A 72,089-nucleotide genomic window follows, 5' to 3' on the forward strand; every position below is an offset into this window, starting at 1 on the left:
AACCATGCGCAGGATTTCCATTCAAAAATCTTCACAAACCTGGAATTTCAGATGGAAAATTGAACGCCTCTTTATACGAATCCAATTTCACGCATTCCTACACCTCAGTGGCAGCCATAGCTGGGTATATCCCACCAGAAATGTGAAATGATGCGTCCTTGGCGGGAATTTTAAACTGCATTCCATCACCTGTGTTACACGTAGACACGTAGATTTTGGCCTTAAATACAATTTCCATAGTAATGCCCACAGTAATCTAGGGTTTGAAAGAAAAAACCAGTTCAATTGTTACTGGGAGACTGTGACGCTAAAATATGCCGATTTTTGCCGGGTGGGGGGGGGGGGGGTGGGATGAACTGAAATGGGTGTTTATTGGTTGCGAGACAATGCCATGTTAAAGACAGTGCAGATTGAACTGTGATATATTAATTTCGCAAACGTTGTATCCTGTTTCCTATAGTTCAGTATTTTGCCAATTTTAAATGTATATTATGTTGGTTTTAATCGAAGCGAACTATAATAGTAGCCTAATATTGCCTAGAAGGGTGTTTTATGAAAAAAAAACCAGCATTTGATATAACGGGTTGCTTCATTCTCTCAAATATGCTTTTTAGAATTGAATAATTGCTGGGTTTTTATATCAAATAAAAAGACGCGTAAAACAACAAGAGAGCACAACGAAAAGAAAGAAAGAAAGGGAAGAAAGAAAGGGGAGAAAGAGAAGAAAGGAAAGAAAAAAGAACGAAGAAAGAGAAGAAAGAAAGAAAGAAAGAGAAATAAATAAAAGAAAGAAAGAAAGAAAGAAAGAAAGAAAGAAAGAAAGAGAAATAAATAAAAGAAAGAAAGAAAGAAAGAAAGAAAGAAAGAAAGAAAGAAAGAAAGAAAGAAAGAAAGAAAGAAAGAAAGAAAGAAAGAAAGAAAGAAAGAAAGAAAGAAAGAAAGAAAGAAAGAAAGAAAAAGAAAGAAAGAAAGAAAGAAAGAAAGAAAGAAAGAAAGAAGAGAGAAATAAAGAAACTAAATGAAAAGGAAGAAAGCTATGTGACGTAAAAAGCCCCGGGAAAAAGCCTTAGAAATAAAACGAAGAAAGTGAAATTTAAAAAGCAAATAAATAGAACAGATTGAATGAATGAGAAAGGGAAGAAAAGAAAGAAGATCACTCTTAGTAGTAATGCATCCTGAAGTTAAAAAAAGGTTGTCGCCCTGGCAATCTGGCGACCTTTGCGCTTTCGAACCTTTGTACTTAATTTTTCTCGTCCTGTGTTCTGTAAACACTGAAAACGCTGAACGTGAGGTACCAACGTGAACATGCGTGTGCGAATACTGCTCCAATTGTGAAGTTCTGAGAATTCTCAAATATATGCATCATTATTTTATGTTTAGTTGAAATATTTTCTGGTCTTTTTGCGATTCTGGTATCTCAGGAATAATGGGATTCAAGTACTTTTTGTGTGCAACTGTGTTTGCGCTATCGATACATATCACGCATAACGCCAACGTTGTTATTGTACCACTAGACGGTGAAGGTAGCCACTATCGTTCCGTGAAAAGCATAGCAGAAGAACTGCTAAATCGTGGACACAACGTCACTTTCTTGATTGACGACAGATTTGAAGAAATTATAAAATCCAGTAAAGACTACCAACTGTTTAAATACGAAATCTTCCCATCTAATTTCACACTGAATGAATGGCGTGACTTATTGGTAAGTCTTACTGAAGCTGGTTTGAAGGGCGAATACTTGCAATGGATAATGGATATTTTAAGCACCAATTACACGGACAGACAAGTGATAGATTGTGATAATTTACTAGGAAATGTTGAATTAATAAAACGACTGAAAACTTACGATTTAGCAGTGGTTGATATGACATTAAACTGTCCAATAATGCAATATGTTGGTATACCATTCGTCGTTTTTCAACCTGGTGCTATAATTGCTTTCGGAATATCCTTAACAAACCGGTTCCCTTTTAATTTGGCATACATGCCTGAATTTGCTACAGCGCTAGATGAAGTCATGACTTTACCAGAGAAACTGAAAAATACAGTTATTGCATCATTTTTTAGCTTTGTTCTGGCGGCATTCGCTAATCCGTATGATGGATTGAAAGCCAAATATGGGTTAGCAGATATATCTTTGTATTATACGGATGCTGAAATGTGGTTTTTGGCCACGGATTTTGCGTTGGATTTTCCAAGACCTTTTCTGCCGAACACGGTACCCGTTGGAGGGCTAACGACAAAACCTGCGAGGACACTTGATCGTGTGAGTATTTAACTTGAAAAATATAATAGTTAAGTGAAAAAACTCAATTTGGTGACCAATCTCTGGCTAGTAAGGTTTGACGATTGATTCGACTTCTATGGACCATTTAGAAACAAAATAGCATCCATGTCCCTCGCGAAAATCCCGGCATTTTTCGCTAGAGGCCAAAATCCAAAATGGCCGCCGCCACCATTTTGAAAATGTAAGTTTTGAACCAGAGAACCTATAATCATGCACAAAAACACTTTTTCGGATATGTCGAGTACAAGGATTCCGATTCTGACATTAGTTTGACATTACGGCATCATTTTCACCCAGAAATCCAAGATGGTGGCCGGCACCATCTTGAAAAATTTAGTTTTGAACCAGCGGACCTAACATATCAAATCCTTTGTCAACCTTTAGACAAGAACTGTCCAGCACGAAATGTCCCATTGCAATTCATCCACAAAAGTTGCCAAAATGGGGTCATTTTTTGTTTAATTCAACACAGCATGAACATTTTGGAATGTATAGGCCTCACCTGGTACCAAAATGGAGCTAAGAATATTCTCCATGCTGCTAGACTATTTATAAGTCCACAGGTTATTTTGTTAAGTCGCGTGAAATTTTTAAGTGCCAAGTTTTTACTTCTTTTCTGTGAGTTTACTGTGTCAGTGCACTGTTTTGACCAAAAGTTAACTCTTTCTTCTATCCGTACGTGGACTAGCGCCATCCATTTTAACTCACCAGTCCCAGGAGTATTCTTGTACTATTTCTGGAACTAACAATGTCAAATACATCATGATAGGTCAAATATCAGGGTCGCGAATCTAAATTATAGTAAAAGTTTTGGTGGAACTACTAGCTACTCGCTGAATTCTCAGTGACTAGCAGCTACTAGCCTCCAACACATGCATTCGCAACGCGCATGCGTTGTATGCAGAAACAGATGACTGCAGCCATAGGTTAGTAGCAGTTAGTGGATTGGTGTAATATGAGCTTGCATGTAAGCTGCACTGGACTCTCGTTCATTCAAGGTTATGAGCTTCACTATACATTGTACATGCATTTTGCTAAATAACTTAAGTTGACATTTTCAATAAAAGGATTTGATATGAATCGTGTACAAAGATATCCTTTTTTGCATTAGTCGACCACAAGGATTTTGAATCTGACATTACTTTGACATTACGACCTCATTTTTACCCAGAAATCCAAGATGGTGGCCGCGGACGCCATCTTGAAAAAAATTAGTTTTGAACCACAGTACCAAAAATCGTGTATAAAGGCACTTTTTCGGGTAAGTCGACCCAAAGAAATCCGAATCTGACATTAATTTGACGTTATAACATAATTTTTGCCCAGAAATCCAAGATGGCCCCCATTTGGTAGAGCGTAAATGTGATTTTTGAATGAGAGCAGAAGCATAAGTGTGTCATTTCCGCCTTATCTTGGGTTCATGTCCCTTATATGGGGTTTAAACTGCCTTAACTTGGGTTTACATCCCTTATTTAAGGATAAGGCACCTTATCTAGGGTTTAGATGCCTTATCTGGGGTTTAGACTGCCAGGTCTGGGGTTTACTTCTCTTATTTTAGGCTTATGTCCCTTATTTAAGGATAAGGCACCTTATCTAGGGTTTAGATGCCTTATCTGGGGTTTACGCTCCTTATCTGATGGAAGGCGCCTTATCTTGGGGTTAGACTGCCTTATCTGGGCTTACGTCCCTTAGTTGGGGTTAAGGCGCCTTATATGGGGTTTAGATGCCTTATCTAGGGTTTAGACTGTCTTATCCTAGGTTTACGTCCCTCATCTGAAGTTAAGGCGCCTTATCTGGGGTTAAGATGCCTTATTTGGGTTTTACATTCCTTATCTGGGGTTAAGGCTCCTTATCTGGGGTTTAGACTGCCAGGTCTGGGGTTTAATTCTCTTATCTTAGGTTTATGTTCCTTATTTAGGGTTAAGGCGCCTTATTTGGGGTTGGGACTGCTTTATCTGAGGTGTACGTCCCTTATCTGGGGTTACTGCGCCTTATCCGGGGTTTAGACTGCCATATTTGAGTTTACGTCTCTTATCTGGGGTTAAGGCGCCTTATCTTGGGTTCAGATGCCTTATCTCAGGTTTACGACCCTTATCTGGGGTTAACGACCCTTATCTTGAGTTAAGGCACTTTATGTGGGGTTTAGATGCCTTATCTGGGGTTTATGTCCCTATTTAGGGTTAAGGCGCCTTATTTGGTATTTGGACTGCTTTATCGGGGGTCTACGTCCCTTATCTGGGGGTACGACGCACTATCTGGGGTTTAGATGCTTTATCTCGGTTTAGACTTCAATATGCTAAGGTTAAGGGATCTACGCCACAGGTAAGGAACGTAAACCCAGGATAAGGCCGTCTAAACCACAGACAAGGCGCCTTATCCTTAAATAAGGGATGTAAACCCAAGTCATGGCAGTTTAAACCCCATATAAGGGACATGAACCCCCAGATAAGGCGGAAATGACACACTTATGCTTCTGTTCTCATTCAAAAATCACATTTGGCCCATTCCATGTCAACTCAGGGATGTTCAAAAGTAAAAATAATTTTTTGTCTTTTTGCAACACCTCTTCAATTTTTTTTTTTCCATGAGTTGTACATTAAATCATTATACATGCAAAATCAAAATGTGTACAACTCTTGGAGTAGGCAAACTAGCTGATGTGTTGAAGCCATCAAGACCCTTGAAATATCTCTCAGAAATGTTGTCCAAGAACATATCTTCAACATACCTGAAGTTGATGGTGGGGCAAATTGTCTGACATTGGTTTTCAGGGGGTCAAAATGTAAAAAAGTGGTTTTCCATGGGTAATATCTCAGCTAAATGTATTCTAATATGCTCAATATTGATAAGAGTAATGTCCTACCAAAGGGCTCTGACTGGCAAAAAAAACCAGGACCAACTTGACGCTAAAATTATTTTTACTTTTGGAGTTCTGACCCCCCCCCCCCAAAGTTGGTCCTGGTTGGACGAAGTTGCATTTTGAGGGCCCTATATCCTTTAAAGTAAAGGAGTTACAAGTTTTCTGATAGCAGATTTGAATTCTACACCAAAAAGTACCCCAGGATACATACTTTTCAAGTTTTAAAGGGTCCCTTTATAAATTTACGGACGTCCCAGCATCGTCGTTCGCGTTGCGACACATTTTTTACGCTGACCCCCTAAATTTCAAATTGATGCCACGGGAAAACGAAATGGAGTATGAAGCTCAAATTTTCAGGATTTTACTTTCTCATCAATATCTACCACCACACAGAAAAAAACAAAATTGAAGAGGTGCTGCGGTGCACATCCCTGAGTTGATATGGAATGGGCCATTTACGCTCTACCAAATGGGGGCCATCTTGGATTTCTGGGCAGAAATTATGTTATAACGCCAAATTAATGTCAGATTCGGATTTCTTGGGGTCGACTTACCCGAAAAAGTGTCTTTGTACACGATTTTTGGTACTGTGGTTCAAAACTTATTTTTTCAAGATGGCGTCGGCGGCCGCCATCTTGGATTTCTGGGTAAAAATGAGGTCGTAATGTCAAAGTAATGTCAGATTCAAAATCCTTGTGGTCGACTAATGCCAAAAAGTCTCTTTGTACACGCTTTTAGGTCCTCTGGTTCAAAACTAAATTTTTCAAGATGGTGCCGGCCACCATCTTGGATTTCTGGGTGAAAATGATGCCGTAATGTCAAACTAATGTCAGAATCGGAATCCTTGTACTCGACATATCCGAAAAAGGGTCTTTGCGCATGATTATAGGTTCTCTGGTTCAAAACTTACATTTTCAAAATGGTGGCGGCGGCCATTTTGGATTTTGGCCTCTAGGGGGCGCAGCACTAATTCAGCGTCCCATAGGATAACGTGTGAATTCGGCCTACTTCAAGCGCCATTTCTGGCGTCCCTGCAATACTTAGCAAAATAAATTTGGTATCAAATTAAAGCTCTGTTTCTCTAGATTCCAAAACTTTTGTCGGCATATCGTCGGCCGCATCACATACTGACGTATTTGCAAAATACGCATTTCGAGAAAATCGAACTTGAAAATTTAGAGATTTTCATTTGCTTCATAATCTTGATTAAAATATTATTGTCGATTAAAACCAGGTTAGCAGTAACGCGAATATACTATATTTTCAATATAACTCACTTATTACTATCAGAGCATAACTTATTCTGCAAAAAAACAATATTAAATAAAATACGTCACTATGTGAAAAGGACTAATGACAATTTCGCTATTCAAATGACAAATACGTCGCGCAAATACGTCAGTATGTGAAACAGTTGCGCAAATACGTCAGTATGTGAAAAGGACAAAACAGCGATTTTATCGTATAATGACAAAGTCGCGCAAATACGTCGCGCAAATACGTCAGTATGTGAAACGGCAAATTCTTCAAATTGCAGATACGACATACTGGGCTTGCGCAGTATAGGTGATCGGCAAATACGTCGTTATGTGATACAGACATTTCAAGGTTTTGTAAATACGTCAAAATTAAATTAATTAATATCTTACTAATTAAGCCACTTTGAGGCATGGTTTTTGGTGATTATATAGAGTAGAACATAACAAACTAATATACCAATTTTCTCAAAATGTTAAAAATGTCGAATACGTCAGTATGTGATACGGCCGACGATATATCGATGACCATTGACTTTTTTCGCTATTTTGCGGTGCAAAAAAAAATAGCTAAAAATATACTAAACTCACCACTCACATTTCAAAATCGGGTTTTCTCTTAATCCGCCACAGAGAATTGCATTTGAGATCAATTGTCCAGTTTTTTTCTGCATGTTATCATTAAAGACACTTGTCGAATTCATATGAGCCAATATTGAGTCATTTAAAGTGAACATGTCGGTAGATATGGTCGCTACAATCTCATATTCACTATGGACTATATTAGCCGAATTTCGTTCTTACATAAAATGCGGAGTGATTTAGTGTTGCGCCCTCTTATAAGGTGTTAAAAGTTTTCAAAATCCACATTTATTACTCATTAAGTAAACTAGAGAAAATTTGAAGCTCAACACCGAAGATTTCATGTCTCTGCGACATTCCGTTCAAGAGAAATGATGTTTTAAAGATCAGTGCCGAAATGCCGAAAATCGAATATTTCGACTTTTCCTCCAATATGCGAAAGTTTATACAAAACTCACAAACTTAGTGACAGACGACAATTTGAGCACGTCTTTGAACCAAGTTTAATTTCTTTTCTAGATTATCAGTGTTCCCATTTTGTTTTGGAAATCATTTATTACTAAGTCTGAAGTATAAATCCCCCCCCCCCCGTTCCAGTGGTAACAATTACGATCTTTTTGCGTAGGCCTACTGAATATTCAGCAAAACGGCTTCATGCAGATTAACAATGTCTATTATCCTTAAAATCCATTTTTGAGCCTTTTTGAGTATTTTTGGACGCATATCTAGACTTTGCAGGCGCCTACTCGGCCAATAAAGTGTTTTTTCCAATAATGTTTTCATGGGGATGACTTTTTGTAATCTTTGTTTATCATCATGATTGAAATAGAACACATTTTGTGAAGCGCATCTCTTTTTTTGCGCGAAGAATGTAAAAGGAACGCGTTCATAACGACGGCCGTTACAAGGGGGCGCAGCACTAATTCAGCGTCCCATAGGATAACGTGTGAATTCGGCCTACTTCAAGCGCCATTTCTGGCGTCCCTGCAATACTTGGCAAAATAGATTTGATATCAAATTAGAGCTCTGTTTCTCTAGATTCCAAAACTTTTGTCGGCATATATCGATGACCATTGACTTTTTTTCGCTATTTTGCGGTGCAAAAAAATAGCTAAAAATATACTAAACTCACCACTCACATTTCAAAATCGGGTTTTCTTAATCCGCCACAGAGAATTGCTTTTGAGATCAATTGTCCAGTTTTTTTCTGCATGTTATCATTAAAGACACTTGTCGAATTCATATGAGCCAATATTGAGTCATTTAAAGTGAACATGTCGGTAGATATGGTCGCTACAATCTCATATTCACTATGGACTATATTAGCCGAATTTCGTTCTTACATAAAATGCGGAGTGATTTAGTGTTGCGCCCTCTTATAAGGTGTTAAAAGTTTTCAAAATCCACATTTATTACTCATTAAGTAAACTAGAGAAAATTTGAAGCTCAACACCGAAGATTTCATGTCTCTGCGACATTCCGTTCAAGAGAAATGATGTTTTAAAGATCAGTGCCGAAATGCCGAAAATCGAATATTTCGACTTTTCCTCCAATATGCGAAAGTTTATACAAAACTCACAAACTTAGTGACAGACGACAATTTGAGCACGTCTTTGAACCAAGTTTAATTTCTTTTCTAGATTATCAGTGTTCCCATTTTGTTTTGGAAATCATTTATTACTAAGTCTGAAGTATAAATCCCCCGTTCCAGTGGTAACAATTACGATCTTTTGCGTAGGCCTACTGAATATTCAGCAAAACGGCTTCATGCAGATTAACAATGTCTATTAACCTTAAAATCCATTTTTGTTTTTTTTTGTGGATTTTTGGACGCATATCTAGACTTTGCAGGCGCCTACTCGGCCAATAAAGTGTTTTTTCCAATAATTTTTCATGGGGATGACTTTTGTAATCTTTGTTTATCATCATGATTGAAATAGAACACATTTTGTGAAGCGCATCTCTTTTTTGCGCGAAGAATGTAAAAGGAACGCGTTCATAACGACGGCCGTTACAATAAGGGGGCGCAGCACTAATTCAGCGTCCCATAGGATAACGTGTGAATTCGGCCTACTTCAAGCGCCATTTCTGGCGTCCCTGCAATACTTGGCAAAATAAATTTGGTATCAAATTAAAGCTCTGTTTCTCTAGATTCCAAAACTTTTGTCGGCATATATCGATGACCATTGACTTTTTTCGCTATTTTGCGGTGCAAAAAAATAGCTAAAAATATACTAAACTCACCACTCACATTTCAAAATCGGGTTTTCTTAATCCGCCACAGAGAATTGCTTTCCAGATCAATTGTCCAGTTTTTTTCTGCATGTTATCATTAAAGACACTTGTCGAATTCATATGAGCCAATATTGAGTCATTTAAAGTGAACATGTCGGTAGATATGGTCGCTACAATCTCATATTCACTATGGACTATATTAGCCGAATTTCGTTCTTACATAAAATGCGGAGTGATTTAGTGTTGCGCCCTCTTATAAGGTGTTAAAAGTTTTCAAAATCCACATTTATTACTCATTAAGTAAACTAGAGAAAATTTGAAGCTCAACACCGAAGATTTCATGTCTCTGCGACATTCCGTTCAAGAGAAATGATGTTTTAAAGATCAGTGCCGAAATGCCGAAAATCGAATATTTCGACTTTTCCTCCAATATGCGAAAGTTTATACAAAACTCACAAACTTAGTGACAGACGACAATTTGAGCACGTCTTTGAACCAAGTTTAATTTCTTTTCTAGATTATCAGTGTTCCCATTTTGTTTTGGAAATCATTTATTACTAAGTCTGAAGTATAAATCCCCCCCGTTCCAGTGGTAACAATTACGATCTTTTTGCGTAGGCCTACTGAATATTCAGCAAAACGGCTTCATGCAGATTAACAATGTCTATTATCCTTAAAATCCATTTTTGAGCCTTTTTGAGTATTTTTGGACGCATATCTAGACTTTGCAGGCGCCTACTCGGCCAATAAAGTGTTTTTTCCAATAATTTTTCATGAGGATGACTTTTTGTAATCTTTGTTTATCATCATGATTGAAATAGAACACATTTTGTGAAGCGCATCTCTTTTTTTTGCGCGAAGAATGTAAAAGGAACGCGTTCATAACGACGGCCGTTACAAGGGGGCGCAGCACTAATTCAGCGTCTCATAGGATAACGTGTGAGTTCGGCCTACTTCAAGCGCCATTTCTGGCGTCCCTGCAATACTTGGCAAAATAAATTTGGTATCAAATTAAAGCTCTGTTTCTCTAGATTCCAAAACTTTTGTCGGCATATATCGATGACCATTGACTTTTTTCGATATTTTGCGGTGCAAAAAAAATAGCTAAAAATATACTAAACTCACCACTCACATTTCAAAATCGGGTTTTCTTAATCCGCCACAGAGAATTGCTTTTGAGATCAATTGTCCAGTTTTTTTCTGCATGTTATCATTAAAGACACAATTTTTAAGAGCAAATTTCACTCTGAGTAGATTTATATTATTGTTGACATTTGTGCATTAACATTTATATATTCGATTTAATTTTAAAAGCAGTTTCTGCCATTGTAAATTTGGTAAAAATGCATTTGAAATACCGAATGAATTATAATAGAATATAAATAAAGACAGTACCCCCGGGTGTGTGTGGGGTGTGTGTGGGGGTGTGTGCTCGTATGTAAATATATATAATTAGCTAATTGATTAATCAAATAATTACTAAAGAATAAAAAGGAAACAAGGACAAAACTACACGAAGAGATATATTAAACTGTCCTATATCTTTACAATCAAAAAACTAATATTGATAGGGAACAAACTAAGTTGACTTACTATACTGCATGCGGGAAATATATACGTGCTCAGCTATATTAGCAAGCATTTTTCGTTCCGATTTGTAAAATTCAAACAGTAAATTTTGAAGACTACATCCACGCAAATACTATGAAGCCACGATTATGCCTCAGTTTCGCTTTACTTCTGTCACTGTGTGTGGCATTAAGTATCTGGCAGTAACATACTATTCCACCCCCTTATGGGAGAGGGCAGTCATTATTATGTGGACAAAGTCATCGCTGAAGAGCTAATAAAACGTGGACATAACATCACCTTTCTTGTGGACACCAGGTTTGAGGATCCCGTAAGGGCTGATGGAAAGAAAGAAGGCTTCAATGTCGAAATTTACCAATCGCCGATTGCCTTATCGGAATACACCCAATTGCTCCATAACATGACCAATGCTGGATTGAAAGGCAAATATATTGAGTTTACCATGGAATTCACCCAATCCGATTACATACAAAGACAAGTGGTTGAATGCAGCGATCTTCTAGGTGATAAGAAGGTGGTGGCCAATCTTAGAAAATCTGAGTTTGATTTGGCAAGATCCAACATCACTTTGTCCTTTCATGCAATATCTGAAAATACCTTACGTTATGGTGGCACCAGCAATGGCTCTATCATTTTAAGCATCGTTTGAAAATCGCTCCCCCTTTAATTCTTCATATATGCCAGAATTTACAACAGCACTGGACCACAAAATGTCTTTAATGGCCAGATTTAAAAACACTGCGTTTGTCATTCTCTTCGGATTTATCCTATCCGGGTTTGGTAATCCTTATAATAAGGTGTTGGAGACGTACAACATGGGATATAAATCTATGTTGCAAGTTTTGTATGCAGATGCAGAAATGTGGCTGATTAATACCGACTTTGTATTGGATTACCCAAGACCTGTACTGCCAAACACTGTGTTAGTTGGTGGATTGACCACACGGAAAGCAAAACCTCTGAGTAGCGTAAGTTTTACTGAAACTCAATATTGATAAATACATCTTAACCTTGCAACTCGCAAATTTGCAACAAACCCAAATTGTGAAAAAATCACTCCCAGTCAGATTTTTTTGCTATTTCTCCATTTACGATCCTGCCCAAAAATGTCACATTTAATCTTTTGTTTTTCACCATCACTGGTTGTCGCATCCGCGCGAAAACCTCAACCATATATTATTAAGAAGATCAACAACAAAAAAAGGTTAGTCCTAAATTTACTACTATTACGCAAAGAAAAACCATGACACTCCTTCCTGGTAGGAGGGATATATATACAGTATTAAGCCAAAGAATTAAGGTACCAGTTGTGTCCACCCCTGTATATCCTAAATAAAGACAAGTAGGCCTATGTCAAAATTAAAACAAGCAGCCACTGCCTGGACTCTTTAGCTCTGATTTAAGACCTTATTTGTTGAAATTGGTTGAGAATTAAAGAAACGGTGATCTAAAACCTAATGAAGAAACAAGATCAAAAGTTGCACTTTTGTGTTCTAATCAATGAAAGCACGACCAATGGACGCACGGCGCTTGTTTGTTAGCGAACCCTTTGTGTACAACTAAATAGGGCATGTAATGTAGCAAACTGCAACTTTTAAGTTGGCATCTTCCTTGGGTTTTTGGATCGTGGTGTTTTTATTTCTAAAACAATTTCAACAAATGAGGTCTTAAATTCGAGCTAAAAGATGCAGCTATTGGTTGCTGTTCCAATTATGATATGTCTGTCTTTGTTTATGATATACAGGGGGTGAACATAACTGGTACCTAATTTTTTTGGCTTACTGTATAAGAGAACTTGTGCGATTGGTTTTGGCATAGATCGTCACATCTATGGTTTTGGTAAGCCCTTCGGCGTAAGACAGCGCTCTTCCCTCCTATCAGAGAGGGTATCAAACTAGCTCTTGATCAGAGCCCTCGCAGTACCTTAGAAGATCCAGTGATCCCTGAGTAAAATAAACCCAAGTAAGTGACTAGTATTAAAAGAAAAAGGCCAATCCCTGCCTGGTTAGACCATTCTATAAAAAATTACTACCACTCGACTCCTTGTACAGAGCTTGCCGAAGCAAGCTACACTATCACTAGGCAAGCTACATTTAAGTCACCAACAAGTAGGACCACTTTGCAGTAAAGATCACTGTCTACCCACAGATATTGGTCTACCCCACCCACCAACCGCTAAAGTCCACTCACCGAGGCGAATTACTATAGTGTCAGAGGGCATATGGCATGGTTTTTCATTTTTTCTTTCAATTGAATGGAAAATAGGTCGGCTTTGGAGCAAAGCTAGTATCAAACCTGCAAACTTGAAGAGCATCAATTATAGAAAGTCTTACTGTGAATATTGTATCATTTTCATAATTTCTTAATCTTAAAATTGATGGAGATTTAGTATCATTTTCCTTTAAATATTCCGGCCCATAAGTACAAGTTTTTCATATTTTCATATGCAAAATATGAGTTTTTTGACGATATTTTACCATAAATATTCCATTAAGTTGTCTATCGTGGTTTAATATGAGTAAACGCCTTACAAAATATACACATTTTCGAAGATTTCAGCGCATCTGTAAGTGTTGTATACACTATGTATATTGCACTTTGCGTTTCGACAACGACATCATGGTTTTAGCAAAAATGTGTCGATCACAGATAAATATGATCTCATCTCAGCCCCGAATGCATTACCCACCCGAAAACCAATAAAACACACCAGTCTAAATATTTCTTGTTTTGTTCATTAAAGTTACCATGGTTACACATGTTTTAATCATGGTATGGGTGCGGCCACACACGCAAGCTATCTCGCGCTCTACTTCATAATCTACTATACTATATAATTATTAACATTATTATTATTATTATTATTGTTATTATTATTATTATTATTATTATTATTATTATTATTATTATTATTATTATTATTATTATTATTATTATTAACATTGACATTATTGTAATTCTGGCGCATAAACTGTTAAATAATGCACTCAATTTGACAAATACTTTTGCCTGACATGATTGCTGCAAGAGCGCGTATTAAACAATTCATAAATGAATTGAACAAATTTATAATTTTTGATATTCAAAAATATTAAACACTTTCCACTGCTGATTCATATTCAAACGAAAACGGTCATGGTTTTTGATCATTTTGTGATCGAATAACTGCGATTCAACGCATATCAACTGACAATGAAGTGGAACTGTCTAAAGACGAAACTGGTTATTTTAACCACGAGTTTATCATGAAGATAATGACCTTGGTCTTTCCATTAGCTACACAAATAATTAATAACTTTATCACATATAAACATTGGAAATCAATAAATGGCTAACTTTGTAATCCAAGAGTGCCTTTTTGACAAATGAATAAACTTAGAAGTATAGAAACGAGAAAAACGATTAAAAAAACCAATTTAAGCTGAAATTGGTGGAATGAAATATTCAGATTTTCAATCATCAAAAGATGCGAATGATAATGGCATCATAATACATGCAATGAAACCATTGGCAAAACCCAAAAGATCTTGGGATAGGTGAAAACAGAGAGAAAACCTGACCAAATCAGGGAAAATACTCTGAAATTCCTATCCGGCCCCCGATGGCGACCAAGCGGTAACAGAACGACAATTTTTTTTCACGGAGTGAACATTTCCCCCACTTGAACCCACATCTCATATGCACAGTTTATCCCTTACTGTGTCTTGAATATCTACTGTAGCCCATCAACTCTGTGATTAAGAGGCTAGGAAATAATTCCTAATGTCTCATACCCAGGTTTGTATCCCTTTATCTAATCCTGCCCCACATGACAAGGACTTTTTAGAACATCTTATCTTGTATTGAGACAATGGCAGCCAGGACTATTTTTTTTGCCTTTTTTCTAAGCATGTTTACTATTGGATTGAGCCATCACATGATTATAATAGGCTTTACTGATTGGTGGGTAAGGCCAGCTATTGTTTATTTTGTGATAAGGCTATGCATATTACTGCATGAAAAATACACTGCATATTTTGATACAGGCGATTCACTCAATTACTTCCAACTGACAAAATTTAGATCCTGTTATCTACCCAGTAATGTTTGCTTATCATAATTGGAACCTTTTATAATTATTGGGCCAAGGTTATCATCTGCATGGTATAATTGAATTTCAATAGGCCTATGATAGTGTATTGATTTGAAAGTTTGTATTTCAAGGAGTCGTTTCGTGCTGGAGTGTTATATAAGCCAGAGTCAGGATGTAGGTATCATTTATCAAATCACTAATTTATTGTAAGATCAGTGCAGAGTAGGTTTGATATGAAAATGGAAAGTTGGAACAAATTACTATACATCTGATCCGCGAACTGTGTCTTTTTGAAAGACTCTTCTTGTTTGAAATGCTCCAATTCTGAAGGTTTGATATATTTTTGACAATAAGCGAGCGAACAAGAGCAAAATATTAACTCCTAATTTAATAATATACTGCGCCAAGAAAGTATCCTTACACTTGGAAAAATAATCACAATTTCAAAACTGAGTATTATTAGGGTAAATTTGTTTTTTTAATATATAGATGCACTATCTAATCCTGCACATTATGACACCACATTGAATCCAATATGACCTCAAGAAGTAAAGTTACAAGCAACTCAATAGACGAAGGTCCAGTTTTAAAAGTGACAAACTGACCTATACAAGGCGCAAAAGATTTTTTAAAGCGTTATTTAAAGCAGTTTTTATTTCAGTTTTACTTCTCTGTACTTTTCATAACTTTCATTTTATTTGTCAGCTCTTTTGTTTCAGTTTTCTTTTGTTCCTTTTGTTTTAAATTAAAGCCAAACGCATAAATTGGCCATTAACCACTCTCAAACCAGATGTCTAGTCTGTGGCGTTTTCAATAAGCCCGTTTGTCACTTTTAAAACTGGACCTTCTTCTAATCAAATGCACGTAACTTTCCTTCTTAAAGTCACATTGGATTCAATGTGGTGTCATAATGTGCAGGATTAGATAGTGCATCTATTACAAAACGAATTTACCCCAATATTGTTCAGTTTGGAAATTGTGATTATTTTTCCACGTGTAAGGATATTTTATTGGCGCAGTATAGTACAAATGATGAACTGCATGATATATATATATATGGCACCGGGAAAAAATCGTGTGGTGTGACTGATACACCCAAAGTACCCCAACGCAAAACTTTTCGCATCACTACCCCACTACTTACTATTTGCATAACACCAACTGATCGATCTCACACTTACGAAGAGATAACAATTCCCTTCTAAACACGTAACGAAGTGAATTTATCAATACGGTGACCTGACACATGTAACTGCATCATTGATCTGATGTAAAGAAAAGCTGGAAATGAACTTTTGCATAACCATAGTGAATTACATAAACAGAATGGGTCATTGAACCACAATATTACCACCAACATTATACAATGACGTCTAGATTTTACGTCAGTTTTGTGTTATTTGCTTTACTAACTGTGGCATTAGTGTCGGGAAGTATGATACTTTTCCACCCATGGCATGGAGAAGGCAGTCATTATTATGTACAGAAATCCATCGCTATGGAGCTCATAAAACGTGGGCATAACATCACATTTCTTGTGGACAACAAATTTGAAGAACCTATAAAGCTTGACGGACAGAAAGAAGGCTTCAGTGTTGAAGTCTTCCATTCGCCTATTGAGTTATCCGAATACAATATTGTGATGCATAATACTAACAAAACTGGGTTGAGAGGAAAATACTTTGAGTTTGCCACGGAACTGCTACAAACGGATTACATGCAACGACAGGCGACTGAATGCAGCAATCTACTGAGTGACGAGAAGGTGGTGTCAAATCTGAAACATTTTGATTTGGCAATAGAAGACCCTATGTCTACGTGTCCCTTTGTACAATATCTGAAAATACCATACGTTATGGTGGCACCAGTGATGTTTCTACCATGTTTAACGTCACTTGAAGGTCGTTTTCCGTTTTACCCTTCATATATGCCTGAATTTGCAACAGCATTGGACCACAAAATGTCTTTCATGGAAAGATTAAAAAACACTGCGTTTGTTATATTGTTTACTTACTACATTCGTTCTGGTGTGTTATATTCTTACAATGAGATTTTGGAAAAGTATTATATGGGAGATAAATCCCTCCTACAAGTTTTGTATGCTGACGCAGAAATGTGGCTCATAAACACAGACTTTGTATTGGATTTTCCAAGACCTGTACTGCCCAACACGGCATTGGTTGGTGGATTGACTGCAGCACAGGGTAAACCTCTTAGTAGCGTAAGTACTGACGGATAAATAATGCTCGATGTGCAAAATGTACGTGTAGACTGTGTAATTTTAATTCAAGATTATACCTCTGAATACAGACAATTGCTTCATGAAAATGACCATTGCTAGATTAGGCCTATTTGTTATGAAACCACTGACGGATTATAGACTGCGGAACTCAGTCCTCAATGATAGTCAGTCACTTATCTTTTGGTCGTTATATGACTATCATTTGAGGACTGAGTTCTTACCATACATTTTCCGAGGTGCAGTTTCAGACAATAGCTTGGGATTATTGGGGCAGAGGTTATCTTTTGAATTCTTTCATGACCACTGAAGCATAGTCACGCCTGTCAAGGACACTCGGCGTGAATTGAAAGACCATGTCACTCGCCACAAAAGAATGTCAAAGGTCATACGACACCAATTTGGTGTTTTTCCGCGCCTCGAAATATGATGCTTAAAGTCTATGACTGGACGGATTACATGGTTTCCCGTCATGTAGAACGAATGTGCCTTTAAATAGTTTAAATACCTTGCGCGATGATCGTGAAAAATGGTTAAGCCAAGCCTTAAAAGTTTGTATAAGCACGCTGGCCTATATGAAGAGAAAAGACAGAAACAGGATTGCGGAAAAAGAGCAAGGAAAAGGAGGGCCAATCCCAAGTCCCAACAAATCACAGGCCTTGGATCGAGAAATAAGAAATAGGGAATTCTTATTCCGTGCCCCGACAAAGGCTTCGATGTTGCCACTATGATGCACGCTGAGTAATTTAATTTGATATTTATTTACATTTAAAGCTATTTCATGAAAGATGGGAATTCCCTCTCATGTAATCACAGTAACAAAGTCACTCAGACCTAGTTGTGGATCGGGAATTCCCAGATTACTTAATGTTAATTGTCATTCTATTGCAAAACCATGTTCCTACATGTATAATAATATGAATGTGAAATAGTGATCTTTTACAAGTTTAGTATAAATAAGAGAAGAGGTTTTCGTGGCTATTCAATGTGATTATAGTCTATGTACCTCCATGAAAAGGTGCTTGTGTTAATTATTTGTTTTGTATAGGCAATATACTACCAATTATTCAGCTATTTGAAGAAGATCGAGAAAGAACATCAAAGAGCGCACTTTCCCCCAAAAGGAAACATAATCCTTCTGTCGACTTGCTGAAGTCTGGTTTATGAATCAACGTATCTGTCAAGATTTGTGAAAGCAGCACCGTTTTAGAAATTGACATCTGTGCAAGGATTTGTACGCAAAGGATATATAAGTGGACCTCGCTGGATAGTGGACTTCGCTTGACAAGTTTAAAGCAAGGTATCCATCAGTGGTCCAGAACATTGAGTGCCACAGAACTTTATAATCAACAAGAAGAAGAAGACTACCGGATAAGTAAATATTGTAAAAAATATTGTAAATATTATATGTGCCTTAAATTCCAACAGTACTTGACCACAAAATGTCTCTATGTTGGACAGATTCAATACAGTGGGTAGGCCTATATGTCATCTTATTCGAATCCTTTTAGCGAGGATTTGGAGAAGTATATGCGAGACAGCAGATCGAAACTTCTAATTCTGTATGTCGATGCCGAAATGTGGCTCAATAGCGACTTTGCATTGGATTTCCCTACAAAACCCGACCTACCTAGCACTGCAATGGTTAGTGTATTAACAACAAGAGAAGCTATAGCTCTAAGTATAGTAAGTCTGACTGAACTTTTTGATGTTTTGAAAATATATTTTGTGTCACACGTTGTTGAATCTTTACACTGGCACTTGAACCAATTTCAGTGCGTTGAAGCAGCTGTTTTTGATGCGGTGTCCTTAAGCGCATGCGTGTGTACACCATGGTGCACTCAGCGCTTTGACAGAACGCTGGGGATTTGAGGCCGCATCCAATGAAATGCGCACTGTACTGACATCCGGGGGGGGTCACTCCCATTGTGGCCTGTACACCATCCGCGATAATCAACTTTTGAAAAGCACCCTTTGGCTAAAACGATACCCTAAACAGGGATTTTATTCCTTGCATCAAATTTCATACCCTAAATTTCATTTCCGCGTATTAGCAATTGCAGGTTTGCTACCCTTTTTTTCCCAATATTTCATGTTTTTGACACCCTAAACGCGTTACGCGCGTATCGTGCCTACCCACGAAAAACTACCCTTTTACGCGTTTTCATTATCGCGGATGGTGTACAGGCCACAATGGGAGTGACCCCCGGGCTGACATCACTACCACATCAGGGTGAAAAATGGTATAGCATATCGCAAACCAGCCAAATTTGACATAGGTTTGAATTGCTAGTAGACAAAACGTGACTAGAGCGTCACAAACTCTCAAACAACATTCTCTGTGCAAACATTGTATGCCTTGTATGTAATGTAATGTAATGTAATGTAATGTAATGTAATGTAATGTAATGTAATGTAATGTAAAATCATGTCATGTTCATAATCAGAAAACATATTGACTGAGGACAAAGTATCACTACAAATCATACAGAGACAGGCCTACTATAATAGGCTGTACATTTAGGTCTAAAAGGTTGTTGCTGTTCAGTGCATATTCAAAAAACGCTTTTATAACTACAAAATCTACCAACAGGTACCATGGAATCTACATTACACCTCAGTTGGGGGTTACTTCTGTCACTAACCGTGACATTAGTATCTGGAAGTAACATACTATTCTATCCTCTTCTTGGAGAAGGCAGTCATTATTTTGTATATAAATCCGTCGCTATTGGCTTGATAAAACGTGGACATAACGTTACTTTTCTTGTGGACAACAGATTTGAAGGTCCTGTAAAGGCCGATGGGCAAAAGGAAGGCTTCAATGTGGAAATATACCAATCGCGGAATACCCTTTTTGAATGCCAACAGCTGTTTTACAACATGACAAGTGCTGGATTGAGAGGCAAATATTTCGACTTTATCAAGGAATACTTACATTCGGATTATGTACAAAATCAGGTAGTTGAATGCAGCGATCTATTTGGTGATAAGAAAGTGGTGGCAAATCTTAGAAGATCCAGCTTTGATTTGGCAATACAAGAACACACATCTTATTGTCCCTTGGCGCAATATCTAAAAATACCTTATGTTATGGTCACTTCAATGGACTTAATGTGGGCAATGTCCCTTGAAATTCGTAGTCCCTTTAATCCTGCATATATGTCTCAATTTACAATAACACTGGACCACAAAATGTCATTTATGGATAGACTACAAAATACTGCCGTTTTATTACCGTCTTACTTCGTGTTGGCTGCTTTAACAAATCCTTATAACGAGGTGCTGCAAAAGTATAACATGGGAGACAGACCCATTCTGCAAGTTTTGTATGCTGATGCAGAAATGTGGCTCATAAATACCGACTTTGCATTGGATTTTCCAAGACCTGTTCTACCCAACACTGCACTGGTTGGTGGATTAACAACAACACAGGGCAAACCTCTTAGTAGCGTAAGTGTTATTGAAACTTACCATTCTTAATATCATCTTAAGATAAAGTAATCATGGTAATAATGTTGAGTTCTGGTTGTAAATCCATCCACATTTGTATACTGCAACTAGGTTGAGGTTTTTTTGACATTGTTAATCTTATTTTATTATTATTAACTTCAACTTTACTTTGGTCGGTTTTATTGGATACTACGGTGAATTGACCTTTTCGGTAAATCCCATAAGCCTTTGCGATTATACCTGAGGTGTCGTCATTTGACGTCACGCCAACTTGCAATGCGCAGTAACGATCGTCGATAAACGATGTACGCATTGGCGCAGATCGGCTTGCCGTGAAATGACGACATCTTAGGTGTATTCGCAAAGGCTTATGGGATTTACCGTAAAGGTCAATTGGTTCGTCATACACCATCTTGAATAAGGTTGTCCAGGTCGTGTCTTTTCATCTCGGTTTATTATGGAGTCTATCTTGACTCCGATTTCCGCAGTGAGATTCCAGTAGACATGCAGCGAGACGGCTTCCTCGGTATTCTTACCATTTTCTCTGTTCTTTTACATTTTTTTATGATTATTTCGAATTTCTGGTCTTAGGTATCGTCACACAATGTTGCTAATTTAAGATATTGTTACCATTTCTTTTTGTCATTCAATTCTATCACTTGTCTTTGAGCTGGAAGTTATAGATTGGTTTCAATTCGTCAGCATAACATAGATTTCTCCTGTTAATACCACGATGTCTTTCTTGTGATATCACAAGTCATGTGATGTTCATAATCAGAAAAATAATATTGACCAAGGACAAAGTATCACTACAAATCATACAGGGACAGGCCTACTAAAAGTTTGCTGTTCGGTGCATAATCAAAAAACGCTATTATAACTACAAAATCCGCTACCAGGTACTATGGAATCTACTTTACACCTCAATTGGGTGTTACTTCTGTCACTAACCGTGACATTAGTATCTGGAAGTAACATACTATTCTATCCTCTTCTTGGAGAAGGCAGTCATTATTATGTATATAAATCCGTCGCTATTGGCTTGATAAAACGTGGACATAACGTTACTTTTCTCGTGGACAACAGATTTGAAGGTCCTGTAAAGGCCGATGGGCAGAAGGAATGCTTCAATGTGGAAATATACCAATCGCCGAATACTCTTTTTGAATGCCAACAGCTGTTTTACAACATGACAAGTGCTGGATTGAAAGGCAAATATTTTGACTTTATCAATGAATACTTACATTCGGATTATGTACAAAATCAGGTAGTTGAATGCAGCGATCTATTTGGTGATAAGAAAGTGGTGGCAAATCTTAGAAGATCCAGCTTTGATTTGGCAATACAAGAACACACATCTTATTGTCCCTTGGCGCAATATCTAAAAATACCTTATGTTATGGTCACTTCAATGGACTTAATGTGGGCAATGTCCCTTGAAATTCGTAGTCCCTTTAATCCTGCATATATGTCTCAATTTACAATAACACTGGACCACAAAATGTCATTTATGGATAGACTACAAAATACTGCCGTTTTATTACCGTCTTACTTCGTGTTGGCTGCTTTAACAAATCCTTATAACGAGGTGCTGCAAAAGTATAACATGGGAGACAGACCCATTCTGCAAGTTTTGTATGCTGATGCAGAAATGTGGCTCATAAATACCGACTTTGCATTGGATTTTCCAAGACCTGTTCTACCCAACACTGCACTGGTTGGTGGATTAACAACAACACAGGGCAAACCTATTAGTAGCGTAAGTGTTATTGAAACTTACCATTCTTAATATCATCTTAAGATAAAGTAATCATGGTAATAATGTTGAGTTCTGGTTGTAAATCCATCCACATTTGTATACTGCAACTAATTGTGATTTTCGGTTGAGGTTTTGTTTTTTGACATTGTTAATATTATTTTAGTATTATTAACTTCAACTTTACTTTGGTCGACTTTACTGGATACTACGCGTACGGTGAATTGACCTTTACGGTAAAATCCCATAAACCTTTGCGAGTACACCTAAGATGTCGACATTTGACGTCACGCCGACTTGAAATGCGCAGTAACGATCGTCGATAAACGATGTACGCATTGGCGCAGATCGGCGTGACGTGAAATGACGACATCTCAGGTGTACTCGCAAAGGCTTATGGGATTTACCGAAAAGGTCAATTGGTTCGTCATACACCATCTTGAATAAGGTTGTCCAAGTCTGTGTCTTTTCATCTCGGTTTATTATGCGGTCTACCTTGACTCCGTTTTCCGCAGTGAGATTCCAGAAGACATGCACTGAGACGGCTTCATCTGTCATGTCTGTCTTCTTACCAATCTTTTTTTTCTGTTTTACATTTCTCTTATGATTTCTTATGAATTTCTGGTCTTAGGTATCGTCACAGATTGCAATGTTGTCGCCAAAATTCTGCTAATTTAAGATATTGTTACCATTTCTTATTTGTCATTCAATTCTATCACTTGTTTTTAAGCTGCAAGTTATAGATTGGTATCAATTCGTCAGCATAACACAGATTTCTGTTGTTAATACAGGGTGTCCCAAAAAAAAGAGGCCCCACATTGCGCCCTATTTTTCTCCTATTTCTGAAAAGTTGATCAAATATATTTTGTTATGTAAAGAAACCTTCAATCGTTAGCTTTAATAAACCAAAACAATTATTTTGAAAAGGCTGAGGGTCAGAAAGTTGCTTGGGTAATGGTTTTTGTTTGTTTGTTTGTTTTATATCTTCTTTAACCTGGGACACTCAATCAGTTGAAAACACAATTAATCATCTGTTCTTCCTTGAGGCCCATGGTTGCATTGCATGCAATGCAACCATTACCCAAGCAATTCTGACCCTCATGATTTGCTTTAAATCTGTGTTGTTTCACAATTTTCACAAATGAGGTGCCAAATTCTAAATATCTTCCGTAACAATATCTATATGTCGGATTTTTGTTTTACTGAACGATGAAGTCACATAGAAGTTGTATTTTGTGCTACAGGTGTACACACTACCGCGGGACATTGAAAATACTCAGTTTATAGAATGGAATCTACTTTACACTTCAGTTTTGCGCACCTTCTCCCACTAATCGTGACAGTAGTATCTGGAAGTAGCATACTGTTCCACCCAGAGTATGGACAGGGTAGTCATTATTATGTTCAGAAAGCCATTGCTGTAGAGCTGATAAAACGTGGACATAACGTTACATTTCTCGTGGACAATAAGTTTGAAGATCATGTAAAATATGATGGAAAGAAGACGGGCTTCAATGTGGAAATACACCAATCGCCGATTAACTTATCGGAATACAACCAATTTCGTCACAACATGACCACTGCTGGCTTAAGAGGGAAATTTATTGAGTTTATCATGGACTACGTACAATCGGATTACTTACAAAAACGAGTGGTTGAATGTAGTATGCTGTTAGGTGATGAGATGTTGATTTCAAATTTAAAAAGATTTGATTTGGCAGTAGATGATCCCATATCCACCTGTCCCGCTATACAATATAAACAACTGAATATACCATATGTTATGGTTATGCCATTTATAACATTGATGTCATCACAGATGTCACTAGAAATACGTAGCCCGTTTAATCCTTCATATATTCCTGAACTTACAACAGCACTGGACCACAAAATGTCTTTAATGGACAGATTAAAAAATACTGCATTTGTCATATTCTTCGCATTCGTCATATCGGGTGATTCGGGTCCTTATAATAACATAAATGAGGCATTAGAGAAGTACAACATGGAAGACAGACCCATTCTGCAATCTTGGTTTACAGAGGCAGATATGTGGCTCATAAATAGCGACTTTGTATTGGATTTTCCAAGACCCGTACTACCCAACACTGCACTGGTTGGTGGATTAACAACAAGAGAAGCGATACCTCTGAGTAGAGTAAGTCTGGCATCGCAAATTCTACTATTTATACCAAATTTGTAAAACTTGAATGTCCCAGTTCTATTAACCCTAACACTTAACCCTGCTTTTCGATATCGGAAGTTAAAGATACGAAAAAGAAGAGAAGATGAACAAAGAAGTCACTTGACACCCCGGGATTCGAACCTTTGACCCCCCGTATGCCAACCACACGATCACGGATCGTAGCTACACGGGTTATCGCTGCCCTGGCAGCAATTCCGTGAGCATATAACACTCAGGGTGATTGCGTCATCGCAGACCCTGGGATTCACGCATGCGCTTAATATTTCAGCGTGTTTTTTTGTGGTATTTTTGAGTGTTAGGGTTAAAAGATCTAAAAGATCATTATTTCACATTCACATTATTTTAGCAACCTGACTTACTTGACTTATTGCGAGTGGTGTCCTCGAATTGTGATGGCTTTCCACAACTTTCTATCCTCCAATGCTGTCCTGAAGTCTGCTAATTCCAGTCTTTTAACATAGCAACAGAGTTTTTAAACATAATTTTAATACAATGACAATTAACATTGAGTAATCTGGGAATTCTCGATCCACTACTAGGTCCGACTGACTTTGTTATTGTGATTACATGAGAGAAAATTCCTATCTTTTTACATTTAGAGAGAACCGGAAAATCTTTTTTAATAGCTCATTCGCATAATTAGCAACATGGATTTGCCATAATATTATGCATTACAATGATCATATTTTTGTGATCTGGGAATTCTCAAGATAATAATAGATCTGACTGACTTTGCTTTTGTAAATTAACCTGAACAAATGAAAGGTGATTCCCATCTCGCATGAAATACACTAAGCCAAAAAAGAAACTTATAATTTTTCACAAGGTCATATCTTAAAATCCTGTCCATCAAAACTAACTAAAATTACACACAGGATTACCTCAATACTCTACTCTAAACACATGTCAGTAACCAATCAGTTGGCCAACTGACACAACCGCAAAATGCACTGATATGGAACAACATCCTGGACCACATTCACGGCCCTATTGGCACCCAGCAAAAGAAATATCCGAGAATGGCATCTTGAAAAATCACAGGTCACAGCCAACAATGTTAACAACATTAAGTTAAAAACATTAAAGAGATTCAAAACAAACTTACCAGGATCATCATGTCACATGTCCAAACAAATAATCAAGTCCTTTAGTAACGGGAAGCATGGGGCAATCTTCCCCAGGATATCATCGGTAACTTGGTTGGAAGCATGAGAAGCAGGTGCACAGCATGCGTGCAAGCGCACGGTGGACATACCCGTTAGTAAAGGACTTAGTTTGTTTGGACATGTGACATGATGATCCTGGTAAGTTTGTGATCTGTTTGTATCTGTTGGTAAGTTTGTGACCTGTGATTCAAGATGCCGTTCTCACAGATTTCGTTTACTGGGTGCCAATAGGGCTGTGAATGTCGTCCAGGAAGCTGTTCCATATCAGTGCATTTTGCTATTGTGTCAGTTGGACAATTGCTTGGTTACTGACATGTGTTTAGAGTAGAGTATTGAGGCAATCCTGTGTGTAATTTTAGTTAATTTTCATGGACAGGATTTTAAGATACGACCTTGTGAAAAATTATAAGTTTCTTTTTTGGCTTAGTGTAGTTTTAAATGTTTAAAATATTAAAATTAAATTACTCGGGGTACATATCACAATATATTTGTCTTCAACAGTTCTTTCTTTTTGTATATAGGTGGAGGCATTCTTCCAATATTATAATTTCCAAAGAATCTGAATCTTTTTTGTGTGATTTTGTCGTCGACAAAAACCTGGGTTACAACACACCCACGTAGCACTGAAGTGAAGTGGCCTCTTTTAAGTTCAAATTCCTTTTTAAAACCTCTTAATGGAAAAAAAACCAAGAAAAATAAAATAAAATTGACCGTGAGCACAGGGGCGAATTTGGGGCGGGGGCAAAAAAACCAAAGCACAGTCGGGTTGTTCGGAAGTATAATATATAGGTCCTTGGACCAAAAGCATATAAAAATTACTGCGGGCCCGCCAATATGCAGGGCCCGTCACATTTTGTCACCAAAGCAATAATAAGACTGGCAACATCAATTCATGCATGCTTTAATAATTGCGAATCTCAAGTCTTATAAAGTGTAAGTGGACCAGTGTAATGATTTCAGGAAAGTTTAAACTTATTCACACAAGCAATGATTTTTACTCACAAAATTTTCGAGTCACATCCGTGAAACTCTTCTTCAGTTGTTATCGGAGACGTTGGTTGACCGGTCACGTGACCCAGGGAGTAGACCCGAATCACGTGACCTGATGAGCGGCCGATAGACGTCTGGCAGATGGTGTCTTCCCTGGTCCTTGTTCAGGTCCGGTTCTGTGGCTTGGATGTAAATAGCCTCCTTAACGCCTCTTTCAAACCATCTACTTTCAGAGTCTATAATTTTCACATTCTGAGATGTGAAACTATGTCTTTGTTGGCGCATATGGGCACCCACGGGGGAGGTGTCCCTTTTGTGTTCAGTGAGTCTTGATCGAAGGGGGCGAGCGGTTTCGCCAACATAGTTAGACGGGCAGTCAGAACACTTGATGCTATAGATCGCACCTGAGCGGTCTTCTTTCTTGGGCTTGTCCTTTGGTGCAACTAACATGCTGCGAATGGTATTCGCGGGGCGTACATGGACCACAACACCAGACTTGCGAATTTTCCTGCTCAAGGGTTCTGTTACCCCCTGAACATATGGTAAGGTTATATGTCCTTTGGGGGGTGCAGTATCCTTGCGTGCGTTTGGCTTAGGATCCAATTTGCGACTTTGTGGAGTATTCCATGCCCATTTGGTATAGCCGCAGACTGAAAGAGCACGTTTAACATGATGGAGTTCTGTATTAAGCGTATCTTGATCTGAGCAGATGGTCTTTGCACGATGGGTTAATGTTCTTATTACACCGAGTTTATGTTCCAAAGGTTGGTGGCTTGCGAAATCCAAATACTGGACCAGTGTAACATTTAAAATTTTGCAAATTGAGTTCGGCCCCTTTGTTTTTTAAAGCAAAGGTATAAATAGATATAAAAAATGACATAAATAGATATAGAAATGATGCACCAAATGGATTCATTTGGACCTTCAATTTGCAAATTTTTCCAACTTATGAGGGGGAAACATCCCCCCTTCAGATACCTCCTGTGAATGCATAAAGAAGTGCCCTTTTCGCTTCTGCTTTGGACACCCGGCAATTGATGTATAAAGCAATAATATATACAATAAGAGTGAAAAGATTTCCACGAATTTTTGCAAAAGTTTCTCACTTCAAAGGGGGCGAGCACATCCCCCTAGAGTCGAGGATATTTTGTACATTGTAGATTTTTTTCTCAAATTTGCCCCCCCCCCCATGACAGGATAAAAAGACTAGTGATCTGAGTGGAGAGGTCAATGCCAATGATATCATTGGTCATTATAGGTGAAATAAAGGAAGTTGTTAAAAATGACAATGCCATAGTCTACCCTCCTGGTGTAGCGATGCATGGAGGCCGAGGGTCAGGAAGTCCGTTATTGTAAGTTTTCAAATGGATATCAGTCAATATCACAGCACGGCTAACTCGGGTATAATGATTGCATGCATGAAAATCTCCGTCGTTTATTGCTTAATTTTCACAAATGAGATGTCAAATGACATCTTCCATAGCAATTTATTTTTTCGGATTTTTGTTTATGAACGACTTATGAACAATGGTGGCTTTTAAACCGTTACATTTTGTGCTATAGGTGTATATACACATTACCGTACGTGGGACATTGAAAATACGCAGCTTATAAAATGGAGTCTCCATTACACTTAAGTTTTGCGTTACTTCTGCCGCTAATCGTGACATTAGTATCTGGAGGTAACATACTGTTCCACCCAGAGTTTGGACATGGCAGTCATTATTATGTTCAGAAAGCTATTGCTAAAGAGCTGATAAAACGTGGACATAGCGTTACATTTCTCGTGGACAAAAAGTTTGAAGATCCTGTAAAATATGATGGAAAGAAGGCGGGCTTCAATGTGGAACTACACCAATCGCCGATTGCCTTATCTGAATACAACCAATTTCGTCATAACATGACCACTGCTGGCTTAAGAGGCAAATATATTGAGTTTATCATGGACTACATACAATCGGATTTCATTGAAAGACGTGTTGTTGAATGTAGCATGTTGTTAGGTGATCAGACGTTGATTTCAAATCTGAAAAGATTTGATTTGGCAGTAGATGATCCCATATCCCCATGTCCTTTTATAAAACAACTGAATATACCATATGTTATGGTTATGCCATTACTAACATTGATGTCACAGATGACACTAGAAATGCGTAGCCCTTTTAATCCTTCATATATTCCTGAATTTACAACAGCATTGGACCACAAAATGTCTTTAATGGACAGATTTATAAACACTGCATTTGTCACCTTCTTCGCATTCATCTTACCGGGTCCTTATAATTACATAAATGAGGCATTAGAGAAGTATAACATGGAAGACAAACCCATTCTGCAAGCTTGGTTTACAGAGGCAGATATGTGGCTCATAAATAGCGACTTTGTATTAGATTTCCCAAGACCCGTACTACCCAACACTGTACTGGTTGGTGGATTAACAACAAGGGAAGCGATACCTCTAAGTAGGGTAAGTCTGACATAGTAGCATTCGCCATTGGCCAAGTGTTTTTAAAATGCGTAAAAAACAACTTGATTTTAATGCTAATCAATTGCACATTCAATGAAATAGACGAGTGGTGTTTTAAGCCAATGTGAACATGGGGTCATCCAGAGAAATATTTTCATAGCATATTGAGCTAACACTCAGCTACTTAGTTTTTCACAATAAGATACTAATGGAAAGAGATGGACAAATGTCCGTAATTTTTCGTCAGTTAATTTTTTTACACATCGTTTTGTTTATGTGCATCACCTCTTCCACAGTCGGTCTCTTACACAACACTACCACCACACGCTTGATTGCACGTTGAGTAACCTTGGCAAAAGTACCTCTCGTCCCTAAATTGAACGTCGAAAGTTCATCGTAGTTATGATGCCTGTTACACATTGGAACTTCGCACTGTACATGATGCTGAAGAGGTACTTTTATGCGCGCGCGATAGGGGGAAATTATTTCATGCTTCGGGTTTTATCGGAATTACTCAATATGAAAAGGTCTATACTGTAGCCACGATAGCGGTTAGTTGCGGCGTGGGTTCGAGGCCCACCTCTGCCGAACTAAAATTCCCCTTTTTAAAATTTCATATTAGGGAAATGGGACTGGGCGAATTTATGTATGACGTAGGGAGGAGTGGTCTGACATCGCAAATTCGCTATTAAGATAATCGATTTGTACAGGTCGAGGGTATTTTGTACTCTAGACCATTATACACATAATATTAATAAAACTATAACTGTAGAAGGAAAGCGTAATACATAAATTGTAGTTCTCGACAATAGCCAAAAAATACTTTGTACAAAATTGTACAACAAATAGAAAAGAAAAAAAAAACCTGAGTGGAAAGGTCAATGACAATGATATCATTTTATCGCAATAGATGAAAGAAAATTCTATCGCTATATATTAAAGAAATGTATGTCAAAATGACAATGTCATAGTCTACCCTTCTGGTGTAGCGATGAAGGCTTAATGTGCGGTTTATCGTAAGTTTTCAATTGGATATCAGTAAACATTACTGCACGGCTATCTCGGGTATAATGATTGCATGCAAGGCCATATGAAAATCTCCGTCTTTTCTTACTCAATTTTCACAAATGAGATGTCAAAGCAGACATCTTCTATAGCAATTTATTTTTCAGATTTCTGTTTTTGAAAGACTTAAGAACAATGGTGGCTTTTAAAACGTAGAAGTTACATTTTGTGCTATAGGTGTATGTACAAACTACCGTGGGACATTGAAAATTGAATTTACAACAGCATTGGACCACAAAATGTCTTTAATGGACAGATTCATAAACACTGCATTTATCATCTTCTTCGCATTCATCTTACCGGGTCCTTATAATTACATAAATGAGGCATTTAGAGAAGTATAACATGGATGACAGACCCATTCTGCAAGCTTGGTTTACAGAGGCAGATATGTGGCTCATAACCCGGGGGGGGGTTTCTTCAAAAAGATTTGTACGGGGACGTGCCACGCAGACTTTCGGATGCTGACTTTCTCTATACCTACTTTTTGCTGTTTTTGCCACCCATCAGTATACCAATTTGTCACCAAAAACACCCAAAAAGCACCCAAATGTGCCCTTATTGGGCACTTTTAGGGGCACTTTTTCCCAAATGCGCCCAATTGGGCGCGCAAGTTGGTCTCTACTGAAAACCCACCCATCGATATACCAAAATCGCTGAAAAGGTACCCCAAAACCGTGGCACATCCCCGTATACCTTCAACCATGGAGATCATAAATAGCGACTTTGTATTGGATTTTCCAAGACCCGTACTACCCAACACTGCACTGGTTGGTGGATTAACAACAAGGGAAGCGATACTTCTGAGTAGAGTAAGTCTGACATCGCAAATTCGCTATTATGATAATCGATTTGTACAGGTCGGAAGATATTTTGAACTCTAGACCATTCTACATTCAATATTAATAAAACTATAATAACTGTGAAATGAGTAACAGATAAACCGTAGGTCTCGACAATAGACAAAAATGCATTGTACAACAACTGGTCCCCTTCAATATTAAAACAACCTATCCATTCAAGCGAAGATTCGACGGTTGGTGGCACTTCTGTATTGAAGCTTACATAATAGAGAATATTATTAGTTATCCCCTTTGTTCATGCAATACGAAAAATATCACTGCGGCCTCGTGTGATACGCCCTTAAACTAGTACGAGGAACCCATACCGTAGTAGCTCTGCAAACTTAGATAGGGCAGCACCAATACGAAAATGTCATACCGATAAATGATGTGTCTGTTTTGCCCGTTATTTTAAGTTTGTGTTGCGAACTACCCTTAAACCAGTTATGAGGCCCGAAAGTTTCCATAATTCCAGGGTTCAGACCAACCTTAAAACGTTTAAATCAAAACCCAAAGTATAACATGATTAAAACGTTTTAAAAACATTTTTGTGTTTGCTGGCCTGTAGTCTAATCAGTACTGATTCGACAAAAATATATTATGATTATTGTTCGTTCAAGTATTTTACCAACTCCATGTACCGTGCCGTTCAATGACCTGTAACACGTACATCGGATATGCAGGATAAGTATGACAGTTGCATGTACATATACAAAACAATACAATACAATACTATTGTTTTGTATAGGTAAATGCATTTCACACCGTAGGTATACTAAGCTATATTCAGAATTTTAAGCTTACAGCATAATGGCGTTCAGTGCAGCTCTGGCAATGTACATCACTGGAATATGGCTTATTTGCAACAGTCCAACTAGTTTAGTTGCTGGATCCAACATTCTTATAACACCCATGAATGGCGAAGGAAGTCATTTTTTCATCGCTGAAGTTATTGGTAACGAGCTTATAAACCGTGGACATAACGTTACTCTGCTTCTTGGTGATGTATTTAGAAAACCAACACAGCACTCAAGCAAGTTTAACTATGTGTACTACAAATCACATGCCACTTTGGAACAGTTTCGTTACTTCATGGAAGCTTGTACTCGTGCTGGTTTGAAAGGCGAATATGCATCATTTGCAATGACCAACATGTCATGGCAAACGGTCACAACCGCAAAGGAGTGTGATACTTTACTTAGTAGCGCTACAGAAATGGCTCAACTTCGAGACGCAAAATTTGATGTAGCAGTAACAGATTTAGGACGTCCGTGTCCAGTTGCTCAGTTACTAGGTGTACCGTATGTTTTGCTTTCACCCATCATGGCAATTCCATCTGCATATCTATTAGCAAATCGTAACGAAGTAAACCCTGCGTACATGCCTGATATGCTCCGAGGTTACGATCACACAATGACGTTTCAAGAGAGACTTCTCAATACTTTGTCAGCAGTAGTTTTAACTTTGGTTACTAACATTGTCGTGCAACCACTTATCGATGATCTGAAGGCTAGTCATGGTGACCTTCCAGATGCAGCTTCATTGTTGTTTACTGATGCTGAACTGTGGCTTCTCAATAGCCATTTCGCGCTTGATTTTCCTAGAGGGTTACTTCCAAATACCCAAATGGTGGGCGGATTGACATCAAAACCACCGAAACCTCTTTCAAAGGTGTGTTGTAAGCTGTTGTAATGAGTCAAAATGTGATAGTAAAAATAATAATAAACATTGCCCAGTGGGCACAGGTTAAGATTTCGACGTTTGTATCAACGTTGAAGCAACGTCGAAGTTTCAACCTAACCTGATTTCGACCTGATTTCAACATAAAAGTTAAGGTTGAAATTTCAACGTTAATATTAATACAACGTTGTAATTTCAACCTGATTTCAACCAATTTTCAATGCATGAAGGAGGTTGAAAGTCCATTTGCAAATACAACGTGATTTCAACCTGATTTGAACCAGTCAACGTCGAAATTTCAACCTGATTTCAACGTGATTTCAACGTCAGGTGTGCCCACTGTGTGGCTTGTGCTTGTGGGGTGTCAGGTATGTGGGGCGGGTGTGGTTGTGGGGTGAGTGCGTTCAGTGAATGCGTGTAAATTGAAATCAAGAGTAATACAGAGGAAAACCTACCCTATTAAAGACACATTGCTGAATAAGAGTATGGGGAGATTTCCTAATTGATTGTATATTGTTATAGCTCAACTTGAACTTAAATCCCCCCATTGAAAATCATCGTTTTTCAGGAAAAAAAAGCAGACATCTGGTCAGACCATGAACAGATTTTGTAGTAACATGAGTAGGTTTACCGACCAGTTTAAACATCTGAGTTTTTTCAAAGTGTGGCTTTAAGGGAAGGGGTATGAACGTTTGGACAGTATTTATTGTGGGACATTAGAGCACATCAGACATATCGAATTGCATTCTGAATACGAAGAATGGCCTTCTGATATTAAATAATTTTGATTTTTGAAATTCGCAATGTAATACACATTTTATGGCAAATCATTAAAAATTGATATTTTTGATATTTAACAGTACTCGAAGTAAACTTTATAAATCTGATGATTTCTACCTAAAGTGTATGTAGGTGGGATGAAAAGCCGACGATCAATTGAAAATTTTGACCTTTCGTATTGAAGATATGGATTTTTTCCCAAAACACCAAAACAAATTAGGTCTTTTTGGGAAAAAATCCATATCTTCAATATGAAAGGTCAAAATTTTCAGTTGATCGTCGGCTTTTCCTCCCAGCTACATACACTTTAAGACTATATCATTAAATTTATAAAATTTACTTCGAGGACTGTTATATCTCCAAAATGTGAAAATATCAAATTTTAATAATTTGTCATAAAATTTGTATTATATCGTGAATTTCATAAAATAAAAATTATATGATATCAGAAAGACATTCTTCGTATTCTCATGTGCTCTCATGTCCCACAAAAAATGCTGTCGAAACGCTCAAAACGCTCATTCCAGTTCCCTTAAGACTTGAGGATTAGCTCACAAACGGGAAGGCAGAGGAGATATACTGGACTTGAAATTCCGAACAATGATGGAACAAATACCATCATTCAGAAGTTTTCTCATTAACCAAAAGCGGCAAAAAAGGCGTGCACTTGGTGCACATCTATCAATTGCCATGGGTACCATAGATTAATTGTCACAACAGTTGTTTTCAGATTTGTATACTCAGATTATCTCCTTTTTCAGAGGAATCGATCGGCTGCTGTTTATATACAGTAAGCAAAATAATTAAGGTACCAGTTGTGTCACCCCTGTATCCTAAATAAAGACAAAATTAAAACAAGCAGCCGATGCCTGTACTCTTAAGCTCTGATTTAAGACCTTATTTGTTGAAATTGATTGAGAATTAAAGAAACGGTGATCCAAAACCTAATGAAGATACGAAAGTTGCACTTTTGTGTTCTAATCAATGAAAGCATGACGCTAGTTTTTCGTGCTAATCAATGAAAGCACGGCGCTAGTTCTCTTGTTAGCGAACGCTTTGTGTACAGATCAATAGGGCATAAATGTGGCAAACTGCAACTTTTAAATTTGCATCTTCCTTGGGTGTTTGGATCGTCGTGTCTTTATTTCTTGAACAACTCCAACGAATGAGGTCTTAAATTCGAGCTAGACGATGCAGCTATTGGCTGTTGTTTCCAATTATTACAATCTGCCTTTGTTTAGGATATACAGGGGATGAACGTAACTGGTACCTTAATTTTTTGGCTTTCTGTAGTGAATGTCAGAATCAGTTCATATCATTCTGGACCGCAGGCATTAGGCAGGTCATATCTGTAATTAGATTGTGAATAATTATCCAAACAGGATCGGCTGATTGGGAAAATCAAGTGATAATAGCCTACTCTTTTCGAAACTGACTGTGCGAGATACATGTACAGTTATGGCTCTCTGTACACAAGACTGGCAGCTAATTATCCTCTCCTAAGAACGGAGTACTCTCATGGATCATTTACCCAATTCTAGATATACCATTGGCGATGAAGGGGAGAGAGTGCATTTAATCAAGTATTTGGTGAATCGTTAAAGTCATTGTAATCACTCAAATTAATGTTTGTTCATTCTCTTTTAATCTATGTTTCAGGATTGGGAAGATTTCTTACAAAGCGCGGGAGATGACGGAGTTGTGTTATTTTCAATGGGTTCTTACGCTACCGGCATTGATGAAGATATTGCTGCATTGTTTGCTGGTGCATTCGCCCAATTACCGCAGAAGGTGATCTGGAAGTTAAACGGCAAACCCTCATCAACGCTTACTGCTAACGTCAAGGTGGTTGATTGGATCCCACAAAACGATTTATTAGGTGAGACGTTCGCTTTATTGACCTTTATTGACCTTTTGCCTAGCAACTGTTTTAAACTGTTGCGATTTGGTAGTTCACAGAATCTTGCAAATGGTAGTGAGCTTTGGCAAAAATTGCATTGATCATTTCATAGCGATTTTGTAGAAGAAATATCACATATATACTTTTGTAGGTCCTGCGGTTCTTGAGTTATGCTGTAAAGAGGGCTGAAACAACAACACTTTTGCAAGTATATGATTAATTGTAGAATGAACCTTTCCAAAACATCAAAGTGTTATTTTTCAATAATATATTGATTTAGATAATGAAAATCGATTTTTGACTGCTTTAACCAACAAAACCTCGTCTACCCATAACACACATAATATATAAATGGTTGCAAGAAATGTCACATTTGTACCCTTACGTGCGCAAATATAGCTTATGTAGCCAATGTGAACATGGGATATCATCAGCAGATATATATTCCCAACATATTAAACTAAATACCACCGCTATTTGGTATTTCACAATATGGCAGTAATGGAAAAAAACGTGCAATTGCTCGTCATATTTCGGCACATAGATTTTGACGTTAATCTCTAACACAAGACATCCTAGTGGTGAGGATTAGGGTTATGATTAGGATTACGGCTAGGATAAATTAAGGATAAGGGTTAGGATTATGATGGGTTGGCGGCAGTGATCTAAAGAGCTTTAAAGTTGCTCCAGACCCGTTAAAAACATCAAATCCATACAACTAACTGAGCTTTATAGCTGAGTGCTATTCATTTTACTGATCATGTTAATACTGTGAGTTTACTGCGACCCAGTATTTGCTGAATTTGGCATCCCTTACCATGATTATCAGGCTGCTTAAGTTTAGATTAAGAGCAAGTGACATAATTCAGTTGTGTGCTTTTTTGTTTCAAAAACATTGACATGGGTAGGATATGACGTCCCAGAATTCGTTGTCAATGTTGTTGATTTTGTATTGATGGTGTATTTAGGTGCTTGATTAACCATCAACAAAATATACACGAACTATGTCTATAATAGGGAGATCATTGCCAATTCTGTTCCTTGCATGCTGTCTTTGGGTGTACCACAAGGTCGCGCGGAGGCCCAATTTCTTATTTCAAGACGTTAAGAGGCGTTTTCCATTTGCTGTACATTTACTTGGCATGTCCATTTTATAACTTCATCTGATGAAGACAATATTCATGAAACAAGTCATTTCTACTGATGATATTTAGATAAAATTATGATAAGCATCTGTTTTCTCTTCTGTTTGATGAATAAAACCAAGAACTAGATTTCATTGCATAATTTCCATTCTGTCCTTCCAGCACACCCGCAAATAAAGGTATTTGTATATCATTGCGGTTTGAATGGTATATGGGAGGCTGTATACCACGGTGTACCGATGGTGGCAATACCGTTATTTGGAGATCAATTTGACAACGCACAGAGACTCGTATCAAGAGGCATGGGTGTTAAAGTTGATATCGCAACATTAACCAGTGATGAGTTAGCGGAAGCTATACGTACAGTCATAAATAATCCAAGGTAAGGAACCGGTCAATATTTACGACAGGGGGAGTCAGAGGGACATGGATTTCTTTTTCTGGAAAAAGAAAATAGGGGGGAGACTAAAATTTAAAAATATGTAAACATTTATTAAACGATTAAATACATTTATTAAACGAATAAATGAAGGATTTAATTTTTGCTCCCAACACATTAAGTTGCTCACCTGAAATTTTCGGTTTTAAGACTACATCCTTCTTCAGCAGAAAGATCCAGTTCGTTGATCGATTTGACCACTCTTGACTTGTGACGTCAGAACGGGAGTGTAGACTAATTGGTAAATTATAGCGCCCGGCCTTTTTCAAAGAAGGTTGGTTAGTCCGGATGTGAATAGCCTCTTGGACGCCTCTTTCGAAGTACCGTGCACACCGTCATCATCCCTATATCTTCGTGTTAAAAATTGCCGTGGTAGTACGATAAATCCTCACGTTTTTCAACAACTACGCATGGTGATTTTGTTCGAGATAGGCCGTGCGACTCAGGCTATGCATACAATTTGAGATTTTGAGAGCCGGCCACACTGTTTCTATTCTATGTTTTACGATTTTCGCATGATCAGTATATGGCTGGCCGTAACCGCCACAACGTGGAGCTGCTACGCGTAGCTTACTTTTCGCTTCGCGGAGCTAAATTGACCAATCATGTTAGATCTTTTCATTACGCGGAGCCAGTTGATGCATCATCGTTCCAGAGAGAAAAACTCTTGCCAAAATTAATCTTTACTATGTGGATTTTAAATGAATCGAATGTAAATAAACCACAACAGTTGTACAGGATCAATACCATTGTTTGATTAGTGTATAGTCAATGTTACCTTGCATGCATGTGCCATGTGTGTGGCGTGTTTGTTTGTTTGTCTACTGTGTCAGGCCAGGATCACTGACATCCACGGTACTGATACTGTCATACTATCACGGTGATCATATTGTTGAATGTTGTTGACTTTAAAATAATCATGATGCAGTCATGTCTACAGTAGAATTCACCACGACCTTTGAAGGACTTAAACCCCATTAAAAGCTATTAAACCAAGATAACACTCAATGAAAACAGCTCAACTATGTTACATCAGATCTTCTCTGGTTAAATACACACTGCACTTGTGTCTGTTTTACCTGTGCAATGAACAATGAGCTGGTATTATAGTTTCAGTTGGGTGAATGATAAAGCGAACGCAAGGTAACAATACTGTCTGGGCTTTTGTTTACGAAATGAGACAATAGTCTGCTTATTGTTAACCAGCGTTCTTGAAAATGAGAAGCATAATGGTTTGCAGACTTAACACGGTTTAGAAATAATTTGTTCATATTTTTTGGTGTTATCTGTCGTTTACATATCCTTCCTAAAACACAAAAGTACCAATATTTCCAAACACCTAAATTAGCTAAAATTTAGGAAATGTTACAAAACTATATTTTCTAGAATTTCAGAGAATACTTTAAATATTGACTGGTTATTTTTTACACAGTGACGTCATATAGGCAATGGCATAATACTTCTAACATACACTAGGTCACGCGTCAATGGTGAGCGCACTGAGTATTGTGTATAGGAAAACGGGCAGTACCGTAACTACAGTATGTATGGCCTACTACTAGCATAAAGTAAATCCGAACTGGTTTGCTGAAGGTCGAATTCCGCAGGCCACGCCGCACAAGATGTACAAATCAGCTCCCGGCGATACACTGCAGATCGCAGAATTGTGTGCATGGTTTACCACCACTCTGCCAAGCTATATAGTTGTGTACAATACTGTATGAGTTTCTTGTGAGTGCATGTCCATCTTAATAATAAGTCGGTTCGTACTTTTCATAAATTACTTTTTGAATCATAACTATCGTGACCGAGGATATCTTGCAACTACGTGAAGCTCGTCTGGCAAATTCTTAATGACTAAATTCGCTTCACGTAATGAGTAAGTCGTACTTGATTGGTCAGTTTTACCTCCGAGTAATGAAAAACTCTAACATGATTGGTCAATTTGGCTCCACGGAACAAAAAGTCAGCTACGCGTAGCAGCTCCACGTTGTGGCGGTTGCGGCCTACCATATCAGTATCCCATATGATATTTCTATTGTAAGAAAATTTTATTTGTTGTCACGTAAATCACAGGTTTCGTTTAAATGTACTAACTGGAAATTAAATGTACTAATTAGTGAGGACCGGTATTTTGCTGTGGATATGTTTAACTGCAATTTTGATGTAAAACATTTGAAATCCGCTGTAAAAATTTTGATAATATTTAACTCTTTGAGAAAATTATTTTATAAAGGAATGCTGGTAAAACCAGGTGCAATACAATGTACATTATTGACACACTATCACGCTCTTTATCTTCGTCAATAATAGAATAATCGATTTCAATCGAATTGAATGCATGAGTTTGTAGTTGACTACTGAGCGACCTAAGCGATCGATTGCTAGCCAATCAGATAGAACTCCTTTTCTTGCGTTCAGTGAAATACCACTCGCCTGTCGCTCACTACCACTCGCCCGTCGCTCACCAACGGAGTATTAAATTTATATTTATCGTATAGGACGTCGACGGTGTGCCGTGGTTCTCTGTCGAGGATCAGCACTTTTTTTTAGGACGGTCCACGTGATGTCCTGGAGACTTTATGTGTATGTGTTGAGATACCAAGGACGAGTTTGAGCTAGGTCGCCTCACATCCGTCTTTTTCGCATTCGACCTGTGCTAGAAATCTTTCAGGTTTATAAATAGCGCCATGTGCGGTATACTTTGGTCACTTCTAGAGGGTTTCAATTCATACTTATAATTCGCTTATGACGACTGGGAGGAGATGAGATTTCAACCTGGGCTAAACCCTTCTGTTACCGTTGGGGAGTGCAATACGTGATTGATTCAAAATCAATAACTCGCAGCTTGCCGATTGATTGTAGATCACTATAAATCGGAGGAGCCTTTTGTAAGCTATTTGACCCCGATCTTATTGTTAGAATACAATAGCTACCTTCTAATTACGTTTCCATATCAGGCCAAAAGGATGTATGCTTTGTGTCAGATGTATGTACTGTACTTCTTTTGTCGTGGTACGAAATTCGAGACCTAAAGTCCCGAAGCTTTATTATAAAAAGTACAGATAAAACACATTCTTCTTTTGGATTTTTGAGACAAGAACTATTTTGTGTGCAAAATAACACGGATAGATTTTCTTTTGAGACTTGAAATTCCTTGTAAATCGTCAGTTTTACCGAGGTTTCTTGTAAGTTTTTGTTTCCATGAAAGTGGTCAAGAAAAAGTTCAAAAATATCACATTTTTGGCCGGCAAATTAAAATTTTATTCAGGCTATCTTGCAGCTTCGACTTTAAAGTAAAGATATATATGGGACATTTCATATTTCCTTGAGGTGTTCTCTGAATGTTTATGTCAGAAAGATCATGGTTCAATACAAAATATTCACCAAAAATAGTAACTTGCCAACTTGATATAATTTATTTTAAAGACGGTCCCTGCATGCATGCATACATGGCAGGTATGGTACAATATAGGGACGAACCATTTGATATCAAGGTGGGGGGGGGGCTGAGTCGTGACAATTTTTAATAGGCCTACCTCGGTGAAGCAATTCTTAGCGTCTCGATGAAGCAAACAGTTTACATTTTGTAGCACCTAAATTTCGCGTAGCACGAAAAACGTTCTTCTTATGTTAAAATGAGTTCATATCAGGAGCGTAGTCAGCTTTCGTGATCAGAGGGAAAAATAAAGGTTTTGGGGAAAATACAAAAATAATCATCAATTTGAACCGGTATTATTAATGCGATATGTACATACACTGGGTTTTTTAGCGAGACTGTAGGGCCTACATATAAACTGTTAAGTTTTCGAGCCTCCAAAAACCGGGCCAAAATGTCTTTATTGAGACAATGCCCGCGCGCGCGCGCAAAAATTTGGTATTTTACATTCATTTTGGTGCATGATCGGGGTAATTTTGGTGGGAAACAGGCTCCTTGCCCCTTTCTTTTCCTATGCCTTCCCGATTTCTTTCATTTTTTGTTATGCGGGCACTCTTTTCAGGGAGCACTCTGCCCCCGCTGGTTAGTACCGGTACACGCTTCTGGTTCAAATGGTGAGTTTTAGCATGTTTTTTTCATGAATGTTTTCAAAGGAGATCCATGTCTTGTGATTATTTTCTTCAAAATATAGGTTCATGTGAGGATATCTCACCAAAACCATACTCTGATCCATCCACTGACCCCACATATGGCTCCCATCATCACGTGGCATGGACTCTGGGGAAAATCTTTGAAGTGGAGTGAATCAAGTGTATTCACTCACAGAATAACCTTTCACAAACAAATGCGAACAAAATACTTGCCAGTTTGAAGCTAAAATAAAATTATTATACTTGATGAAAACTGGAGCACCCTTGCCACCAAATTTTTTTTCAGGTCCGAGGTGGTGCAATGTTGTTGTTGTTGTTTTTTTTGGGGGGGCTCTGAGGTGAAGCAAATTTTTTTTATCAGATGGCGTGACAACTTCTTTTCCAAAATACTACCAAATCCCCCCCCACCTTGATATCGAATGGTGCGTCCCTTATATAGGTTTATACATATACAATACAGTGTTGTATTTTGTTTATTCGACATCGAAGTGATTACATAACTTGGGTCACGGCCGGTCGTTGCATCAATCAAAGAAGTTTAGTCAGACTGATTCGGGGGGGGGGACACTCCCACTTTGGAGGTGACGCGTACTAGTATGTAGGGCTGTTAAGACCCCCCTTTTCAGCGTCGCTGTCACCCACAGACCCTATATTTTTTATACGAGCACATGCTCTGTCACCCGAAGACACCCTATTGTTCCATTCGATCTGTCACCAAAAGACCCGGGCCAAAAGAGTGCCGCACCAAGATGAGGTGCAGGGGAGGGGGTGATGTGATTCAATACTTATCCCAGGGTGTTGAATTATAGGGGAAGCTTTTTGGCGGGACAAGGGGGAGCCAATATTGGCACAGGTATAGGTATTTGCACCGTTTCGATATTGCGAATGGGATGTAGAAACATGTCAGGATAGGCCTAAATTCAAATGGTAGGCCTATAAAGGGGAATATTTTTGGCATGTCAAAATATTTTGATGTATAGGCCTAGCCATGATAATCTTTACCTAGTATTAAAACCAAAAAGAAACTGTCTTTGGGTCACTATGTTTGAAAAAAATCGTTTTGATTAACAAAAGTTGTAGCTTCGGAAATACTAAAAAATGCCATTTTGCCGAATTTAATAAAAGTAAATGAGATATGTCAATTTTTCTCTTTAAAACATTAGTCAAGTTACATAAAGTAGTGCAAAATATGGGTTCGAATTTGATTGCAAAGATGGTTTCTAGAAAAGGGGTAAATTAATTTTGTTGCAAAAGCCCTTACATCCACAAAAGGCACGATATAAACGAAATAATAAAATAAATAGGAAGGCTTGAAAATTGTACCAAACCTATTCTTTTAGTTTCTATTTATCAACACTTTATTCAAAACCAAAATGAATCAAATCGAACTAGTAATAATTGAACAATTTTTGAAAAAGCTGTTTTTCTCAAAAAGTCAAAAAGTAGATGTATAAAGGGCTTTTGCAACAAAACTCTTTATATATTAATATCATCTGTATTATTAATATTAGAAAGATTGACTATTATTTTTGTTGATATATTATAAGTACTGAATTTACTAGTATTACTATCACCAAGTCAATAGTAGGCCTATATTGTTATAATTCAATGTTAATTAAAATGTCAGCAGTAGCCTAGGCACATCAACAATATTTGGTGGGTATGTTCCCCGGAATGTTTAGGTGGTGGTTCTTTGGGAGATGCGGGCGTACCAGTAAAAGGGGTCTTTTGGAGCTGCGAACAAGTAAAATATGGGGACGTCAAAATCAAGGGTCTTTCTTGGCTTGTTGCTTGAAAATCCCAGAAATATGAGGAATGAACAATTTGGGGTCTTTTAGAGCTAAATATTTATTTATCAAAATCAAGGGTCTTTCGGAGTTCTATTTTGGTCAAATATAGGGGGTCTTTCGAGCTGCGAAATCCAAAAGGGGGGTCTTTCCGGGGAGCATACCCGTATGGTCATTTGTGTTAAGTGCCCTTCCCCCGTGAGTATAATGCATTTGCCACTTCCGAAATTTTTTACTGATAAGCATAGGAACCGCATAGTCAGAGGCAAGGTTCATTATTGATTGGAGATTCAGTAGGCTATAAAGAGACAAGTGCGGTAATAGCATTTCAAGTGTATACGCGCTTAATTTCGTAATCAATAAGAGCTAATGAACAAAATCATTTCTGACAGAACTGCTAGCACAGTTGTGTAAGCGCTCGACTGTGAAACCGGAGGTTGTGGGTTCGAACCCCGTCAGAATTTTAATTCAGATAATTTTCTTTTTCTTTCGTGAAGAAGAAATAATAATTGAATCCGTCTTATAAAATTTAACATAGTATAGTAGAATCATGTAGGCCTATGTGTTATCAGATAAGATCTTCTGTAGATTACCATATCAAAAGAATTTCGAAGTTTTGTCAAGCAAGTTTCTAAGTGTGCCCCTAATCGTGGTTTGTATAGAATTGAGGTGATAGCTTTGTCTGATAATAACCAATGACAGAGCCGCTACGATTTTAAATTAAAAACAGGTCACCGCTTGAGGCGCTGCATTTAAGACGCAGCCTAAAAAGTTTATTACGGGACAAAATAGACGTGGCCTATGTTCAAAGAATCGTGTTTTTAGAGATCTTCCCATCTCTCATATGTGTAATTCCGAGTAGGGGCCCGGGTTGTCTGACCCTGGCAAGGAATCAGATATACGGGACCCATGACGTCCTATGTGTCCGTTTTGTCTTAGGGAGAAACTAATAGTTGACGCCGGGAGTTGACGTAGTGTGCGCGTTGGCTTGGGATGAGGAGCAGTAGAGATGGCTAATTATTCCTAATGTTCCAAATACAGATAGCAAACAATCGGGCTAACAGGGCTTCCCATTGCCACTCCACTTACTTGATAAAAAATGTAAACCTTCTTTGAATAAGGACGGGGGCGCTATAATTTACCAAGAGTCTACTATCCAGTTATGACGTCACACGTCAAGAGTCGTCAAATCGATTAACCGACTGGATCTTTCTGCTGAAGAAGGTTGTAGTCTTAACAACCGAAAATTCTAGGTAAGCAACTTTACGTGTTGGGAGCAAGAGTTTTTAACCTTCATCTATTTGATTACCAAATGATGAACTTTCATGTTAATTTGAAAAACGAGTTCCCACGATTAATACGTAACTAGACTATGCCATAGTTATAATTATACTGATGTTTATTAAAATTAAAGTGTTCAATAGTAAAATGGTCATAAAGAGTTTATATAATTAGATGATTAGTGACAATAAATGTTATTGAATGCAACATATTGCATAATTATAATGGCTCACTTCAATTCCAATACTGAACAATTCTGATTTTGGAATTTACCAATTTATTGATCGCGAAAGCCCGAGTAAAAATCCGACCATGTACTTTGGCTTTTAAGCAGAACTTTACTCCTGGACTTTGGTCTCTAAAACACAATGTCAATCATACTTGTTTATCAATCCAATTTAAACCACAAGTACTAAGCATAGAAGTACAAGACGCGTTAAATGTACGTCCATACACCACTGAGAGTTTAACTTTCGCGGTTGTTGTGTACGATGTAGTTAATGGTAATGGCACGTGCCGGAGGATTTAAACCATAGCGAGATCTGAGCGACCAATCACAAGCAAGATCCATTTAAAGATGCATTACATCACGGCCAATTTTAGTTGGAGTCCCGTGTTAAGAATCTCAACCGCAACCCAAAGTAAGTAGTCCACCTGGGAAGCTAACAAACAGAGGGAGTACGGTGACTGAAATGTGAAAATCTATCAATTGCACACAAATTAATACAAATCAGCGTTGTATGCTTAAATGTAATAGCCAGAGTATGCAAAATGGGCAAGTGGACTACGGAGAAGTCTAATTCGTAACATATGTAAACATAAAATGCAGTTTTCACTGTGACTAACATTAATTTGTCTTCTTTTTTTACAGTTACAAAGATAACGCAACACGAATATCCTCAATATTTCGAGACAGATCACGAACGCCAGCCGAGGAAGCCGCCGATTGGTTAGAGTATGTTATACGTCACGGTGGCGCCAAGCATTTGCGTTCTGCTGCTCTGGACTTAAATATCTTCCAATATTTTCTATTAGACGTCATGGCAGTTTTATTAGTAGCTTTCTTAACTGTGTTTGCAATATTGATATGTTGTTGTCGATTATGTTTTAGAGGATGTAGAAAGGTATGCGGGAGAACAACCAAAGCGAAAAGTGAATAGACCAACAGAAAAATATTAGCAATACACGATAAGTTTTGTAGCATTTATGACATCATTGGTACCAGCTTCAATCTTTCAACTGCTTTTCCTTTTCATAGTAGCAGGCCGTATGTGGCCATGTGGGTATCTAATCGACTATTTTGGTAATTCTCGAAATCCTTTGCTAATTAATCGAAACTACGTCATAATCAAGCATGTGTATTGACGATGTAGGCCTAATGACGTAGTTTGGATTTCATTTGTAAAGAATTTTGGGAATGGCTGAAATGGTGTATGACAAAAATACTTTCAATTAGGCTCTTAGTAGGCCCTATTTGAATTATTGTACTATAATAAGTCTGCATATTCAAAATTACCTATTTTGTAAAAAATAAACAGCAAAAGTGAACTTTGATAAATATTGTTATAAACATGATAACTTGTAAGTTGTCCCACAACTCAAAACCAGAGGCGTGTGACCATTAAAGCTCATAAAGTAGGCTATACATTGTATAAGAAAGTTTTCACTTACGTCTCACGACTTTATTCTTCAGAGCTGTGGTAGCCTGCGGCTTGCATCCACAAGCCTTCGGAGCCACTGGATTATTCTGTGGTCGTCACGTGACCGCTGGTGTTTCTCGGGTCACATGACTTGATGATGTTGTCGTAGCTGAGAGGGAGGATGTGCCTGCCCTGGTCCCTGTTCAGGTTGCAGTCTCGTCTCTTGATATGTACAAGAGTTCGGGTATAACTTACCAACCCACCAATAATTGAGAGGGTTACCGTAACCGTAGCCGTGCAGTCAATTTTTCTACGTCTTTTGGAGCAGTATGAAATCATGACGTCATAGTACACTGCAAAAAATATTTTACTCAACACTGAGTAAAAAGGTCACAGCTCAACAGTTGAGTAAAAAATTACTCAACATTGACCTCATTTAGGTCATAACTCAACAAATGAGTAAAGTTGAGTAATTTTTTACTCAACTGTTGAGCTGTGACCTTTTTACTCAGTGTTGAGTAAAATATTTTTTAGAGTGTAGTCCTTCTAGACAGACTATATTCTCACCGTCAGGCGAGTGTCCCTCTAGATTCGACATATCTCCCTTCGGAAGTCGACGGACTGACAAGATACACCTACTGACAGCTATCAAAATCAAAGAATATTAAACTTCTGTCCCCTATGGAACTCAAATTTTGACATGTAACCTTTGCCCCTATAACTCTATACTTTTTATAGCCCTAATAACGATAGGCCCACAATGGTATGTTTTTAAACAAGATTTGACCACAGATATTGGAACACAATATCTGTGATTTGACCAACTTTGAAAATTCACCCCCGAGCTTTTGGGAGATGGACGCATGTAAAATGGATTTTGTTGCAATTCAATTAGTGGCTGGTCTTTTCATAATTTCTGATATCTCTTTCTTTAAATCTAGTCCTAACCCAATGTACTATAACAGGCGGTGTGTATTATTAGGTTATTGGTAATGGTATTATACGTATGTAGCGCAGCATTATGCATGTAAAGACTGCACAAAAAGTAACGCAGCTGTTATAAATATGCCTTCAGAACTAATAGTTGTTTTCACAATATTTAGAGAATAAAGGTAAAACAATACCTTTATTCTCATTCTTAAACACTTCAATTTAAATAAAAATATCATAAGTATTTCAAATTTTAATCAAATTAAATCTACATTTTGCAAGGAATTACCTAGGGCTTAAAATCGATCACTCCCATTGTTTTTATGCCCCTCCGATTGGTTCAAATAGCGAGTACGCGTATCGCGCGATGCACACGCGCTGACCCGTGTGATATTGTGTCATATCACACGGGTAAAAACCAATAAGATTGCAGGAACGTTCTCAAGTGTTTAAGAATGCAACATAGAAAGAAGGATGATTTATTTACGCCCATTTTGCTACCTCTTTCGTCCAATTTCGTTCAATATTAACAACAGAGCAGTGTTTTTAAAGACAAATACTCAAATTTAAAAGTTGCAGCTATTCGTATTGATTTGAAGTCAGCGGGAAAATAATGGAGAGTTTTACGTGCCACAATGCGGGTATTTTTCTTTAAAAGCACTATTGTGTTCTTAATATTGAACGACATTTGACAAATGGGGTATCAAAATGCGCGTAAATTAATTTCTATGTTGAAATATTGCGAAAACAATTAGTTCTGAAGTTATAAGCGTAGTCGTATTTATAACAGATGCGTTACCTTTTGTGCACACTTTATATGCTCATTGCGACTAAACAATCTGTTTTAATTCGTTGACATATAAACCTGCACTAATTTCTTCTTAAAAAATGAAAAAGGAGTACTTGCAGGCTTTATCGGCACAAAAATGTAATGTCCCACAAAATTGGGCTAGTTCATCGACTAAAATTCTAATCTTTTATGCCAACAAAGCCTGTTTCCGAATCAAATAGCCGGGCAAGGTTAACTGCGGCCCGGCCGGAAAACATAAAACGAGTCAATTTAAGTAAAACAACGGATGCACGTCCACAAAATTGGAACACCAACATTTTTGCCCGCTTGTGACTCTAAACACCCTTTTCCTGAACAACATAATTATCCAAAAAGGACAAAAAGATATAGAGGGAAAATTATAATTTGCACATATCTAAAAATGGTTGCTAATGCAGGGCTCGATCAAAATTCAGCTTATTTTAGAAACGGGAATATCCAACTAGCATTAGGTAATGCACTTAGATGAGCAATACATCACTAACTGGGGTTTTCCCAACATGATGTCATATTCACTTCACATCTCAGGGATACCGCAACAATCAAAAATTAGATATGATTCAATTTGGTTTGATCAACTTGATGAATGAGAAGGGATTCCCCAAATATAACACCAATTTTGTAAACAGAGACAAATAATCAAATTAAATTACTCAGAGCACATCACCTTGCTCACCAATCAGTAAACATGGTAAAGGCTATTATAATCATGTGATGGCTGGAGCCAATCAATGGTAGACATGTTTAGAAAATAAAGGCTAAAATTTTCTTAACTGCCACTGTCTGAATACAAGATAAGATGGGCTAAATTGCGTATTTTAAGGGATCTGGAATGAGCGTTTTGAGCGTTTCGACAGTATTTTTTGTGGGACATGAGAGCACATCAGACATATCGAATTGCATTCTGAATACGAAGAATTTCTTTCTGATATCAAATAATTTTCATTTTTTGAAATTCACGTTATAATACAAATTTTATGACAAATTATTAAAATTTGATATTTTTCACATTTTGATATATAACAGTCCTCGAAGTAAATTTTATAAATCTAATGATATATTCTTAAAGTGTATATAGCTGACGATCAAATGAAAATTTTGACCTTTCATATTGAAGATATGGATTTTTTCCCAAAAAGACCTAATTTTTTTTGGTGTTTTGAGTCATGTTAAATATCAAAAATATCAATTTTTAATCATTTGCCATAAAATGTGTATAACATTGCGAATTTCAAAAAATCAAAATTATTTGATATCAGAAGGACATTCTTCGTATTCAGAATGCAATTCGATATGTCTGATGTGCTCTAATGTCCCACAATAAAAACTGTCCAAAGGTTCATACCCCACCCCTTAAGCATACATCGCGTATTTACTGCGTTGGACGCACTTGTCTCTGATTGGCTGCTGAGGCGATCTGCTGTTGCCGAGTTGAAATTTATGAATGAAATGTGCGCCGTACAATATTCCGAATTTGCAACATCACGGTAGTCGCGCTCGTCAAAGGTTTAGTGCAAAATAGTAGTCCTTATCATGTTGGGTAAGATTAGATAAGGCATACCAACCTATTAGGAATTATTTCTTAACCTCGTAACCACAGGGTTGTGCACAGCGTCATCATCCCTATATCTTCGTGTCAAAAATTGCCGTGATAGTACGGCGAATCCTCTCGTTTTCCAAAAGCTACGCATGGCGATTTTGTTCGAGATAGGCCGAGCGACTCAGGCTAAGCATACCATATGCACACGATATGAGATACCACATAGCCTGCAACAGAGTTTCTATTCTATGTTTTTACGATTTGCGCATGATCAAGTACCCCATGATATTGCCATTACAAGAAAATTCGATTTTTGTCAGGTAAACCCCAGGTTTTGTTTCCAATACACTAACTGGAAATGTAATACACTAATTAGCGGGGATTGCTGTTTGCTGTAGGTATATTTTACTGCATTTTATCCGTAACGATTTTGAAATCGTTCGTCAAAATTGTGATATATTAAACTGTTTGAGAATTACTATTTTATAAAGGAACACGTGTACAGAATATTAAAGCACAAGTCTATACAATGTACTATATCAACACACTATACCACTTTCTTTATCTGCGTCAATAATAGAATATTGATTTCAATCGAATTGAATACATCTCTCCATTTTGAGTTTGCACTCCACCACTGAGCGATCTAGCGATCGATTTCTAGCCAATCAGATGGGACTCCTTTTCTTGCGTTCGGTGAAATACCAATCGCCCGTCGCTCACCAACGGAGTATTAAGTTTATATTTATAATATAGGGTGTCGACACTGTGTGGTGGGCTACAATAGCTACGGTATTCAAGACACAGTGTATGTAAGGGATAAACTGCATGTGCATATGATCATGGACGTCAATTTGGGAAGGGGGGGGGGGGTCGTCAAGATGGCCAAATTTTCGCTCTTTTCAGCCACTGTTTGACAATTCAGGCCTATTGTCCCTTCCCTCACACATTTCAAACTGGATTGGCGCTAATGCATATGAGATATGGGTTCAAGTGGGATATTTCACTCCGTGAACAAAAAGTCAAAGCCCTTTGAATCATGCTAACCTTGACTCATATTTTTGTGTTACAATTTGTCCTGCTGAAACGCCAAATTGACTGGTCCAGCTTAGCTAGTTATGGGTCACGCTTCAAATATCATCACTTCCGAAGTTGACAATACGCTGCATATGACCCCGCCATTTTGGGAATAACCCTGCACATACTGACGTTTCTGCTTCTTGCGAATAGGTCCCTGTTGTTTTGATCAAACATAGGCCCATGAATCAACTTGGTTTCGACTTTTCTTGTGGCGTGACATTTCCTGACACGATAATTATTCGCATGTCTCCAGAGTTAAGACAAATGCGAAGCACTTGACATGAATAGTACAAGATAGTACAGGGGGAATTTGGACAAGAGTTCATGCTCTGAATTTACCGGGTGAATTTAGCGTCAATTTATCCAAATCGACGATCAGTGATCATGGAATTCATCACCAACATCGATATACAAACTATCCTATTCTGTTTAGTCACATTTCTGCTTCTATCATGGTGGTTGCGTTGTCCTAAAAATCTACCACCAGGACCATGGGGCTGGCCAGTTCTAGGATACCTACCGAATCTTGCTCTAATAGCATATCGCACTGGACTGCAACCTGCACAGCTACTCAATTTATTGGCTAAAAAACACGGATCAGTATTCAGCATGAAAGTAACAGGGAAATTGGTAATTGTCTTAAACAACTTCGAAAACGTAAAGGAGGCTTTCAATAATCCGAATATATGTGACAGACCGCAACTTCATCTCGAAAAAGAAGTTGGTGGCGGTGAAGGTAAGTTAAAGCCACGAGGTGGAAAAGTTAACGAAACATTCTATAAACCGGTATCATTTACTAAAAGGTGTTTGATGAGAGTTCATACTATCAACTCAATTTTTTGGTGTCATAGCTTGTTACAGTTTGTACAGTTTATATGCTGCTACGCAGCACTTCATCCGCAGAATAGTAGCATTGCCTCTTCCTGAAGATGCTGCCGTTTTAATTAGCGTCTTCCCAGGCTATATGACATACAGGGATTGTTTATAGGCGGGGAGGACGCTAATAGGCTGGGAGGTCCGTAATAGTAGATCAAGGGAGACCAACAGGAACAAAAGACATATTAGAGAGGCAATTGGATCAGGCGACGAGCAGTACTTGGCGGCACCAGGAGTTTTTTTTATTTGGGGGGGGGGGCAAAACCAACGTGGGCAAAGCACCAAGGAGGGCAAAACACCATGAACAAAGATGAGGGGAACTATTTCTTACCGAATATTTTTGACCAGCCTCTAGCGCCGCCAACGACAGCAACTTCAGGAATGAAGAAGAAGGTTGCCAGTCTGATGAAGTGATGCGTAGCAGCATGAAACTGTATTAAACAATGTATTATGTCGTTTTCCCATCAAATAGTTGTTATTAACAATCCAGCTGAAGCTAATACAATTTACCTATGTAGGTATCTACAATAATTAAACAATAATTTCAACATTTTTGCAAAAGAAAATCTGTGCAAATATCCGGGCCCTAGCCTGTAAGACCCCCAACTCATAACGCATGCCCATTTACGCTCGCTGTTCACTTCGATCGCTATTTTAGGGGCATTTCGGTTTGCGAATGGGGCTACTTCTATAGTGGAGACTTTATGATCTTGATGACTTATCAGTCACGGTTTCTCTTTCTAGGTTTGGGAGAAGCTTCAGGAGAGGCATGGGCAGCACAAAGACGACTTACAGGAACAATATTCCGTAGCTTTGGAGTAGGTAAAAAAAGTTTCGAAGAAAACATCTCAAATGAAGCCGAATCTTTAATGAAGGAGATAAGTCGTATACAAGGCAAACCCGTTGACCCTTGTCATTTCTTTAACAATACTTCCGCCAATGTAATTTGTTCAGTCGTTTTCGGACAGCGATTTGAGTATTCTGATCCTAACTTTAAGCACCTAATGGATATACTAACTGAGAATTTTAGACTTACTGCATCTGGTGGGCTGAACGTAATCCTTCCTATCGCTAAGTACCTGCAAACGTCCACTTACAGGGCGGTCATAAAGAATAGAAACGACGTGATGGACTTCTTAAGAAGAATCGTACAGGAACACAGGGAAGTCCATATCAGAAATGAACCTAGTGACTACATCGACATGTATCTTGATGAGATTGAACAAACGCAGAAATTTAATCGCAATTTTGCCGTCAATTACAAGAATCTGCCATGTACCGTAGGACAATTATTTATAGCTGGTACAGAAACGACCTCTACAACCTTACGTTGGGCAGTATTATATATGATGGTTTTTCCAGAATTTCAACATCGCATTCATCGTGAGTTAGATACGGTTGTGGGTAGAAATCGCTTACCAAGGCTAGCAGATAAAGCGGAATTGTCTTTTACTTTTGCAACTCTTCTGGAAGTTCAACGAACCGCGTCCATTACTCCTCTTGGAGTCCCACACGCGTGCGGGAACGACACCACATTAGGGCCATATTACATTCCCAAAGGAAGTATAATCTTGCCGAATTTATGGGCCATTCACCACGACCCGGATGTATGGGCCAATCCTGATGAATTCAATCCGGAGCGGTTTCTAGATGAAAACGGAGTTTTGCAAGAAAAAGAAGAACTGATACCATTTACAATAGGTAAAAACTATGATTTATAACATTTTTCCTTTGACATGTTTGATGAGTTAAATTTGTTACTGTAAAAAACTAGTTGGAATAAATTAGAATTCATTTCAACTGGACTTACTGGTTATTGGTGGCTACAGTATCACGTCATATCCATGACGCCCAGTGAGGCCGAGTGATCTTGACTTGGCTCTGTGTTATTGACCTGTGACGTCAGAGTGATAGACGTGATGTCACACTGGAGTCGCCGAGGAATGTTCCTGATCCTGCTGGTTGGTTCGTATTAAACTCTTTGACAACCTGTACGTGGCGAACACATACATGTATATATTGCTTCCTTCAGCCCTCTTTCCTACCGCCTATGTTCTTTATCACAAGCACAATAACGTCCTCATCTGCAAAAGTATGATTGGCAGATTTGAGGTGCCTATACAGATGAATCGGTCAAAAGATCACTTGGCCTGATGATGCGTCATGGATATGACGTGATACTATACTGCCAGCAATAAACACTAAGTCCAGTTGAAAAGAAGTATAATTATTCCAACTATATATTTATCTACCTGGATGACAGATTATACGCGCCACAAACATAGCTTTAAGTTACAAGTTAGTGTATTATCTTTTATCTTGTTGTTTGTATGTTTGCTTGTTTGGGATACATGCTTGAGTCCCGGCTTGAGTGGATGAAAAATACCCGATCCAGCCTATGCTCAAATACAAGCAATGCTAGCCTAGCCTAACCTATATCTAGTCCTTCATAGTTAAAAAGAAGAAAAATAACAAGAAACAGAAAAAAATCAATGAAGGCAATTTCCAATAACAATAATTGGTCTAGCCCTCGAGTCAAGAAATAAGGATTTCTGATTTGATGCCCCACTGCAAAATATAATCTGACAATAAGCCTGCAACCTGTCATACTCCTAATCTCATTTATTGGCATCGAATTCGTGTATCACGAAAAAGATGATAACTTCTATCAATTGTCTTATTTTTCATTATTGTACAGGACGTCGAAATTGTGTGGGAGAACATCTTGCCAAGATGGAGCTTTACATATTCTTCACGCATCTGCTACATCAGTTCACATTCAGGTATCCAGATGATTCGCCATCTCCGGGGCCATCCCATTCTCTGCTGAAAGGTGTAAATGGCCTCACCCATTCTCCAAACACATTTTTGGTTGAATTTGTTGCACGTGACTGATGGTACGGAATGAATTTTGAGTGGAATCTAATGTATATTGTTGTACGTTGCAAACTACAGTTTCTTGATTCAACTTAATCATGTTTATTGTCTTGAATGTATTATATGTACTAATTACATATCTTCTACTTTGTACATGCTTTAATAATATGAATAATGAACATAATCTCTTGAGGCTGATTTTGAGAAATTTGGACAATATATATATCTCTCATCCGTAACGAGCTCCAACGAAGGTGTTTACTTCCTGGGGCACGTGTACAGGATCACTTTGATACGAGAAATAATTTAGGAAAAATGAAATACTGACGTTTAAAGATGAATGGACTCAAAAACGTAGCTGCACGCAATTACAGCACGACATCTTGAATTTCCGATCCTCTTTTCCGCATGCAGAAATGATCCAGAAACAATCACATTTCTTTCTGTTTGCCACACTACAAAAGTATTGCAACATCGCTGAAAAAGACGAATTCGATAAACTAAAGTTAAACAGTGTGTTTATAGTAGGAGCAGATGTGCGGTACATTGCGGTATAATTTCTATCCGGTCAGAAATTATCCGGATACTTGCCCACTATAAACACTAGCAGTATATGTATGTACGGTACATCGGTATCTTTCTCAACCTGAGGATATTGTCGAGAGATATTTGCACTATAAACATACCAGTATAAATTGTGTGCGGTATTACCGGAAGTAGGAGCTTCTTCATGATGCGTAGAATGCGCGCAGGACATTCGGAACCATTCTCACCCACCTAAGATCACAATGCGATGAAAGGATTGTTGTAACATCATATGTATTCTCTGTTTATGGGAATCTAATTTCTCTAATAAACTTCATTTTGCTGCGGTGTACACAGCTGTACATTATGTAATAGGTGACATCAAATCACCAATCAGAGCAGGTTTCTATTGTTCTATGTTCAACCGTAACCGCCGGTCAACCGCCGGTCGAGTTTTGATTTCATCCCTAAATGCATAAGTTAATAGACAAGTGCATCATTTTGATGTGTAGACAAACAACTGTACATTATGTAAATGCATTTGTAAAAATAGACACTGATGACAAAGGACGTGATTATACTTGAATATCATGCAGGCCTATATTGTTCCTTTGTTTTGATTAATAAATAATAAATGAATACATTTTCATTATAGGGACAACTCTAGTCCATCTAGAAAAGCCCCAGGTGTATGTTAGCATGACCACACAGTGTCATCGCCCCGATATCTTCATGGTAGAAATCGCCATGGTAGGTTGAATCCTCAGCCACGCACGGCCATTTTATTCCACCTTTAATATGAGACGCAGTAGCCAAGTGACCTGACTAAGGCTACTGACAATAGCCAGTGTAATTGATTTCTCGATGTGTGAGTAAGCTTGTATACGACATTGCGGTCAATGGTCATACTGCCTCCACTGGAGTAGTGAGTGCAGCTATAGTCTACGCGCTGTAGTCCATACAGGACCAACGCAATATAAAATTAGAATTTGGTCAGATTTTGAGTTCAAGACTCACGGCCTTTTCTCAAAGCGCAAACTAACGACTATTATATCTGTTCAACACGTATTTTCAAGTGTATGAGACCAGATCTGGTTTCTTGAGACGAAATCATTTACGGGAGATATTCATCATTTTCCACCCCGGTATCCGAAGATTTTCGTCTGATATCAAAATCGTGCATAGCAATTCACGTGTATCGATCCCGTGTATTTATTTTAGTATCTCTGCTGCACCAAATAATTATTAGCCAGGCGATGTCGGTGTGGACCATCCACGTTGTTATGTTATCTAGTGAGTCCCTTCTAAGTTCTATATAGAAAATTGTGCTAGCTGAAGTTAATTATGGCGTAGGGAGGGGTGTTGTAAAACGACCAGTTAAAGGGAGTCTCCGGCAATCACAACATTATATGTTAGGGAAATAATTATCAAATAAGAATCACAATGTTTTATTTAAAACAAACTCATATTGACATAAATACGAATAAAAACAGCTGGCTCTCAACACGCGATATTCAAAATTCCCGCGCCGAAATTGTCATGGGCAATAACGTCATGGTTATTTGTGCTCAATTGTCGCCAGCCTTCATTGTATAACTGGGATGTCATTGGCCCAGACAATTTCGGTGCCCGATAATTTTGAATATCAAGTGTTGAGTGGCGGCTGTTATTGTTAGTTTTCATCATGGTCAATACAGGGTGTATCAAAATGATTGGTACCCATCAGTTTACAGTTATTTATATGGACAAGACGCGCAACAAAATGCAACATAGGAGCTACCTTATTTATAGATAAATGTTATAAAAGGTCGTACAACTATAAATTCTGGGTATTTCAAGGAATCCAATGTTGTATATTGAAGAAGCAGGCTTGTCAAAAACACCAAAAACGATGGGTACCAATCATTTTGATACAGCCTGTATGAGTTTGTTTTAAATAAAGCCACGGTGATTTATATTTATTTCATTTCATCAATTCATTCATTTCATTAAAGGTTTATTCAAAAATTGTCATAACAGTATACAGAAAACTGAAATGCAACAATTTTACAATAATACACATATTTATTAAAAAATTAAAATACATAGTATATCAAAAATATTAAGAGATAAGCAAATTACATAGTCCAGACATCCACACATTCATTTTAACCATTCATCCACATGTATATCACAACACACAACATACTTTCTTTTTTGAAAATCCTTATTTAACACACAAAATATGTTAATATAATTTTATCAATAGAAAAACTTCAAAATTATTAAATGGAATAAATTCAAGTCCATTGAAAAATATTGTGGATTTTTATGATGATTCTGGCTTCTCACGAACCTTCAATAAATAATTACAGCTGTTGTCGGCTATAATATATTAATGGGAAGAAAATTTCACATTTGTTCTTAGATAGAAAATTCGGGCGATTCCGGGCAATTATAATATTAGTGGATTTCGTTAATTTGGTATTCTTTCTCCATGAAACAATACTATTTTGACTGCCCTGATTAGCGCCTTGGTGTAAAATCAATTTTAGGAAGTTTTGTTTAGAATAGTGTATTTTCAGCAAATATGCAAATTTTCAGTTGTGTTGCTTGTTATCTGTTTTGAGCTAATTATCTCATTCTCATGCATTTATGTCTCTGATGATACATTCTTAATAATATTTATTTTGATGCTTTGATTTTCAATTTGCTTAATAAACAGGCAACTTTGGCGGCACACTTGAAATAGATGAAAGCATAGTTACTTCTTTTGTGAACTGAAAATTTTACCATGCGTATTACGTAATGGTATTCGATAGACTTGTAGCTGTGCTATAGACGAATTCAACGAGCCAAGTGATGGGCAGAATTCAGTCGACCATTACTGGGTCCCGCCTACATAAAACTGGTGTTGTTACTGCCCAATTGGGTGGATTAAATCCGCTTAAAAATGTTGAATTGTATTGTGTTGTAAACTTTCATCATTCGTTTGTTTACGTGTAACACGGGTGATGGAATGCAGTTTAATATCATCGCCAAGGCCACCTCATTTCACATTTTAGGTGGAACAGACCTAAGGGGGGACCCAGTTATGGCTGTCATTGAGGTGTAGGAATGCGTGAAATTGGATTCGTCTATATCCAGGACTATTCCCCAGCGAAGTGGTTACATAACTCCTTGGTAACTGGATTACGCCCCTTTTGGAATTGGTAGCACATGCCATAGACTTTTGGGTTGCGATCATTTCGATCGTGGTGCAGAAGCGTGATCCAGTTTACATGGTGATAATCGGATTACACGTAACACTTCGCTGGCGAATAAAAGCTTGGATAAATGAAGACTACTTTATCCCTTATTCATAGGTCTATCACCAAACGCGTGCTGTGGAAATGACGTAACCCATGTCCTGGAACATTTTAAGATCTACAGCTGCTTTGACATAATTGAATGACATCGTGATACTCGATTATATTCGCCGTCGAAATGACGTCATAATCGGATTAACTACCAAAGCAATAGATGAGTACGATTTTTGAATAGATCGCCCTGCACTACAAGCAGATTGCACTAATCACCTGTGTATGTCAGCAAATGTGGATTGAAAGATACCAATCTTACAGGTGCGAGCAAGGAGCTTATATAGAAAGGAGAAGAAATAGATTACGTAACGCATTGAAACCTTGTGCCGATTTGAAATCTGACAAGCTATTCATCGAAAGGTACCTTTTGTTTTTGGGACAAAGGGCTTCCGCCATTAAATCGGTAAGCTGACCCGACAGTGTATTAACGCTTTACCTAGCAGGCTACTGTCAATAAGTGATCAAATGCAAGTCGCGTGAAAGCGCTTAATGGAACGAAAAGTACCTATTGTTATACATAAACCCAAGGGTGTGATTGAGTAGCCGTAAGCACAAAGGGCACACATTCGCCGCTAATGCATAGTTCGTTGTCACCCCACTGACATTAGGTGCTTCATTTAAATAAATTGAATGCGCCTGTTGAATGATTACACATCAAGGCTGCCATAGTACAATAATGGTATTAAATAGCTACGTCCCGGGAGTTACGTATGCATGTAACATATAATAAGTACACCGGTATAGGCCTATATAAAAGTTGTTTTACAAATTGAGATTTTATTTTATTTTATTTTAAGAAGGAGAATGTCATAATCAGTGGCGTACTGAAGGGGGGGGGGCAGCTCTTCTGTGAGAGGTCATATGAAGAATGAGAGGGACTGGAGGAAGAGAGAAAGAGGAAGAAATAAAGAGAAATAAATAAATAGACGTAAATAAATAGAAAGGTAAGGAAAATGAAAGGAATGAGAGGCGACAAAACGTAAGAGGGGATGGAGAAGGGAAGGGAGATAAGAAGAGGGAGTGATACTTTAGCAAGTACAGAGAAAGGAAAAGAAATGAATGACAAATAAATGTAGGCCTTATAATAATCATTATAGAAACTAAACACAGCCCCCCACACACACACAGACCTAACACTAATAGCACTATAGGCAGCCATTCGATGATGCCAATGCCTTTATGCGTTACGTATTTAAAACGCCCAGTCAGATGTATTTTACACCTGCCAAGCACAAGTCACCCAATTTCGAAAATTGGACGTTGAATGTACACTCTCATGAATATTGATTGGCAACATTTTCCAATTATGTCAGCGCTCAAATCGGACACAATAGAACAATAGACCATTCAGTGCGTTGGGTGCGAGTGACCAGCCTTTCGTTGACATCTATGGTTCAATGCATCGGTACCGCGTGAACGTTGTAGTGCAGAGCGATATAGTCAAAATTGTATTCATCTATTGCTATGGCAGTTAATCCGATTAACTACGTCAATTCGACGGCGAATATCTTTGGGAATTCTCGCTATTCACAATAAGGGCGCCGCCAGCGGTTTGCGATGTAATCGTGATGTATCATGGGAAAAGGTCGACATCCAAGTCCGCGCAATACGAATATTACCATGCTATTACATAGGAACACGTGACAATATTTTTTAGTTTGTCAAAATAAAGGTGTTACACGCGAATCGATACTCAATAATACTTAATAATGTGATTTGAAATGTGCACAATTAATTTTTTCTCTATCCATTTGCGTGTAATACCGTTATATTGACAAACTAAAAAATATTGTCACGTGTTCCTATGTAATAGCATGGTAATATTCGTATTGCGCGGACTTGAATGTCGACCTTTTCCCATGATACATCACGATTACATCGCAAACCGCTGGCGGCGCCCTTATTGTGAATAGCGAGAATTAACATTTCTTTTAAATGCAGACCAATCGTATTTGCGTCAAATGTATCTGATATAATTCAATATTATTGAATTGAATTCTACATGCAGCCAGGGACGGGCACGTTGCATATAACCATGGAGTAAATTCCTGGAGAGGGCTCAACTCATTAACTTGAGGCGCATTGATATGTAAATAGCGTATTGTCATTCAAATTTGTGCCCTGGCTTATTGCGGGTGGTAGCATAGAACAATACCTGGAAGCGGCACTAGAAATTAGCATGAGGCCGCATTGATATGTAAATAGCGTATTGTTATTTAAATTTGTGCCCAGGCTTATAGAGGGCGGTAGTCATGTTATGCAGACAGAGAATGGCTCGATGCGCCAGGCATGTCAAATTGCTGAGTGACTGTATAAATCCCCTTTCTGTATAGGTAATAAGCTAGTATATTTCGTGTACCAGTTTGTTCAACAAACAAATAAGTATTATATTAAATATAAACTTTGAAATATATGTGAATTTCAAGTGCAGAGCTCCGAAATCTAGCTAAGTCGTGTGGTGTGAAATTATGCTGTGTGGCACCCTCTGCGTGGTAGAATTATATTCATAAAACATTGAATTTAACAAACATTATGGGCAGCCAACCACGATTTATCAGCATTTAAAAGATATATTAATTAACAAAGATAAATAATCAATAATACAAATGACAATTTAACTAGTAAACAAGTCTGAAATCTTAAAATGTTGCCACGTGATTTCCCGAACACATGATATGTCAACATGTGACCATTATTCAGATTTACCGTAAATATTTGGAGTATTGTTGCACGGCTTGCACATAATCGTAGTCAACTGTGCATTTCTTTACCTCCGTATAAAATCAATAATTCATGCTGGGAGCCAAGTAACATTCTGTCTGCTCAGTGCAGATTTATTTTACTTGAGAGCACAATAGAAATACATAAGACGAATAAGGCGCCATAATGGAAGGTCAGGTCGGGTATCAAAGGTTACTGTAACTTCAAATACTACTTGTATTTCACACCTTGCGTCTGTCACATATTTCCTTCATATTATTGACAGCAAGTAGTATTTTTGACTTTGCTATTGCAAAATGTCATTTCATATCAAATTAGTAGACTTTCTTTGAAAAAACATATCACTGGTGCCTGATGGGATACCCGTCCACCATTTCATTAAACTGGATCGTTTTCGCCTGGTTTGTGCCCAGATGTATTGGGGGCGCGCTATACTCTCATTGAACAGGCAAAGTTCGCAAAACTAACAACGTTGTTATTTGCCAATATCAATTAACATGAACCAAGGGGTCGAACATGAATTATTCATAACGGATCGATAACTGGCCTCACTTTCTAGCTAGTAAACCAGCGGAATTGTTCATACGTTTTGCGTTGCTAATAGAACAACCGTGAATTTAGTGTCACCCCTTGGCGGTAGTCATGTTATGCAGATGGAGACTGGCTCGATGCGCCGGGCATGTCAAATTGCCGCGGTAAATGTGTATAATCACCTTTCTGTATAGGTATTATTTCGTATAGCATTTCGTTCTTAAAAAAAAGGTATGGTATTATAATATTATGTACTAGGTGTATATAAACTTTGAAATTTACGTGACTGTGAAGTACAGAGCTCTCCGAAATCTAGCTAAGTTGGTGGTGTAAAATTCTGCTGTGTGACCACCTCTGCGTGTCAGAATTATATCCATATTAACATTGAATTCTAACGGATCATGTATATCAAACCCCGATTTATCAGCATTTAGAAGATGTGTTAATTAACAAAGATAAATAATCGAGAATAGGCCTACTAATGACAAGTTAACTATGTTAACAAGCCTTAAATCTTAAAATGTTGCCATGTGATTTCCCGTAACACGTGATATGTGAACATGTGACCATCAGACGAATACGGCGCCATGATGGAAGGTCAGGTGAGGTGTCAAAGGTTTTCGTGACTTCAAATATACTTGATGATTTCATACCTTGCATCTGTCAAGCATTTCCTTCGTATTATTGACAACAATTCCTAATTTCAACATTTTTGTTGCAAAAAGTCATTCCCATATCAAATTAGTAGACTTTCTTTGAAAAACATATCACTGGTGCCTGATGGGAAATACCCGTCCGCCATTTTCATAAACCGGATCGTTTGCGCGCATTTTGTGCCCTGGTGTATTGAGGGCGCTCTATACTCTCATTGAACAGGAAAAGTTCGCAAAAGTAACGGCGTCGTTATTTGCCAACCTTAATTAACATGATCAGGGGGTCGAATATGAATTATTCATCACGGATCGATAACTGGCCTCATTTTCTAGCTAGCAAACCAGCGGGATTTGTCATTCTGTTTGCGTGCTTCATAGAACAACCGTGAATTTAGTGTCACCCCCTTGATATAACACCTAGCTTCAGTCGCCGGAGCTCTGCATTGTAGATGATAACAAGGCACGTAAATGTCAAATTTCATTCATTTAATACATTGAATATTACCCTCTTTTGTATATAACGAAACAGGTGCACGAAATATATCAGCATACCTATACAGAAAGATGCTTATTACGCATATCAATTTAACATGCCTGCACACTTCCATTCAGAGAAGATGTAAGGAAGAGGAGGGTTAACGGAATTATATACTTGAGATAATCCCGTAGGTAATCCGATTGCACCTATTCATAGTCCTTTATTCTCAAGTAGTTAGACATCCACTTGCAGTAGCCTTTGATGTGATGTGTGAGACCGCTCACCGTCGACCGATTTTCACTCCAGAATTGGAAATATTTCGAATGTTTTTATAGAGAGTTTGTTGAAAAATATGAAACGCGTGTATTAAGGACCTCCTGTTTGGATGGGATACCACATGTGGATAGTACAAGAAAGAAATCGAGTGTTGTAAAATTTCCTCCAAAATCCGCCTTTTTTTGTTAATATTATACATTTCTAAAGAAGAAATTTTTAGGATTTTTTAGAGAAGTGATGATTGTTGATCATTTCTATTTTCAAGTTTTTATGTATTTTCCGGTCATTTCCTGTAAACCTAATAAAGATATTCTGATAATTGACAACATTCTCTATCACAAATGATAGAGGCTGAAAGTGACAACAAGCGACGAAAATTGTAATTTGTCATGGAACTTCAGTCATATTTTATCTGAAATCTGACTGAATGATAGGGCCTGCATGTATGGTGTGCATGGTACGATGACATGCAATCACTGACCTATCCCTAAGGCTGCGTTCACATAGAAGTATACTATTCGAGTATACGGTGCACAGTGTCGACTTCCTATTCGATAAATATAAATTTAATACTCCGTTGGTGAGCGACGGGCGACTCTTAGTTCACCGAACGCAAGAAAAGGAGTTCTATCTGATTGGCTAGCAATCGATCGCTTAGGTCGCTTAGTAGTCAACTACAAACTCAAAACTGAGCATCGTATTCAATTCGATTGAAATCGATATTCTATTATTGCCGTAGATAAAGAGAGTGATAGTGTGTCAATAATGTACATTGTATTGCAGCTGGATTTTACATGCATTCTTTTATATAAATTTTTTCTCAAAGAGTTGAATATGATCAAAATTTTTACTCAGGATTTCAAATTTTTACCCGCAAATTGCAGTTAAACATATCCACAGCAAAATACCGGTCCTCACTAATTAGTGTATTTAATTTCCAGTTAGTGTATTTAAGATAAAACCTGACAACAAATAAAATTTTCTTGCAATAGAAATATCATATGGGATACTGATATGGTAGGCCGCAACCGCCACAACGTGGAGCTGCTACGCGTAGCTGACTTTTTGCTCCGTGGAGCCAAATTGACCAATCATGATCATGTTAGAGTTTTTCATTACTCGGAGGTAAAACTGACTAATTAAGTACGACTTACTCATTACGTGAAGCGAATTTATTCATTAAGAATTTGCCAGACGAGCGTCACGTAGTTGCAAGATATCCTCGGTCACGAAAGTTATGATTCAAAAAGTAGTTTATGAAAAGTACGAACTGACTTATTATTAAGATGGACATGCACTCATAAGAAACTCATACAGTATTGTACATAACTATATAGCTAGGCAGAGTGGTGGTAAACTATGCACACAGTTCTGCGATCTGCAGTGTATCGCCGGGAGCTAATTTGTATAACTTGCGCGGTGTCCCTGCGAATTCGACCTTCAGCAAACTGCAAACCAGTTCGGATTTACTTTATATACTAGTAGTAGGCCATACATACTGTAGTTACTGTCCGTTTTCCTATACACAATACTCAGTGCGCTCACCATTGACGCGTGACCTCTACAAATAGTGTATGTTAGAAGTATAGGCCATTGCCTAGTTGACGTCACTACTGTGTAAAAAATAACCGGCCAATATTTAAAGTATTCTCTGAAATTCTAGAAAATATAGTTTTGTAACATGTCCTAAATTTTTAGCTAATTTAGGTGTTTGGAAATATTGGTACTTTTGTACCAAAAAATATGAAGAAATTATTTCTAAACCGTGTTAAGTCATTAAGCTTCTCATTTTCAAGAACGCTGGTTAACAATAAGCAGACTATTGTCTCATTTCGTAAACAAAAGCCCACAGTATTGTTACCTTGCGTTCGCTTTATAATCGTTCACCCAACTGAAACTATAATACCAGCTCATTGCTCATTGCACAGGTAAAACAGACACAAGTGCAGTGTGTATTTAACCAGAGAAGATCTGATGTAACATAGTTGAGCCATTTTCATTGAGTGTTATCTTGGTTTAATAGCTTTTAATAGGGTTTAAGTCCTTCAAAGGTCGTGGTGAGTTCTACTGTAGACATGACTGCATCATGATTATTTTTAAGTCAACAACATTCAACAATATGATCACCGTGATAGTATGAGAGTATCAGTACCGTGGGTGTCAGTGATCCTGGCCTGACACAGTAGACAAACAAACAAACAAACACGCCACACACATGACACATGCATGCAAGGTAACATTGACTATACACTAATCAAACAATGGTATTGATCCTGTACAACTGGTCGTGGTTTATTTACAATCGATTCATTTAAAATCCCCATAGTAAACATTAATTTGGCAAGAGTTTTCTCTCTCTGGAACGAGGATGCATCCACTGGCTCCGCGTAATGAAAAGATCTAACATGATTGGTCAATTTAGCTCCGCGAAGCGAAAAGTAAGCTACGCGTAGCAGCTCCACGTTGTGGCGGTTACGGCCAGCCATATATTGATCATGCGAAAATCGTAAAACATAGAATAGAAACAGTGTGGCAGGCGCTCAAAATCTCAAATTGTATGCTTAGCCTGAGTTGCACGGCCTATCTCGAATAAAATCACCATGCGTAGTTGTTGAAAAACGTGAGGATTCATCGTACTATCACGGCAATTTTTAACACGAAGATATAGGGATGTTGACGGTGTGGTGCACGTTTTACAGGTGCACGCGTATATAGTTCAATCGAGCAAGGCAATTTCATAGTACCGGGTCACATAAGGCTACGATCGCATAGAAGTATACTATTCGGGTATACGATGTACGTTTTGCAGGTGCACGCGTATAGATTAAATCGAGCAAGGTAATTTCATAGTACCGGGTCACATAAGAGCTATTCGAAAAGGCCATATACCTGCGTATAGTATAGTATAGTGGGAATCGCGCGTGTTCGATTTTAGTGCAGCGTATACCGTCCAAATTTTAAAAACCTAAACCATATGTGGGCAAATTCATTTTTTAATAGATGCACTATCTAATTCTGCACATTATGACACCTCATTGAATGCAATGTGACCTCAAGAAGTAAAGTTACAAGCATTTGATAAGACGAAGAAAATGGGTAAACTAACTTGGAGCGTGTTTATAGTGAGGCAGATTATGCGGTATTTAGCTGGACTGCCACGCAGTCTATATTTGTTTATGTTTTACTAACCATTGCAAATCTAGACTACGCGGTAGTTTAGCTAAATAACGGAAAGATTGTCTCACTATAAACATGCTCATACTCGCTATTCGCTATACGAAATACGCTCATTCGACCAGGCTGAGTTCACATAGTATACTCCTATATGAACTCAGCCTGATCGAATGAGCGTATTTCGTATAGCGAATACCGTATACCGTATACTTCTATGAGCGTGTTTATAGTGAGCCAGATTATCCGGTATTTAGCGTATAAGTACATCTTATACGGTATTGGTCGCCACTATAAACAGACCAATAGCGCTATTTGCCGCACATATTATACGGAACTGATATCCTTCGATATCGATGGATATTGCAGTATATTTATGCCGTATACGGCCACTATAAACAGACAGGGATTAACGATACCGTTATTCAAGGAAGTGGAGCAGGGTTATATAACTCTCCGAGCTCAAATTTGTCACTGTAATAACATATCACCTATAAAATATGGTACGGTACTGTGGCAAAATGTTAAAAATAGGCCGGTATCGTTTCGACGGCAAACTGTTTGAAATTGGCACTATATCCGTGTCTCCCACATTGCATTGCGGTGACCTCGAACACGCTGAGTTCAACCACCTCGGATTCAGAATAGCGCTATTGGTTGCCACTATAAACAGCCGAGATAACGGATAAGTCACATTCCATCCTAATCCCATATGCGTATAAGGATACCGTATAAATACCGTACACCACTATAAACACGCTCAATGTGAACTCAGCCTAAAAGTAGTTGCGTATATCACACCCGTTCCGGGTTCAAACCCCATTGTAGTATTCTATTGTTAAGCGGCTAAATAGGGTGATTCATCATTTACTTTGAATGAGCGGTCTCACACATAGTTTGTTTGAGGATAGTTGGATCAACCTCCTCTTCCTTACATCTTCTCTGCTTCCATTTAATAGTTCGAACAGGCTCCGCCTGCATGCATGAATACCGCCCACTATAAGAGCTGAGAGCAAATTTGAATAACAATACACTATCTAAATAACATTGCGGTACAATGTAATTAGCTATTGCCCTTTCCAGGAGATTATTCCATGCTCGAACGCCAAATCGACTCGTCAAGCTTGGCTAGGTAATAGCAGAGAGTTGATATTCTTGAGAGGGCACTCTATTCACGTGGTTTCTTTTCCAACGCTAAAAGATCACGAATTTTGGTGGTTTGCAAATGAAAAGTGTCCGCACTATCGATTGATTACGTAACTGTTATGAATAATTTATTAGGTTTTTCAATGCAATCGCCTCGACCCATTAATACATATTATCTGTTTTATCAAAGTACTTGGAACAGCAATCCGGTGAGTTCACTGAACTACGCCCTAATATTGATGGAGTTTTAATGGCGTTAATCCTCTCCATACACAGATGAACAAATACAATAGATGAAGGTCAACACGTATGACCTCCTATGTGACATGTTATATGTGATGTACAAAAACCTGAATATCATAAAGATCAGTATTCGTTTGTGCATATGAACTGCACATTTACGTTGCTAAATATTACTCATCATATATAATGACACATATTGGTATTATGACAATACGGTATATACATTGTATATAAAACGACTAATAGATCCTACTATCATGGCGTCAGGTCAATGTTCATCATATCCCGTATGTTTCTTAAAATTCATTCATATTTGAGACAAATTGCTGTGCCCATTTTATAGGTGCACAGGTAGATCCGTGTTTTTTAAATTTTCATTTCCTTTTAATGAAAGAATTAAGGTTTTCCAATGCACGGGGGCCACAAGGGTGATACTAATTTTAATGCTATATTTTCAAAACGAATACGTGTTCCCGATTGGCTCTATAGCGATTTCACAAAAAAGGTATTTCTAGTACAATGCAGCGTCGGACTCTAGCTGAGAGCGTAGCCTAAGTCATTATAGACTCCAAAAAGGGCTCTCCATACACAAATGAACAAACACAAAGGAGGGTAGTCTCCTCCGTGACCAGCTTGATTTCGATGGAGCGAAACCAAATTGGCTGCAGAGGAGACGGGTAATTTTGCCATGCAAATGAGGTGAGTGTCATAGCCCTGGTAATAGTTACGCTTCAAATATCCCCGCAAATATCATCACCTTGAGTTGACAATAACTAAGTCTAAGATGCATAATTATGTGGCCCCGCCATTTTGGGAATAACACTGCACGAACTGACATTTCTGCTTCTTGTGAACAGGTCCATGCCCGGGGTCCATGTTGTTTTCATCAAACATAGGCATATGAATCAACTTGGTTTTCGACTCAGTCTTGTGGCGTGACATTTCTTGTCTCGTCAATACCAGAAGCAGGCGGACCCCAGATAAACCTCGCTATCCTACACGATAATTATACGCATGTCTCCAGAGTTAAAACAAGCGATTGGGTGCAAATGCGAAGCACTTGACACGAAACTTTGCGAATACTGGCGAGGGAAATTTGCACAAGAGTTCATGGTCTGAATTTATCGTCAATTTATCGATCAAATCAACGATCAGTGATCATGGCATTCATCACCAACATCGATATACAAACTACCCTATTCTGTTTAGTCACATTTCTGCTTCTATCATGGTGGCTGCGTAGTCCTAAAAATCTACCACCAGGACCATGGGGCTGGCCAATTCTAGGATACCTACCAAATCTTGCTCTAATAGCATATCGCACTGGACTGCTACCTGCTCAGTTACTCAATTTATTGGGCAAAAAATACGGATCGGTATTCAGCATGAAATTAACAGGGAAATTGGTGATTGTCTTAAACAACTTCGAAAACGTGAAGGAAGCTTTCAATAATCCTAATATATGTGACAGACCGGAATTTCATATCAAAAAAGAGGTTGGTGTCGGTGAAGGTAAGTTAAAGCCACGAGGTGGAAAAGTTAACGAAATAAACCGGTATAATTTACTAAAAAGGTGTTTGCCATGAGAATTCATACTATAAAATTTATTTTGGTGACATACCTTTTTAGGGGACAAGCCAAAAGATCGATGACGTCTTTATAGGGAACGTTCATACCTAATCAAGAACATAAGAAAATATTGTAATGGCCATAAATAGACGCACTCATGCATAGGTAGACCTGAGACAAACATCATAAAGTTAATCTGTTCTTTTCATTCTCGATCATTAACCTTTGGAACATTTCACATTCATGCTGTTTGTCTCAATACCTTCTCGGCAATCTCGGGCCATATAGTAATCCATTTAAAAATGTGAAACCGTAGAACGATATGTTGGTCAGCATAGATATTGAATAAAATTGAATCCCATCACATCAATTCAAAGCTACACCTTTTTTTTAAAATACTGGTTACCCGCGACTTAAAACGTATGAAGTATAGATATTTAAGGTTATTAATTATTTTAAACTGTTGTGATTTGGTAGTTCACAGCATCTTACGAATGGTAGTGAGCTTTGGCAAAAACTGCATTGCTCAATTCGTAGCGAATGTGTAGAAGAATTAAAATATCACAGATATACTTTGATAGGAGCTGCGGTTCTTGAGTTACGTTGTAAAGAGGGCTGAAACAACAACACTTTTGTAAAACGTACATAACTCATTAACAACAATAAATTAAGCAAGTTTGCAAAGTATACGATTTGTAGAATGAACATTGCAAAACATCAAGGTGTTATTTTTCAATAATATATTGATCTAGATAATGAAAATCGATTTTTAGGTTGCTTCGACCAACAATACCTCGTCTACCCTTAATAGTCTCAAGGTTACCTTTAATGAACTTTATTAATTCTTAACTATACAAAATTCACGGTCTATTGGACCAGTGGCAAAATACAATGGAAATTATTCATGTTTAAAAATTGACTACCAGACAGAACGCTTCAAACTTATTCACTTCACTGCCCTGTCCTGTCCTTTCTTGGGAACAATAAAACGAAAAGACACTTATGGACCACAATAACCTCACCCGAATGGCATAGTTCAATAACCTCAATTAAACAATCAGGGAGCAAAATTTGACCTCATGTTGCCGAGTATGAGTTTTTGTACTCAAATTTTCAAAGGTCATTCAATGAATGTGCAACTGTATTGGGGTTACAGAACTGAGCCCTGATAGATGAGCATGTTGTGGATCCTAGTGAGACCACTGACATGACCTTAGGAAACGTTCATAAATACTTTGTGTGTGTGGGGGGGGGGAGGCTGTACAATTTTGATTTCGGTATGTCAAAACTTTTTTAACCCTCTGTCTGGATGTTAAACTTTTAGAACCCCCTCTTTATGGACTCAAAACTTTTTGACCCCCTTTTGTGACGCACCCACGTCCTTAATTACGTCCTTATTTTAAGCAAAGCGTGCATCTTACGTGAAAATTTGTTAATAACCTTGTATATACTTACAACACACAAAAATGTGCAGACTTAAATGATTTTAAATGATCCAACGACTAGAACGAATAAGAGCTTAACCGATCAAAGATAAAAACTTATGGAAAAGGATATGAAGGTTATCCCGAGGAGAACATGTATCGGTTTTATTATGAAAAAAAAAACACAAAAAAACCACGATACCCAGAAAAACTGCTACCTGCAAGCATAAGATCTTGATTAAATTATTTGAACAAAAATAAAGCAATTTAATCATTTTCAGAAACAAATCTGTGATGATTTCCACATACATATGGCCTACCTTTTTAATCAAAATTAGCCTTTCTTTTCAGACCGCTTCGCTCGCTATTTAAAGCCATAATGTACGATCTTATAATTATGAAATTACGAGTTAAGGGGGTACTACACCCCTGTGGTAAATTCGTGACTATTTTTGCATTTTTCTCAAAAATAATATTACACTGGTAACAAAAGTTATGTATATTATTGGGGCAAGGAATCCAATTACTACACTGAAATTTCAGTGACTCGAGACAAGCGGTTCAGTATATATGATAGGAAACGAGGTACATTCTAGCGGTACCTCTTTTCTTATCATAAATAATGAACCGCTTGTCTTGGGTCACTGAAATTCCAGTGTAGTAATTGGATTCCTTGCCCCAATAATATACATAACTTTTGTTACCACTGTGTTAATAGTTGTTGATAAAAATGCAAAAATAGTCACGAATTTATCGAGGGGTGTAGTACCCCGGGGTAGTACCCCCTTAATTTTTTTCAAACCTGATTTTTTGGCATGCATGTAATGTTTACACATCTCCAACTTGCACCTAAATGGAATCAGCTAAATTTGTTGTCTTTGTAGGTCAACAGAGCAAAGTTCGACAGTATAACGGCCAAAATAAGTAGCAGGGGTTTCTTTCACTTTACCTTGTTATTTCAGCTCAAAATGGACAGAAACCTTTCCCGATAATCATTACTGGCATTATTTCGGTATTTTGAATACATAATAACAGGAAATCGTACATTAAGGCTTTAAGGGGCATCGCAGTTTACGAATGGGGTTAGTTCTATATGAAGACATTTTCATTTACTGTGATCTTGATGAATTATCACCTTTTCTCTTCCTAAAAGGTTTTGGAGAAGCTTCAGGAGAGGCATGGATAGCACAGAGACGAATTACAGGAACAGTTTTCCGCAGATTTGGAGTAGGTAAAAAAAGTTTCGAAGAACACATCTCAAAAGAAGCCGAATATTTGATGAAGGAGATAAGTCTTATACAAGGCAAACCCATTGACCCTTGTCACTTCTTTACTAAGATTTTCGCCAATGTAATTTGTTCTGTCGTTTTCGGACAGCGATTTGAGTATTCTGATCCTAACTTTAAGCACCTAATGGATATTCTAACTGAGAATTTTAAAATCACTGGTGGGCTCAACGCGTTCCTTCCTTTCGCTAAGTACCTACAATGGTCTACTTACAGGGCGGTCATTAAGAACAGAAACGACATACTTGACTTCATAAGTAGAATTGTACAGGAACATAGGGAAGTTCATGTCATAAATGAACCTAGTGACTACATCGACATGTATCTTGATGAGATTGAACAAAGGCTGAAGTCAAATCGCAATTCTGCCGTCAATAACAACAATCTTCCATGTACCGTAGGAAATCTACTTGTAGCTGGTACAGAAACGACCTCTACTACCTTACGTTGGGCAATATTATATATGCTGGTTTTCCCAGAGTTTCAACATCGCATTCAACGTGAGTTAGATACGGTTGTGGGTAGAAATCGCCTACCAAGGCTAGCCGATAAAGCGGAATTGCCTTTTACTTGTGCAACTCTTCTGGAAGTTCATCGAACCGCGTCCATTGCTCCTCTTGAGTCCCACACGCGTGCGGGAACGACACCACATTAGGGCCATATAACATTCCCAAAGGAAGCGTACTCGTGCCGAATTTATGGGCCATTCACCACGACCCGGATGTGTGGGCCAATCCTGATGAATTCAATCCGGAGCGGTTTCTAGATGAAAACGGAGTTTTGCAA

At 37.9% G+C, this 72,089-nt stretch overlaps 3 protein-coding genes across 6 annotated transcripts; all 3 read left to right on the forward strand.

The window, feature by feature from the left end:
- The first annotated feature begins 1,343 nt into the window (after nucleotides 1-1,343).
- Nucleotides 1,344-46,032, forward strand: LOC140136953 (UDP-glucuronosyltransferase 2B33-like). 4 transcript variants are annotated; one of them, XM_072158611.1, is made up of 4 exons: nucleotides 1,344-2,266; nucleotides 35,186-35,405; nucleotides 36,734-36,953; nucleotides 45,039-46,032. In XM_072158611.1, exons 1-4 carry the CDS (start codon nucleotides 1,427-1,429, stop codon nucleotides 45,325-45,327), a joined length of 1,569 nt encoding a protein of 522 aa, XP_072014712.1. In that variant the 5' UTR covers nucleotides 1,344-1,426; the 3' UTR covers nucleotides 45,328-46,032. The 4 variants fall into 4 exon arrangements, with proteins under 4 accessions (XP_072014712.1, XP_072014710.1, XP_072014711.1 ...); XM_072158609.1 differs by lacking the exon at nucleotides 1,344-2,266 and adding an exon at nucleotides 16,147-17,103; XM_072158610.1 differs by lacking the exon at nucleotides 1,344-2,266 and adding an exon at nucleotides 28,174-29,159.
- A 4,258-nt stretch (nucleotides 46,033-50,290) lies between these two features.
- Nucleotides 50,291-56,725, forward strand: LOC140136954 (cytochrome P450 2J4-like). The gene is made up of 3 exons (XM_072158613.1): nucleotides 50,291-50,922; nucleotides 51,807-52,763; nucleotides 53,761-56,725. Exons 1-3 carry the CDS (start codon nucleotides 50,571-50,573, stop codon nucleotides 53,955-53,957), a joined length of 1,506 nt encoding a protein of 501 aa, XP_072014714.1. The 5' UTR covers nucleotides 50,291-50,570; the 3' UTR covers nucleotides 53,958-56,725.
- An 11,101-nt stretch (nucleotides 56,726-67,826) lies between these two features.
- LOC140136961 (cytochrome P450 2J6-like) lies at nucleotides 67,827-72,064 on the forward strand. Its single transcript, XM_072158625.1, has 2 exons — nucleotides 67,827-68,536; nucleotides 71,171-72,064. Exons 1-2 carry the CDS (start codon nucleotides 68,185-68,187, stop codon nucleotides 71,956-71,958), a joined length of 1,140 nt encoding a protein of 379 aa, XP_072014726.1. The 5' UTR covers nucleotides 67,827-68,184; the 3' UTR covers nucleotides 71,959-72,064.
- Nucleotides 72,065-72,089: the final 25 nt, after the last annotated feature.

Source organism: Amphiura filiformis, chromosome 17, assembly GCF_039555335.1.
Source record: "Amphiura filiformis chromosome 17, Afil_fr2py, whole genome shotgun sequence".
Lineage (NCBI taxonomy): Eukaryota > Metazoa > Echinodermata > Ophiuroidea > Amphilepidida > Amphiuridae > Amphiura > Amphiura filiformis.

Excerpts from the sequence above, each read along its gene's own strand:
- LOC140136953 (XM_072158608.1), top strand. The coding sequence starts at position 31,877 with ATGGCGTTCAGTGCAGCTCTGGCAATGTACATCACTGGAATATGGCTT. Across the intron at positions 32,738-35,185 it reads CACCGAAACCTCTTTCAAAG|GATTGGGAAGATTTCTTACA; the intron begins GTGTGTTGTAAG and ends TCTATGTTTCAG. Across the intron at positions 36,954-45,038 it reads ACAGTCATAAATAATCCAAG|TTACAAAGATAACGCAACAC; the intron begins GTAAGGAACCGG and ends CTTTTTTTACAG.
- LOC140136954 (XM_072158613.1), top strand. The coding sequence starts at position 50,571 with ATGGAATTCATCACCAACATCGATATACAAACTATCCTATTCTGTTTA. Across the intron at positions 50,923-51,806 it reads AGAAGTTGGTGGCGGTGAAG|GTTTGGGAGAAGCTTCAGGA; the intron begins GTAAGTTAAAGC and ends TTCTCTTTCTAG. Across the intron at positions 52,764-53,760 it reads ACTGATACCATTTACAATAG|GACGTCGAAATTGTGTGGGA; the intron begins GTAAAAACTATG and ends ATTATTGTACAG.
- LOC140136961 (XM_072158625.1), top strand. The coding sequence starts at position 68,185 with ATGGCATTCATCACCAACATCGATATACAAACTACCCTATTCTGTTTA. Across the intron at positions 68,537-71,170 it reads AGAGGTTGGTGTCGGTGAAG|GTTTTGGAGAAGCTTCAGGA; the intron begins GTAAGTTAAAGC and ends TCTTCCTAAAAG.